Source organism: Sprattus sprattus (genome assembly GCF_963457725.1).
Source record: "Sprattus sprattus genome assembly, chromosome: 15".
In the NCBI taxonomy this organism is placed as follows: domain Eukaryota; kingdom Metazoa; phylum Chordata; class Actinopteri; order Clupeiformes; family Clupeidae; genus Sprattus; species Sprattus sprattus.
In genome coordinates, this window is record NC_137913.1 from 26,278,534 (window position 1) to 26,349,827 (window position 71,294).

Sequence of the window (71,294 nt, forward strand, 5' to 3'; positions counted from 1 at the left end):
TCAGTGGACTAATTGTACCATAAAAACTGGGGACATTTTCCCTTCCCCCTCTAAAAACACTGATAAAAAAGAACAATCTCTTCTACATTGTCTTGTGGCGTTATTAAACTATTTAATTACGACAGCGAAAGCTGTTGTACCCAGGACTTGGCGTGCAATCCGCAGGCAACTGTGCACAAATGATTACAAAAGGGAACTTTTACAGATGAGACATCCTCTTCACATTATACTCTGATGGGAATCAAAGCTATTACAAGACCTATAAGTCATTCAGAACAAGAGCAATTTCTTTGGACAACTCCTGTAATTACCAGCTAGTACAAGATGAAATATCACTTCTAAATAAATGTGAAAACCTCAACAATACAGCACATCTGTTTTTACTATGTGATTAGAACCGCGCAAAACAGTACTGTGGGTCTAACGATACAAGAGCTATTGTCTGGACCTCATCCAGTCAGCAAGTATCCGGATGGGCTCATTCAGAGTAGGCTCTGGATCGCAAGTGGCGAGATGTTAAATTAGATTCATAGTGGAGAGATGTTTTCAGATAAACCACAAATGAGATACCTTTTACCCTTCACTTTCTTAGAGGGAGAAATAATAACAACAAAAAGTCCGGAACATTCCTGTAGTGTCGCACCGCGAACCTCGTTCTGCTCTCCTGCTCTCCTGACTGCTTGATGAGGGTACCTGCTTCCAATCACTCGACATGCTCCTGCTCTTCGGTGAGGGGGATGCTGGTACATCGTGGAGCCGAAAAGCAGGGAGCAGGGAGGGGGAGACCTAGGTGGAGCGGGAGGCCACTTATCACCCACATTCCCAGACTTGCTGTGCTGCAGACACGATATGTTGCACAGAGCCCGGCTCGAAACTGTTTGTTTTTGCAATAAATGTTTTTCGGAATATACCAATCAAGGAAGTACACAATTAGCGTTTGTTTGCGTGCACGAGGAGCTCTTTGAACCAGAGACCCGCTGTGATTGAGACTCATCCTCCCTTGCTTGACACAGATGAGCGGATAGCGCTTGGGTAACAGACATGTTTGCGGATATGGTGCTGTTTTTTACATGACTCTCTCTCTTTGGCCCATCTAGGTTTCTGCTAGGTACTTTGCTGGGGGTTAAAGAGTTCAAGAGACATAGACATTTACAATGATTCATTCTGCAAACAAATTAATCAAGTCTCATAACAGGTAAGTCATATCATTACTGGTACATGTACTCCCTTTGGAAACAGACACGTGACCTTGGTGTTGATAGCGCCTTGCTTTACCAGTTGAGCCACAGGAACACAATCCAGACAACTTGGACTCAAAACTCAGCTTGGAATCAAAATTAAAAAGCTGTGTTATCTGAAGGGAGTGACTGGGTGAGGCAATTTTGGCACAGGTAGCAACAGCAGCTTGCAACACATAGAAACCAGTGTAGTTGATAAGTGGGCACATTCATTTGTTTGATTGTGGTTAGTTGCATGTGTACCCAGTTGCATTCCGGGGTCAGGTCAAGGAGGTCTGCTCTGCATGGGGGAAACTATAGGGGCTCCCTGCTGAGTTGCATTTGCAGTCCCCTCAGAGAGTTCCAGGAAATGCAACAGGCTGTGCACCCCACTGTGTGCTGGAGAACACAACGTTTCTTCGATTTCCAACCTGCCACAGCAACACGCGCTGTTGTTCAGACGCCCATGGAGAGAAGAGAGGGAGAGAGGCCACCAGCACAACATGGTAAACTCCCTGATCAGGCCAGGAACTCGTGATTCGCTGTGAAAAAACGAGTGGCTGGCACAATTCCCAAGCGTTAATGTGTTTGAAAACACATTGAGAAAAATAAAGATCTATTGGAGGAGTTTAATTGAGTTGTCTTAATGTATAAAGTCAATGGCATACAAAATTAAGACAAAATACATGTGGGATGCTTCCTATCACTTTTACATATAAAATAAACAACATGAAGTGTTTGCTAGAAAAAGCTAGATTCCAGTGGCGGCTCCTGAAAAGATTCTCAGGGGGGGGGCAATTATTTTTAATTTTTTTGATAATGATTAAGGAGACCCATTCAGTACATTAAGTTAGCCGATTTACTCATACAGCAATACCTTTTTGTCCACTATTGGCAGCAACCAACAGTAATATTTCCCCTCTTTTTACATAGCTAGAGTAGGAAGTTACAGGTGGAACGCTATGGAAGAAAGTTACATTCAGGAGCCTTCATAAGCAAAAATGATGTGGGTCCACATTAAATGATCCCACTTTTTCGAACAGAGAGAAAATAGGGCCAAGTGATAACGAGGTGTGACTTTTTCCACTACCATGTTTTTGGGATGCAAATATATCACTCTTTTGAACACATAATGTTTTGGGAAGAGAAACGTTTTATTTTGCTGGGTCTAGCAAACCTGCCGGACTACTTTCGGCTTGACCAAAGCTGGACGAGAACTCTACTCTCAGGACGCTGCCAGGGGTAAGTCAGTGTGATTGCATGACATTGGTGATGGGGATGCCATACAGATTCATGTCAAAAATCCCGAACTATCCCTTTAAAGGCACCCAGTGCAACTTTCGAGGCAAAAATAAACATTCAATTTCTTGTCTTTTTTACGCGTAGTAAGTTTCAATAACTCCATACCATTACATATCGACATTCAAAGAGCAAAGATGAGACGTCGTTGTGTGGTGAGAACTGATAGAAAATCGTAAACAACAACACCAATAAATAAAGCAGGATTCCCGTCGGCAATTCTCTGAGTTTTCCGATGAGTCCTGAACGCTTCCGGAGATTCTAACACGCAAGGCAGTGCTGTCTGTTCTAAGGTATTTGCTGAATGTTACACAATGATATTCCGCAAATGTGGCCCATGCATTGAATACAGTTGTTAGTACTTTCATGCCTGTAATTGAATACAGTTGTTATGAATTATTATTATTATTATTATTATCTGTCCAACAGCTCACGTGCAAGTTCGCTGTCCCTCTGCCCCCCGAGCTTCTCACGTAGCTTCCTCCATTCGTCAAATGTGTCGCCCAAGAGCACACGACACCCATATGCTTCTTATGAAACTTCAGTTTTTTCTGTGGTGTCATGAAAACACGAGGTCGACCACGCTTTCTCTTCGTCTTCGTCTCGGAACAACTTAGATCCACCATCATGAAATAGCGGAATAACCATCCACTCACAAATAGTAAAGTCACGCGTTCGGAAAACTCTGAGAATTGCCGACGGGAATCCCGCTTTATTTATTGGTGGCACCAATAAATAAAGACTGTTGTTGTTTACGGTTTTCTATCAGTTCTCACCACACAACGACGTCTCATCTTCGCTCCTTGAATGTCGATATATGATGGTATGGAGTTATTGAAACTTACTACGTGTAAAAAAGACTAGAAATTAAATGTTTATTTTTGCCTCGAAAGTTGCACTGGGTGCCTTTAAGACGCAAGCATTTGTGTTCCTTTATAAACAATACTGTATTTGGAATTAAATGTATATATTGTTTCTCAGTGCTGGTTTGTTCTGTCCTGTAATGGATGTGTTATATCAAACCAGCCTGAGAGCATTATTACAAGTCACAGCTTCACAGATACTGACTCTTTACATTGCACAAATGTTGTTTCTGATACCTGATTCTGAAATTTCTACAATAAACGGACTTGAACCCTAGTTTATCATTAAAACAAAGTTGTGCGTGTTTCCTGCAGAAAAACATGTGAACACTGAACTGGGAAATATATATATTATGGCCTATGCCTCATCTTCCAGAAAACAAGAAGAGGAAAAAGATGTAACAGTGAGATGAGGGAATGCAGAAGGCCTGTACAAGTATTCTAAATGGAGTACTTTCAGTTGGTGACACACAATAAGATAGATAAGATGGTTTTTACCAGAACTAATGTTAGTATGTCTGTCTATTTTGAACAGTGCAGTTCCTGGAATAGTGCCTTAAAACACAACACCTCGAGCACGAACTTCAGCTGACACCATAAGTCCCCCACTCGGTGCCAAAGCCCAATCTGAACCAGGATATTAGGTCTCGATAAATCACCCAAACACACTAAGTGTTATTCATCTGTCAGCCCGCCAATACCTTTATTACGGTCGCAATACTCTTCAAGTAATGTCATCCTTTGTTCTGCTGTCTCGTGGTCGTATTTTGACTCCTGGCCGATTCATTCCGTCGAGTTCAGCATCGGCAGTTGGACAGGCCATAACTCACTTTTCCGAGTGCCGTGTTGTTTAATGTTAACACGTTTCCCCCTCAACGCCTAGCAACTCCAATGGGAGCCACTTAATTAAAAGAGAAAGTGAAATGTAATCTGGACTTGTGTGCAGTCTCTCGCTCCACTCGCTCCACAATCTCCAGCACACAGGCTTTATCTCAAGAGGAGGCGCAGTCAATATGCATTACTCCTTTAAGAGATTTTCATGGCCTTATTAAAAGCTTCCCTCAGTCATTGAGAATTTAATGAGAGGTTATGATTAAACAAACCGAGTAATTCAATGAAGAGCGGAAAAGAAAGGGCAATGGTACCGAATATAACTATTTGAATCAGACAGCCTATATCTTTTAGAAACCTCTCTTAATATGAAGTGGAGGATCTGCTAATAGTCACAGTGTTTGCAATCAAATCCTTTGTTATACCTTACTCCCTTTGTCTAGTCTGAGGTTTGGGCAGTGTACCCAATGGATATGAGGGAGTCTGCTGTTTCATTAAGCCCTGTTTGACCTCAAAAGCCCCCATCTACCACTTAAAACGTTGCCAGACTCTTCTCTGGACACACACCGGCCACCATGTACACAAGCATGGTCTGGAGAGAATGTGTGGGAAATGTCAACAAACACCAGCCTATTGAAAGGTTACTGGAAAGGCCACTACCAAGAGGCGACATCTTGGCACTTAATTCACATGTGTAAGTAAAGGGACTTCCTGGACACCTATTAAAAAAGATCCCCTTGAAACCAAAGACATGCCATAGCTGCAGTGTTTGAGCATGTCTGCGGTGTGTGTCTGGATTTCACAGAACAACTGTGTACTGCTATGTGCTTTTAACATGGCACATCCAGACAAAAGAGACAACTCCACAATACTCAAAGGCCCTTGTAATGGTTTCAGTCAAGTCACAAAGGTGTTTTCATTTGTCTCATTTATCATATGTCAGTCTCTGTGCTCTATCAACTCAGCCCAATCCTTTTTTAGCAAGCCTTTTATATCAATATTATATATATATATTTTTTTTTTTACAAATTACTTATGCATACTCAATCTACAATATCCCTCAGTCATTAAAACCCAGGTGCAAGCATATGGCAATAGAGGAGGTAACAAATAAGTTTGTTATGTGTCATTATGAAGTGACAGTGGCAGGGAAAAATGTGTTTTGGCTGTATCATGCAATATGACAGTTTAAAACGGTCACAGACACATTAAATGCTGGTAATGTATTTCTAAAATAGCATTTCACAATCTTATTCACCCATAACCCATCATGGAACTGATACTGCAGTGTGACAAAATAATATTGAATTACACCAACTCTGCATGTGGAAACAACTCCATTGGGTTGTGTCTGTCTGGTTTAACTAGAAGGTGACACAGATGTTTCAACATAAGCTGGTAGGATAGTTTTCACATGAGGGCCAAACAAACAGTATGTTGCCATGATGGAACAACATGGTTGCCTCTTGAATCAACACCCTAATGGATCTGACTTCACTAAGGGTGCATACAAGTCTGGTTGTCCTTAGATCATTAAACTGAGTATACGGGAGAAAACAAAAGAATGACAATTGGGAAAAGTATGAAAGTATCAGAAAAGTCCTCTAGTTTCAATGGCATAAAGTGCTTGAAAAGTACAAAATGTGTTTCCTTTTTATTTCTTTGACCAAAGCATGTACACCATACAGAGTAGATACAGGGGGTTACTTTGGAGCATGACATTTTGGGGTGTATTCTAGCCGTTCGCAGATAACTCTCATAGTCTGTCAAGTGATTTCTGTCAGATAGAGTGAACTCCAAGGGTCCTCCAGAGTGTCCTCCTCAGGTTCACCTCTTCTTGTTTTGAAACACAAGAGGCAAATCAAAGGTGTAACAGCTGTGGTCGGTGCTTTTAACAGACGTGGTGAATGGGTCTGAACCCTTTTCAACTTCTTTAGTGAGGACTAAAATGAAATTAGTGAAAAAGGAAAATGAGAGTGAGGATAAAATGTACATAAAATGTACAAGAGCACAAAAAAAAAAAAAAAAACGCCCCCCCATAAAAGTGGAAGAAGTCTCTTATTGTTTTCAAGTAACCAAACAGGCAACTGCTAATACATGTACAGATGACATCGAACTAAATCTAAAAGCTTTAGAGTTAGTGAAACGGATGTGAAAATGGATGGTTATGTTGTGTAAAGTGCATTATGCATGATACGATCGATGATGAATAAATCAACAGCTGCACCACACTCCACATCATGTCAGATGAGCACAGACACAAACAACACAAAAGATGAAGTGTGAATTATTCAGATAACCTCCCCCTTGTTCACCACACACTCCTTTTAACTTCATCTATAAACCTGCTATTTTTATACACATGTTTGAGCTGTACTTTTGTGTCATATACCATGCTTGAATCATGTTTGGGGGTAATTTAAATGTAAATGTTGCTATAAGAAGCTCGGTGAGGAGCAGTGTCATTCCAAACTGACACACATCTAGGCCTGATCGGGTCTGTTCATCACACTAGTTCTGTGGTTCCACATTGTTCTTAGTGTTCATTTTGCCATTTGAGATTATGGGTACTGCGTTAAGGAAGTTATCACAGAAGCACCTAAACATGGTTTCGCTACAGTTCCACTGATTAGAATGCTTATGTATACACAATGCATAGAGCGTAAACGTGTTTCACAAGAGTCATGGTGAAACAAGCCATCTTCCTACTAGTCTACCTGTGGTGTATGAGGAGGGAGGGAGGGAGGGAAAAAAAACACAAACCAACAGTGAAAGTTCAGAGGAAGAACAAATGACAACTTGATGATAAGATTAAGGCCTAATCTCTCCTGTGGGAATCCTAAAGTTAAACGCGACGGCTTGCTATCTCCTCCATGTCATCTCGACTCTTGGGCCTGCAACAAACATGTCAGGTCTGTCATAACATCCTCCCTGGAACTATTTCCTCTGAGACGTAATGATTGGCCTTTGAAATTCACAGAGTGCTTTGGTTTCTGCGATGGAAGTGGCCAGCAAGAGACCGTCATACCAAAGAGCTTGCACAGTTCGTGCAGACATTTATCGGTTTCACATTTCTAAACTTTTCTTGGTTCAGGGGAATGTCAACAAATTATTTTTTAAGTCACTGAACTTGCTTTGTCTGTCACTGTAGTGTGTAGTAGGTTACATTTTATTTGGTATTTATCAAACAAAGCACATGGTGATTGTTGGATTTTGTGACAAAACTACCAGAACCTGGAAAGAAATTCTTGATTTGGTCGTACTCTTAATGGTGTAGTCAAGAAATCAATCACAATGAGTTCCCACAAACACATTGTTCATAAGCATTTGACTTTTTACACTTATGTCTAATACTTGGCCCGGTGCTGTATTCAAGGAGATATCAGAGCTGTAGCCTCGGAGATGCTTTTCATGGGCATCCCCTGAGAAACTGCAGGCTGGCTGATTTGGGACCATTTTTATACATTGGTGCAAAAACCCTGAGCGCTCTGTTTAAGTTTGCAGATACAGACATGTTGCACTTGGTCAAGTTAATGGCCTTTTGCGCTAACTGATACTGGCCTGTTGTCTCTATGGACCAGACCCAAAAACTAGCAGCAGCAGCAGTATGTGACACTGCCCTGAGTCAACGTCTACATCTCCACTGAAGAATTCACTGTTGTGTCCTGTTGCGAGAGGAATGCAAGCATCAGTGACAGGTATTGGGGGTAGGAATGAATGTGTGTGTTGGGGAGGGAGTGGGGGGGACAGAGCCAGCAATGTTTTAAAGAGTCGGGTTTCATGCTTTGCAAATATTCAACACTTACAGAGCGCATATTTGGACGTGCCCCTAACAGAGTTGGGTGTTTTGCCTTGTTGTATGGCAGACACCCCCCGTTGTGTCTTTCCTCTTCCTCCTGGAGCAATCTCCTCCGTGGTGTAACTCATTTGGCAACATTCCTCCCAGCTTTTAAAAAGGGGCCATGGCAGCACACACACACAGGCATGTAAAAACAAACTCTCGGGGACAGGTTAATAGGACCCAGAGTCCACATTGGGGGGCGGGAAAGGGGGGGTGGGGGGTTATAATGCCCTGGGCCTAGGAGTCAAGGCAACACTCGCACACACACACATGCACGCACAGACACACACAAGTTAGTCCTTATCTTAAAGTGCCATTTCCACACCTTTTTAACATTCATAAAAGCCTTATACCTTTGTCTACTGCCATTGATATTATGATGGATGGAGCTTAGGCAGGGAGAAGAAGGAAAATACTCCTGTCACTATTTCATTTATGGATGTGGTTTAAAAGTGCCCGGACTGATCCAGCGTTTGATATTTTCTATAAAACACTTACAGCGCTGGTCACTTTTCCACAGTGCCATCAAACAGTGAAGACTTAATTGTAACCATAGATGCGACAGGGTTGTATTGATTTGCCCAGAGGAAAATTCCTCCGGAGTTATTCTATAAGCTCGCCGTTCGCCAAATAAAACGAAGAATGTGACACCGTAAAAGTAATGATTTTCGGAACAAAATAATAATACAAACCCACGTTATTACTCCAAATTGTGCTGCAGACATTCCACTAAACCTCCCTTCACCTCCCGAGTGCAGACACAGGCCCAGGGACCCCTGGGACCACATTAAAAATCCCTTCACGTCATTAGGGGTGCGTTTTAGTCCAAAATATTCCATTTATTAAACATTTTAAAGGAAATGGAAATGTGAAGTCTCAAGAAAAAAAAAAGAAACATTAAATAGGGCTTGTGACTTAATTAGTATAGAGGATGCTTGCCTTGGGCGATCTCTCAGCTCAATCGCCCAGCATGAGGGTACAAGTATAGCCATCGCACACTGCTCATGCCGTCTGTCAGCTGAACTCGCAGGACAGGCTGCATTTCTCTGCAGGTTCGTACAAGGCCATTACGGCCCATAACACCCTTTAACCAAGGCTTAAATGCAATCAGATGACAAGAACCAGGGGAAGCCAACTAAGAAAGCAAACTGCATGGTCACTGAATGAACTCACCATGGATTTGAAATGGTGCGTTTTTATACAGTTTAAAGATTTAATAAAGCCTACAAAGCAGGACAAATCTTGTGATTTTAACAGTTCTGAAACACTTTAAATTACATCCATGTTGAATTTTGAGCCAAACAGACAGACAGACAGACAAATGGACCACAGACACATCCCAGATTTTCCCACCATTGTCTCTGTAGAGGGTCTTTTTGTGAGCCGATAGTGCCCAGTCCTGCTACAAAGCAACAGAGCCATCACTGTTCAAACATCCTCCACATGGCCCTGTTTCTGCCTTCTTTTTCCTACTGAAGAGAAACACTACATGTTGACTTTGTGTGTGTGTGGCAGACAGTTGTACGTCAGAGATCCCTTTTTTTTAAGTTCACAAAACCCGGTTTGTTTAAATATTGTATCCTCAGCCTGCCATTGTGTGCCCTTGTGTGCCTTCTCTGCACGTGCGTAACTGCATGAAGATACTGGTGGTTGTCAGTCAAAAACTTCAAAAAGGTTTCTCTCTATAGAAAAAAAATTGAAAAGCCAATGGAAAATTCTTTCGATTTACTTTTGACAAGCGATTTTCTCTTTTAAAAAAAAAAAATGATAGAGATGTTTTGATGTTTAGGTGACTGAGAATATAATACAGGATCTATGGTAAGAATGGACCACATAACTTTGGGTTTGCACTCACAATGTTTCATGAATATCCGTATACTGTCTTCACATGAGGGCAGCTGCAGTCTCCTGAAGTGAGGCGATCAGGCTGAGTGGAAAACCCTCATGCTCTCACAGATTTGACATAACCTCTAACAGCCCAAACAGAGGTAACACGACCATGAATATTTAATGACTGCTCATTCCAAACTTTCTGTTTTTCCATGAACCTCGGTGGATTTTCCCCTAGACACGATATTGAGTCCAGTGGAAGTCAAAACGCACACGAGGAGAATTAATTTCCTGCTATTACATGGTGATTAAACAAAAGAAGTGACAAAAAAAATGATGTCACAGCAGGGGGAGGGTCAATGCACGGCTTTGTTTATGTGCTGTAAAATATTTAGCGCCAGCCACGGCTCCATTATGCAGTCTTCCACTGTTAAATACAGTGTGATGACAGAGGACACGATTAAATATGAAAAACTGTGGCGTTATCCAGCTGATTAATGACCGCTTGACTGCAAACCTCTGCCACCAAGCGCTCCCAGCTAGAGCCGAGACTTGTATCGGGAATTACCTTTTTTGCTTTGGACCACAGTGGCAAAGAATTATAAATATTTACAAGCATGACTCCTTTAATTACATCCTGGGGGAATCCACGCACGGAGGCAACCCTGTTCCGACTGCACTGTAGGGGCTGGTTGTATAATGGCCCACCTCAGATGCGTCGTCATCTGGGGAGAGACAGTGAGATATGCTAGGCCCAAGGGCCAGCATCATCCCCGGTGTGGTGGCCTGGCCAGTAGACGCACACTGTCCCACTGTGAAACCCACTGAGCTGGGCTCTGAGGAAAACCTTGGCTCGTTAGTTGATAACCCCCCCATACCTACCTCCCCCTCCATCACCAGCCCCTGAGGCAGACGAACACTTTCCTAAATGCCTGACTGCCTACCAAGGTCTAAGAAAACTCCTCTTGCCGGCTCGAACGAGACGGGGTGAGGGATGGCGGGGTGGATATGGAGGTGAACAAGCCGTCCACTATCGGCGTGAATGATCACTGTTCATGCGGCATAGGGCAAGAGGGGGCTTGTTTGGGCAGATTTACAGCCCCACCACGGACAGTCAGGAGGGGAGGGTGGGGTGGGGTTGGATGTTGGTGGGGGTGTTTTGAGAGGCAGGTTGAGGGCACCTCCAGATGACCCTGAGGAGGCTCAGCTCAGCGGGGCTGCGCAGTGAGTGCGACGAGGCGGCCCTGCCCCAGCTGAGAAGGGGAGTAGCTATCAACAAGCCACTGCATTCCACAGCCATCCCCGGCCAATGCAAACAGCTGCGGGCAGAGAGAGGGAGAGAAGGAAGGAGATAGATCCGCGGCACTCACCTCGCCTGCGGCACTGCGCCATGCCGACTGCGAAAATCCCCCAACGTGAGAATCACCACATGTTCTGTTTCGACTCGGGGCCTCGAATAACGCAGAGCAGCAGGGCAGCAATGCTGACATGTCCCTGTGTGTTTGTATGTGTATGGACATATGTGTGTGTATGAAACTGGGGGGGGGGGGGGGGGAGGGGGCGGCATGTGCTTTAAACACACATCAGTGTTGTTCAATAGAAAAAACTGTAGGCCTACCACTTCATTTATAAAACATAATAATAACTGCACGTTAGGAAGGTTTGTCCCATATGAAAATGCTGATAGAGAAGCATGATGTTGAGAACCTAAATCAAAGTGACACAACAGCTTGTCAGAGAAACAGTCCAGGCCTGGATATGGAATTCCACAAGGTGGTGTTACAAGGATACCTGGTCAGGGCTTCCTGTCACTGGGCATTCCACACTCATTCACCCGGTGGAGCTTTCTGGCACCGCTGAGGACTTTTTTTTTTTAACAGGTCATGGTTTCACTTCGGATTCACATTTCAACATCGGTTTGGATCTGAGGGAAGCTCCAGAACTGATCAAACAGAATCTTCCATATGCTTCCTGAGTTCTTCTGTCTGTGGGGGCCTTTGTAGTGAGTCCATTAGGAAATCTCAAACAGCATCTCATCAGGCTGCTTCAGCTGAATGTTTGACAGTATTTGGGGGTGGTGGTCATCAATTGTGGATGAAGGCTGGTTTTGATCTGATGGTTGGGCATATCTGACCTGACAAGCATCCAGAGCACATCTTCAAGCCCTGTCTTCTAGTTCGCCATCCACAGTTGTGGTTATCATTAAACTGGCATTTATTTGAAATCCCTTGCATTTCGTTGGTTTAACGTTGTTGGTATAACGTCTCTCCAAAATGGCAAATTTTCTATCGAGCCCCCTCAGTCATTTTAAATATATGCCCTCAGCTACTCAGTCTGCTTTACACCCAAGCAGTTGCGAGGAACCATTTGTGTGGAAATTTCTACGTTCCACTCTGAACGATCTATCCTTACTCATAATTGGATCATGCAGTTGTAGTCTAAGCAACCTCACCTCTGTGTGTTTTAAGATGAATTCATTCATTTGGATGGTGGGTCCTAGATTGCTCACTTCTGGATATCATTTATCCACTGTAAGGATAATATGAGTGTAGACAAATTGGCCAGACCCTAACCAATACACTTTCAGCCAATACCATCCCTGTCACGGACAGGAAACTCAAGGCGCCCCATAATCAATATGTATTTCACATCTCAATGGAAGAACAAATTCCTTCCAGGAAACAGGATCCTTTCTATTAGCCACCATGGAGTAAAACAACCGCACACAGACATCCATCAAAGCAGTGCAGCTTTTGTGTTTTTTTCCCTCTCGTCCTCTTCACTCACACCTCCTCTTCCTCGTCAAAGCCTGTGACAGTTTGACGTGAGAGCGGGCATGGAGATGAGTTGCATTCCTCCTAATGTTCCCGCTTTGCAGAAATAAACAGAAACCGGACTCGGCGGAACCATGTCGGGGCTGCTACAACGAAAACACCAGAGGTTCTAGTGACAAGCGCGGCTCTAAGGAGAACCACAGACGTTGACGTTTGAGCACGAGGCGTGTTTCAGACACTTCAAATGGAAGCAGATGTTAGAGGTTTGGGCTTCAGAAGGCATTGGTGGCTTTGACTATTGGGAGACGCCCTGCATTTGCTCACTTTTTTATTATGTTTCTTTTTTTTATTTGTCTTTCCATCCTCACCCACCCACCCTTTTACTCAGGATGCTCCTTGCATCCTCCGATCCATCATAAAACCATCAAAGTACTTGGTTGTGCTTGGGAAGAAAACGCAGCGTTTCCTGTGGAGGCGGGAGAGATCACACTGGTCCTGTCTCTCATCCAGGTGCAGGTCTCAGACGCTCCAAACCACTTCCAGCAGGGAGGGAGTATCCCTTTCGCAAGAGATGGATGTGGGAGGGAGGCGTTTGCGTGCAGAACACGGGACATCTCCTTTTCATTATGATATGTACAGACGGCAGATTTCACACATCATAACGTCCATCATTTTGAGGACCAGGCCTTTCCTTCCACCCCACCCCCTTGGATTGGCTTCACAGACACTTATTTTAGAGACCATGCAGTATACCCTTGCCTATTTGCATAGACGTGTATCCCAGGGTGTTTCAAGACGAATGGGATACCAGTCCATGACATACACATGCACACATGCAACTATAGGGCTGCAACAACCAAAATACAGAAAATAATCTGATCTAAAGGTTGTAAGAAAATAACTTTCTTCGGATTTTTAGGAACAGAATTCTTCATTGTGGTTTGAGGGAAGCTAAAAATCGAAGGGAATCCCATCATAAAAGACAACACAGAGTTGTTGACCAAGAGGTGCAACCCGGAGCTGTCCAGTAGAGACTGAAGGGGAATGAAACTATATACATGCACAATTCTTCAAGTTGTATTACACTTTGATTTGTTTAAGGTTTAGCTAACAGGCCCCTGCTTATGTACATATAGGTGCACATTTTATATCTGATGGATTGTTTTGGTCTTGCTCTCCTGTAAAAAAAAAAAAATCTTTCTGCAGACAAAAATAAGTGCTTAGCGCCATCTTGTGATGTAGATTTTTCTGGCCCATGATAGCTACAAGTCCTATGAGAGACAAGAGCTTTGAAAACGCCAGACTCTAGTGCCTCTTAGAATGACCATTACTAGAAAAGGGTAAAAAAAAAACATAAGGCCAAGAAATGAAGCTTAAAACAGACTGCCAAATAGCTCAAGCAAACCTTTGCTTCACTGCATCTTTTGGGGAATTAAAACTTCACTTCACTTCTAACCACTTCACATGAGGCAGGCAGAGCAGATTTGGCAACTGGCTTCTTTGTGGCCACAAAAGTAGAGCGCATGATTACCACTTGATAAATTGCCTTTTGCAGACATCCATAGCAACTACATATCTCCATAGAAACAAGGCTTGACAGCTGCCTGCTGTAAGAAATTAATAATTTAAAGTTAAATATAAAATAAGGTGTTCATGTTTGCATGAAAAAAGATTTGATACAACTGCAAAGGTATGCACTAGATTGAAAAGAGTCTTCCATGAAGTCAGACATACTGTTAAATAACAAAAGTAGCGGTTCAACTAAATCAGAGTCCCTAGACTCATTCATTGCATCATTGAAGACTCACAATTACATAAAATGCTTTGACATCTGTAACAAAATGGTGTCATTTAGAATTTTCATCTACTGCCAATGGCAGAAGAACCATTCTAAACACACCGCAGATGTCTGGTTTTGCACGTTGCACAAATCCATGCTGTCACAACAACTACTGCTGGACATGTAGGCGCTACAGCTAAAACTGTGATTTGATTTTGACAGCAAATGCAATTGGCTGCGAGATGGCTAGTCTGGTCACGGCAGGCAGGGCTGTTGTTGCCAGGTCTGGTCTAAATCTATCGCACGTCAAGGGATAGGTCTTTAATATCGCCCACCACAAGAGAAAAAATTAAAGCACAAAATTGTAATAAAAAATAAATAAATACAATAAAGCTCTGAGACAGACAAGCTCTGTCCTTTAATCAGGGACATTCTTCTTCATTGATTCAGTCCATCATTTCCAATATATCCAGGTCCTGGTCACACTCTTAATTAGACACCAAGCCTGTGATTTACTTTGCAACTGCCCATGTGCCCCCTCTGCCTCCGGGGCATTCAGTGTCGAGAACTACATCTCGATCAGACCACAGATTTACTCAATGATCATGAGTAAGCAGACAGCACACTTCAGACACAGAGCTGGAAACGTCACAGAGACACAAGCAGAGAATGAGATGTAGCCGTGAGAGTGTTCACTGAGCCGCCGCACAAAGCAGCATTTATTACCATGGAGCCGAACACAAAGAAGTCCACCATCGTCCTAATCAAAAGAAAAAAACAAAAAAACAACAACAAAACAATTCCACGTCCAGATCAAACACACAAAAGCGCGCACGCACACACACACACACACACACAGACACTTCTGGGGCTATTGCATGTGCATGATATAATGAACAGTTTTTTCTGGTTAACACTCAATAGCTCACATGAACAAAAAAAACTAAACGAAGAGAACAAATCTAACTCCACTTTCCTGCAAATCTTACAGCACAAGTAATAATGGTCCATCAACAAAGTGCCTTTACAAAAGTTGGGAGGCAAACTCCTAAAAAACTGTTCAACCTTTTAATGCGCTATTAGATTAGTTCATTACGATCTTCTGATTGCATCATCGATGTCAGACATTTGTTCCTTCAGCTGGGTCCACTGCTCTGGGTTCAAGGAAATACCTAAAGGTAATTTAACATACTTGTTTGAACAAACAGAGCTGTGGGGACATAAATAAAGGAAACAGGGGCCAAACATGATCATCACGGAAATTTTGCACTGAGCTGAATGAGGTGGTGGGTTACCCACTGAGAGCTTAAGCATGGCATGTTTGCTTCTTTAGCGAGACGAAAAAACCCCACATAGACAAAACAGAGAATCAGGGTGAATACCAATGGATGAATCAGCTGTGACCCATTGGGTTGATATGCAGACCCAGTAGTATTTAAAAAAAAAAATGAACAGCCATTTTGATTATTGATCCGTAATTGATCCAAGATATGTAATGGTTGCCATGAAGCCTTAATAAAATAAACTTTTCTGATCTAAATCCATTTTGGGAGATGGTTGGCTGGTTAAACTGTGGCCTTTTGATGGTTTTAAGACAAAAGACTCTAAATAAGAACTATGCTATACATTTAGTCAAGTGAATTCTCTGTTGACTTCATGTGTGAAATCCACATTTGACATTGTAATGCCCGGATGAGAGAGTTTGGCCTACCTTTTTTGCCAGGTTTCATTTCACCTGATTGGTCCATCCAGTACTCTCGAATGTCAATCAAACACTTGCCTTTAAAATCTCTGACACTGACATACCTCATCTTTCCAATCTGAAACAATTACAAGAAAACACATTTAATGCAACTATGCTGGGGACACTACTATTTTTTTTACAACTGTAAACACAAGTGAAAATATTTTGAAGATGAAAGACTCAATAAATATATCTATAATATGTTATATATAAGTGAGTGCATTCATTTCACAGTTTAGTGTTGAGAGGAACTTCACTCGCTACTCTTAATTGGCTATTTTTGATCTAGAACCCCAAACAGGTGAAAAACAGATTTATGGCAGAATGTCTTCCATAATCTCACACAGCAAATTGAACTTCTTGCCACTTTACCTGACTAAATGAATGAATAAATAAATAAAAGTGGAACCTGGAATAAGTTGTCGTCTTTATTTCCGTCGGCTTTGGAAGAGCCGCTGGCCCTTGAGCTCTCTCCACTTTTCTGCTTCTTTGCAGGTTTCTCGGGGACGCTTGCCTTCTTTCTCTTTGCCTGCGGAGAGCACACAGGGTTGAGGGGAGATGGGCTTAGCCTCTCAGGCATCTCTCCGTGGGTGGTAAAACTTCCCAGAGTGCTCATGCAACATGGAAAATATGAATAAGTGCCTGCCTTGGATTCATTTTCGTCTGGCTGCCGCCTCAGTTAGGTGGCTATATACGCAGCAGTTGGTGTATGATTGTCAGAAATTTGAAGAAGAAACTATTCTGAGATTTATGGTCCTGCTGCAAACATGTGTAGACAACAGACGTTACGCCTGTATGCTTCGTTTTATTGAATGGCACATAACAACATGTTGCGTGTTAAGACTCTCAATGAGGATATTGTCTCTCGTGTCCTGAAGAAAATAATAACGGAAAATGTGATTGCCGTTGTTGCAGTAAATGTTGTGCAAGTACGTAAACACATTTGCTTGCTGTCGTTAGATGCTATCTCTTCCACTGTTACATAAACACCCAACGGGTTTCAACCATCTGCAGGTTTCAACAAATGAACTGTCAATTCTTCAATTGCAAAACTTTCCCTGACAATCTCAACAGTTCCAGTTTTTCCAAACTGTGGCAGTATTATATCAAAGAAACACTGTCATTCAAAATGCTCTCTTTCTGTTAAACAGACACATTACTCTTTAGATGGTTTTACAGAAAAGGATTCAGATTTCTATATGACCCAGAGAAAAGTAAACCTGAGTTGCACATAAACAAGTTTTACCACATAATAATAAGCATAATTAAAACATTCCTAGCCAAGCCACTGAGGCATATATATGAACTGTGCATGTAACTCCAAAAATAATACCTTTTTCTCCACTTCACTGTCTGAATCGCTTCCTGATGTGGTGGACAGCACCTCCTTTGACTTGGGCATGCTGTTTAGAAGGAAACACAAATACTTGACTAACACTGCCACCAAATGGTGAAAGATCATACTTCATAGTGTGACTATATGTGCTACCCACCGCACTTGCTGTCTTTATACGCAACTTGACTCATAAAGCAGTATTCTTCTGTTACAAAGAGAAAGACTAAAATATGTCTAAATGTCAGAAAATATCTTGTTTGTCTGCTATAAATGCACCTGACCACGACACAATATATGAACTTGTCATGTAAGCTAACTTAATATGATAGCAACTAGCGACCTACTCTCACCAGAAGCCAAACATTATGTTAAAGGCACCCAGTGCAACTTTTTAGGCTTGAGACTCGAAAAATAAACATTCAATTTCTAGTCTTTTTTACACGTAGTAAGTTTCAATAACTCCATACAATTACATATCGACATTCAAGGAGCAAAGATGAGACGTCATTGTGTGGTGAGTAAGCAACAACAATCGCTGGTGGGGAGAGGCCATTTTTCCATTGACTGGAATCCTGCTTTATTTATTGGTGGCACCAATAAATAAAGAAAATGGCGGCGATTGTTGTTGTTATCGATTTTCTATCAGTTCCCACCACACAACGAGGTCTCATCTTTGCTCCTCGAATGTCGATATGTAATGGTATAGAGTTATTGAAACTTATTACGTGTAAAACAGACTAGAAATTGAATGTTTATTTTTAAGCCTCGAAAGTTTGCACTGGGTGCCTTTAACATAATGCTTGACTCCGCTGGTCAATTTAGCAAATAATGTCTTAGGTTTCATTTGAGAGCCTCATTGTGTTTTTGCTTTGTTTATTTAGAAGGATCCCCATTAGCTCTACCCTAAGACAGAGCTACTTTTCGTGGGGTCCACATTGTTCGTGTTCGCTGGTTCACTCATGATGACATGTGGATTTTTACACTGTGATACACACCTCTTTGTTTTCATTACTACTATGTATTTTATCTACAAGAGTTTATAACTTTATACTCGCTTATGTAAGCGCCCCTAACTGAAATTGACATACATAGCTAGCTAGCAGCCATGCTTTCCTTTCAACCAACTCCTGCGAGCTTGTTGGCTGGCTAACAGCATCAAGCTAGGTCGCAGTAACAGATTACATCCAGACAAGCACCTGTAAAGACAGGGCCCGAAAGGTCTTTCGTCTGTTGTTGACGTTTTACATTTTCTAAAAGTCCTACATTTGTTCTTCGTCCCTTGAAATTCAATACACTGTCATTTAATACAAAGGAAATGAAAGACTTAACTTACATGGATGGATTTGCTATGACTCAATCGATTGACTGAAGCGTAGAGGAAGTAACTGGAGGAAAGATACCGCTACCGCCAGAGAATGTGTTTCTGCTGGCATTGTGGGTATTGAAGTTTATTAGAAAACGAACTAAACTGTTCCCGACCATGCTCGCCTTAATTATCTGTCTAATTATCGGAAACTCTAACTTAAATTATTTAATAATTTAATGTGATCGTTGTCCTCGTAAAAATCTTGTGTACTGGCGTTGGTAATATTTCATTTAAAGTCTGGAACATTAAATGTAGGCTACAGCGACGACAATGCAAACATAATAAGGCCAAGACATGAACGGTTAAAATGGACGGTTAAGAAGTAAACGCTATGGCCGAGCATAACCCTAGTAATAATGTTTGTCCATTAAACTGAGCCTGGTTTTCGACCTTGAGGCAAAGACTAGAGGTACCGCAACCGCTTGGAACTACAATTCCCATCTACATTCTATCAACACAGCGCATGTACTTCAGAATGGATTTCCTGGTACAACCTCCTCATATAAAACCAAAGGGTGACGAGTCAGAAGTCGTCAGAGAACAGGAACCCAATGATTCCCATATGTCCAGTAGTCTCCTTCACCTATGGTGAGTAAAATGTTATCAAATGTATCAATATCAGTCAGTAAATGTGCATTGAAATACTTTAAACACGATATAGATTATTTATGGGTAATTTGCGTATGTTTCATGCATCCTATTATGCCTAAATGGACGCCTGTGTAATCCCTCGCATTATGCGGGGTCTTCACGATGATATCGGCTAACAGGCTAACCAACATTAGCTTAGCGCTCACCCTCGATGAATTTGTCCCTCCGCAGTGCCCAGCCGGCTAGGTGAAGATGCCAAAATGGCTACCGGCAACTATTTTGGATTTACCCATGGTGCTGCTGCGCAGTACAGGTAAGTGGCCCGAAGTAAACTAGTTGGATGGAGTCTATTGTAATCCCCCATTTATGAGTTAAATTACCGAGGGCTTTTGGTATAGCATAATCCGCATCTATTGAAAACATTGCTTAACGTTGCTCTCTCCTGCCTTACTGTATTGTTCACGGTTGGGGGAGGGGGTGGAGGGGGTAGTGATGTAGTTGGAAGCTGCTTGCGAGGAACTTGAGCTCGGGCAGGATTGCTAGCGAGTCAACTGTATTTTCTGAGTGAACACTCGCCGAGCAAGAACCATTTGATTAATGTCATAAGTGTAGACAGTGTCAATAGCTAACGCGTTGTTGTTATAACTTAGCGTTGTGTTCAGCATCTATGGTGCTAGCGAATCAGGTGCCCATCCTAACGTTAACTTGGTTAGGTAGCTACCTTGTAAATGATCTCGGTAGTATTAAAGTGCGCATGGCACATTCGATTGCTATAATGCGTAAATAAGATGTTATTCTCTTTGTACCGAGTAGGCGGTAGTGTATTTTAGCTGAATGGAGTAGCGTTGACGTTATCTGAACAGTCAGATGCAGTGTTTATGAGGGTTACATTCACATTAAAACTAGACCTAGTTAGCTGGTTTATTTTCACCAACTTTTGAAAAGTCAGTCTTTTCATACTTATATTATGCATGGGTGCCTACTTTAGCAGGGTTTTTTTATTAAGATAAAGTGGTCATCGCCTATCGATGGATTCGGTTCGGGCTATGAACTTCGTCAATGGTGATGGACAATTCGTCTTATAAAATGAACCATAACCCACTAAGTTATCACTAGTAGCTATCGACAGTAAATATGTTTTATTCAGGAAATATTCCTGTAGAATTCAATACAATTTAAAATTAAAAAAAATCCTGGAAACATTTTCCAGTGAGCACCACACACTTTTCTGATATGCACAGAAAGTGTGTGGTGCACACTGGAAAATGGTTCCAGGAATCTTTTAATTTTCATTTTAGAATGTGAATTAAATGGTCATGGTTGAAAGATACTCTGGGACATGCTGAGTTTCTTTTGCGCCTGTTTAAATGTTCCTGGCTCACGATTCCAACACAGTTTTGCTGTATCCAAGGCTTGTGGATAGCATTAAACATTGTTCAAATATTTAACCATTCGGTGACATAGTACACTGTGGAAGGCATTACCTTTGCCACCTTAGTTGCCTCTGTTTTTGTGTTGGTATAAACAAAGAGGGTGATGCAAAGGCATATTCCCCCTCTTATAGCCTACAGATAAAACATTTTCAGAACTTAAAATCAGGATTATAGTGACCAAATGAATCACGTGAAGCAGTATTATCGCAGTACTGTTTAAATGTGCTGATTTTCAAAAAGTAAGCTACTGATACACAAACTGTCTATATGATTTTGAGAAGCTCTAACCGAGGTTCTAAATATTCCTACTATCACAAGTTTTGTTAAGGTTGCTAATTCCAATAAAGGCAAGCGTTGCTGGAAAAAAAAGTCAGATTTGGTGATGGCTCTGGATGAGCTAATCTCTAACTAGCTAGCCTTTAGACTAGTTCATCAAATTTGGCATGCATTATGTGCTTTTAAACTGATAGCCGTCCATTTAACTTTGTGTGTTCCATACAAAGGTAAGAGCTTATTATCATAAGCTGTGTTTGCTTGGTCACTGGCAAAGTGTGCGTCGCAAGTTAGTAAACATTACCGCAAAGTCCATAGATGTATGTGGCTGTAGTTTCCTACAGCACTCTTAAAAAAGGCAAAATACGATGACACTTCAGACCTAGTCTCCGTAGAAGGCTGAAATATCTTCGGAGCGTGCAACTGCCTCCGTCATAGTTTCACTGACAAAACAGGTACATCTAGGACAATGTTGCTAACTTTGTTTGATACTGGTCAGTAATTAACAACAGTTTTTCAAAGTAAGGTATTCAAACATGGTGCTAATGATCATTAATACTTACCGTCAGGAATTTTACTGTGTAACTAGTAACCGTTTCTTCTCCATTATAGCCTTACTACTGGTACCAAGGACAGTAGCTTTTTTGTCAGAGCAGATAATGGTGTCTGTGTGGAGTTGGCAGTATCCAGACTCATACTTCAGATTAAAAGAAGAAAGTCTTTGACTGAGTACACTTAGACACACACTGTTAAACTGTTTAAAATTAGGAAGAGGGAATGTTGTGGCTGTCCTCTGCGTAACAAATTTGTGCCATGCATTGGTCCAAAGCGGCACTTCATGCGCAGAAGGTAAAGGCTTAATTTTGTTCTCCAGGTTATGGAGTGTTCTACCTTTTTGATTTTATGAACAGCAGCAGAGGGGCTTATCATATAATAAACTCATCCTCGAGCCCACTGGGCTATAATAGGTCTTCCTTTGTGCACACTCAGTGTATTGATTGCCTCCGGTTACTTTATACAAGGAGTCTCATGTCCAGATCAATAACACTTACCCTTCATGAGTTGCTCATCCTTTGGGGTGTTGGGTATAAAAACCTGATGGTTTTTGTCCTGGTTGCTGAGACTTGGTTTTTCCAACTCATGTCATTGAATAAGAGAGTCAGGTGTAGGCAAGTAGGTACCAGTTACCATAAGACCTAGTTGCCAAAGGGTTTAGGTGTCGGGACTTGTCAAGGAATAGAAAAAACAACAACAACTTTCATATCAAACCGCTGCCTGAAATTTAAGGGTGGGGACATCTATTCAGTAAGAATTCTCATGTTTTATAGCACATGGGATGTACATAATGTAGTGGACTAGGTAGTAAGAGTGTGTTTTATTGAAGACTTCTTAGCATGTATCATAGGGGTGGGCGATATGGGCAAAAAAGAATACCTCGCTATTTTTTTTTCATTTTGACGATAACGATAATTAGACGATATTTTAAAAAATGTGATTGGAATTCTCAGAGTTATACCTTCTTGGAGATTTCAATAATGGGCACAATGTTTAAGGAAAACACTTCTTTATTGTCTTTAAACTAAAATAACTTAATTGAACTGCAATGCAGAAATATTGAACTCTTGTAATAAAGTGCTCCATGCATCCATGAGAATTATTGCACATCAACAGCAGTTCTTATGGGCTTATTAAACTTAAAATTCTGTCCGGGATTGTACAAAAATACAAATACATGAGCATGGATCGGGACAAATTTTTCTGTTAGAGCCCGGACTGAGTCCGACAGCCATTAAAATATATATTTTTTTTTCGAATCCGAACCGAGCCCGACGGAATCAATTTCTCAACTGTTCCTAGTACTAATGCCACATTGACGTACGTTTTTTATGAATAGCCTGGCTTTATTAAACTGGGGCATCAACAGTTAAATGCTCTCTCTCACAAACAAGCGCTGTTAAACGCACACGCGCACACAATTAGGTCAATAAGCATATTTAAATTAAAATATTCACATTGCAAGAACGTTTAGTTTAGTGGTGCGTCTCCTTTAGGAAGAGCACGTACAGCCAGGGAGGGACAACGGTGATGCATATTTTGGATTTAGCGACAAACATTAATGTGCTGTGAAAGTGTTAACCAGTATGTGAGTAACGTGAGTTTTATTAAAGCATAGCGTGTGTAATGTGTAGCTATTTCATTCCGTTTGCTAACCTTTCCTGCTGTCTGCATTTACTAACCAGCAGCAGACGTAAAGGAAAGGGAATTAACCCAGAAGTTAAAAACATGCAATCTACTTCGGCCGTGGAGTATTTTACTCCCCTTCAATCTCCAACTACGTTCAGAGACAGACAGCAGGAAAGGTGAACAAACGGAATGAAATAGCTAGACATTACACACGCTATGTTTTAATAAAACTCACGTTTTATGCTACACCAACGGAGGCACAACAGACATCACCATGCGCTGCTAACCTGTTGCAAAGTGGATGCGAGAAGCCATGTCACGTTATCACGTAGGCCCACTAGTAGTGTGAATGCCGTGCTGTGGGGAGCGCTGCTGCGCCGTAGGCTATATTAAGAACATGATGTGAACAGTTTCCCCGTGCGTGTCATTGTTTTTGGCGAAGTCATTTAAATACTCGATAATGTAATTTTGTTGTCTGGGAATTCCCTGCCCCTTCACTGCATTGCATTTGCTCAGTTAGTCTGGCCAACTATCATCAGCGATCCACTTCACTCACGTAATTGGACACGCCTTTAACCAATCAGACCAACGATACTACACAACGATACAACGATCGGTAATAAAGCAAACACATCTTTTTTATGTATGAATTGTTCCAGGGCAAGTTTCTGTTCTGTTTTCAAAGAAAACTTGCCTTTGAAATCATCCAAGACAGCCGCGAGAGCAGTATCGAAGTTTTGCTGAGGTTTGGCGGCCTCCATGTCCAATGTTTTCAAACCTTCTTGGCCGTCGCGTTTGCTACGTAGACGTGGTTATTTTAAATCCGCCAATGGCGCGCCAGGTAGCCAAAAGCCAGTTTGTGATTGGCTCCAAGGATTGTGGAAATCTTGAAATGAACGGGTATCCATACTTGGCCAGACCCAGTTCTGAGGCAAAATCAATTTGGCCGGAAGAAGTGGGGCGGGACTTCCCAGACTAGTAATTTTGCACATCGTTTGAACAACAATGACGATATCATCGCAGACGATATATATCGCCCACCCCTAATGTATCAACAGTTAAACTATTTTATATATTAGTGGACCAGAAAATTATAATAATTATAATAACACTTCATACATAATTTTACCCTGAACTATAAGCCTAAATAACAAGCATCAATGTGTGTGTGTGTACCTGTTTTGCACAATTGGACAAGCACCGATGTTCAACCCTGTCACATCATGAAACCCTGTCACTTTATGACGATAGTATCAGCTGGCTGAAAGAAATGTGAGGCCGTGGCCATTGGCGACTGACAGGGAAATAAATTACCACACATTTTAAAAACAAAAATAAGGGGCATTAGCGGCCATTTTGGTCACCATCTGGAGCCTTGGAGCAACTCCTGCTCTATTGATCTCTTCTTCTTATTTGAATGCTTCTGCTTGGCTGGGCTAGCCTGGCCTGCTCTCAGCCTGTCAGCACCTGAGGCAGCTGGCTGCATGCGTTCGATTAGGCCATATTTCCTCCCTGATGCCAGAGTTAGTTGCCTTAATATTAGCTACAGTTAGCCTATTGCTAGTCTATGTACAAATCTCCATGGACTCATTTCATATGTTGAGCCTGTTGCTTTGAAAATATGTGTTTTTTTTTTATTTGAAGGTTTGACAGGTATGGGATATATTTTAATTTACCCGTTTTATATGATTTTCTGTTTTTATGACTCACTGTAGTCATGCAATTGCATGTCTGTATCGAGCAGTTCAATCTTTGATAATCTCTTCATCCTGAGAGCTTTCCCATTCTAGGGTTTTTTAATCCCCAAAACACTTAAAGGAATACTCTCTTGCGGTTGGCAACTGTTGTTTTCAGTGATGCTCAAGAACTGCCAACAAGAAATCCCCCAAAAAATGAAGAACCATTGGGCATGCTACTGGTGTCATTTGATGTTATGAGCTCAAACAAAACTAGTACATTTTGAAAATCTGTTTTATAGACATGAAATGCGGTTGAAAAGTTTATTGAAATACACTTAATCTAAATGGCCTAGAGTCTGCAGAATTCTAGGCCTCCTTCTTGGTGTATTGCATCATTGCTTTAGATGTAGTTTTCTGTAATGTAAGATGAAGCCCTTCCTGACTGGTGCCCTTCCCCTGTATCTGTCTCTTTCCTCCTCTGACCCCAACCCATTCCAGTCAGCAGCCAGGTGCGGGGGTATCTTACACCCACCCCACCACCGTGGCCAGCTACACTGTGCACCAAGCACCAGTGGCGGCCCATCAGGTGGCGGCAGCCTATGCCCCCACGGCCGCCACAGTTGCCGTAGCCAGACCTGCGCCTGTCGGAGTGGCAGCCGCTGCTTCTGCGGCAGCGTATGGAGGGTATCAGCCGGCCCACACGGCCTCTGACTATGCGTACGCTGCCCAGCGGCAGGCCGAGGTCCCCCCGCCCCCTCCCCCGGTCACGTCCCAGAACTATCAGGTAAGAGAGAGCTGCCGCAGCACAGCAGCAACAATCCTTCCACCCCTTTACACGCTCTCACACACACACACACACACACACACACACACACACACACACACACACACACACACACACACACACACACACACACACACACACACACACACAGTTGTTCATACCTCCCACTCTCTTTCTCTCCCTTCTTCCTCATTTATCTTCACCTGTCAGTTCTTTTGTGAGGGGAATTTGTTCATTCAAGCTCTCTTGCTGCTCTATTTTCTTTCGTTCTTTCCGCTCTCTGAGCTGCACCTGGTCTCCAGATGGCAGTTTTTGAAGCCCTGTCAGACAGCAACTATTTATTTTTCCCTGTGTTACTTTTGCATACTAACAGAACTGGAATTCCCATTAAATTTGTTTTAATTTATGTTTTCAACCCCCTATCACACTCAAACACACACACACCACACACAAATCTCCTCTCATTCTATCAGCTGTTCTGCTATTTCGTGGTAACTCGACTGTCCACCCTGTGCCCTGTCCCAGGACACATACTCGTATGTGCGGTCCACAGCTCCCACGATGGCCTACGACTGCAAACAGTACTACCAGCAGCCTGTAGCCACAGCTGCGGTGGCAGCCGCCGCCGCCCAGCCACAGCCCAGCGTGGCAGAGTCCTACTACCAGACAGGTATGGCCAATACGGCTTGAAATACAACATGGAGGAAACAGCACTTTTTGTATTCATTTCAGAATTATATATATTTTTTTGTGTGTTGTCATTTCTTTCTGTGTGCTTGTAAATGCTATCCTTGAGCCCAGATACATCACTGGTTTCCCAGAATCCCATGTGCCCCAATTTTTGATTTAAATCTTCATGAGCACTGGCAGCTGAGCGTTTCCATTCAAGTGTAATTTAAGACCCTCCCTGTCCTTGGCCAGAGAAGCACTGAGCTGCAACGGGGGAAAAACAATCGATAGTCGTCCTGCTGTGCGCTGTGCCTCCCCTTACCACACCCCTTCTCACCTCTAGCTCCTAAAACAGGTTATACCCAGGGTGTCACCCCCTACACCCAGACCCAGCAGACGCGCCAAGTCACGGCCATCAAGCCGGCCACCCCCAGCCCCGCCACCTCCACCTTCTCACTCTACCCGGTGTCCTCTGCGGTGCAGCCAGCTGCCGCCTCTGTGGTCCCATCCTACTCCCAGAGTCCCACCTACAGTACAAATGCAGTCACCTATTCAGGTGAGTAAATCAACAACCTGCACCCACAGTTGCATGCCAGGGCATGCAGTTCGCAGCTACCAGCTCTGTCACAGGGGCTGAGAAGATTAGATTTGCTATCGATTTAGCCAATTTCATTCCTTTGATTTATGACAGGTTTCAGCAGTAGCAGGGAAAAGAGCAAAGTATTTGAAATTCATTTTTTTTAGAAGAAACCTGCAAATCTCTGGTTCTAAGGAAATTACATTTGCTGTGGTTATTTGGAAATGGAAATTGTTGTGCTCCACTATGCCCATTCCTGTGTTCTTTAGGCTGTCCCTTCCTACTACGCTTTCATGTTAGCTTGTTTAGCAGGTAGCTCTTGCTTTGATGTATGCAGTTCCTTGAGGACCATTATCGCATTTGAAATGTCTCAACCTGCTCTTCCCCTAACACCCACTACATGTTGTTGCCCTCTACTGTGTCGAGCCAGGCCATTCTGAGTAATGTTAGCTAACGGGTCATTCCCCTCCGCAGGTACGTCATACTCGGGCTACGAGGCCGCTGTCTACTCCGCTGCCTCTTCCTACTACCAGCAGCAGCAACAACAACAACAGCAGAAGCAGGCGGTGGCGGCTGCCGCAGCCACGGCCGCCTGGACAGGCAGCACCTTCACCAAAAAGATGCCCTTCCAGAACAAGCAGCTGAAGCCCAAGCAGCCGCCCAAGCCTCCCCAGATCCACTACTGCGACGTCTGCAAAATCAGCTGCGCAGGCCCACAGGTAAGGCACTAGTAACGCCCCTCCTAACATTGCCTCCTAACTTTTCCCCCAACATCATGTCAGTATTGCAAGGGAAATGGTGATGGAATAATGGCATTGACTAGATGGTTTGCTGAGGATTGTGCACAGGTGATTTAGGGGTTTGTCTGAGGTCTCTAGTCTGTGTTTATCATTGTTATTTTTTTTTTGTGGCAGCTGATGTCTGCGATTAGTTATAACTGATCGTTATAACTAATAGCATTAGTTATAACCTCCTTGCTATTGTGCATCTGTTTTATGTCCATATTATTCCTGCCAGTTGCTTTCCATGACCCACCTGCATCTGTCCTCCATGTCTCCTGCAGACCTATAAGGAGCACCTTGAGGGCCAGAAGCACAAGAAGAAGGAGGCGGCGCTGAAGGTCTCTCAGAGCAGCAGCAACAGTGGGGCAGGCAGCTCTGGTACCTCAGCTCGCGGTACACAGAATCAGCTGCGCTGCGAGCTCTGCGACGTGTCCTGCACAGGCGCCGATGCATACGCTGCTCACATCCGTGGTGCCAAACACCAGAAGGTACCGCAGCACCGTCTGCCCCTCTACCCTTAACCCCCACCTTTGCCAGGTTGGGTTACGTCAATTGTGCAGTTGAGAATCTGTAGTCAGCAGCAGGTTGATGCATGGGCACGAATAGCCCCCCCTTTTTGGTATTATCCTGCACTTGTGTGCAGAGAATGGATTTTAGATAGATATCCCAAACCATCTGAGATTATTGTAGCATCTGTAGCTTATCGATATCCCAAACCATCTGAGATTATTGTAGCATCTGTAGCTTATCGATATCCCAAACCATCTGAGATTCTTGTAGCATCTGTAGCTTTGACTCTGGTACCCATCTCGTATCCATTGTCAAAGCATGTACTGAACTGCTTTATTTCAAGATGGCTAAGAGATATGTTATTTTTCACTTTGATTACAAGGTGCATAAAAGTTGCTTAGGCAGTTGATTCTAATATTACGCAGCTCTCCAAGAAAATGTGAACACATTTGCTGCATTCTGTTTTGCTTTTTTAAAAGAATGTGCAAAATATAAACCAGAAGCCAATGATTGGAGTCATTTTATAAGCAGTAGTCATGGACAAAGAGTGTGTAACTGTCTTTGTCCATATGTAAACATGATGGTGCTTGCCCAAGAGCCACATTCCTCCAAGCCTCACTTTCCAACACATCTGCTCTGAACCGTACTGTTTCCCCCTCCAATCTCAATGAGCCACGAATATCCATGCCACAGCTCAACTTGCTTTGGTCACAGTAACTGGACAGACGACTAAACCCCTGTGGGGGAAGGGGAGACTATGTTCTGTCACCTTCACTTGTTCTGCATTTAATCACTAACCGCTGTATAGCCAAGCTAATTGAAACAGCCTTTTTGCTTAATCCTGTTTTCTATAAGCCATATTTTCAAAAGGTGTTTTTGTGTAAGATGGCTATGCGCATGATGATCAGGTCCGACTCAGTTGGCGTTGACCTTGTCAAGCGCAGGCTTAACACCCTTAGATATTTATATATTTATGTCTCAAATGAGTCCATGTACACAAGTAAATACAAATATTTGTCTCTAATTTGTTTGTCCGTGTTTATCTTTCTTCCAGGTTGTTAAGCTACACACCAAACTCGGCAAGCCCATCCCCTCCACAGAGCCCAGCGTGATCACCCAGTCGTCCAGCTCCACCACGGCAGCACTCAGCAAAGCCTCTGCAGGGGGCTCCTCAGCAATGGGCAGTTCCGGTGCCGGCGGAGGAGGTGCCCTGGGAACCAGCGTACCCTCTCCTGCTCAGGCTACTGCGGCGGGCAGCGCCAACTCGTCTTACCTGAAGCCCGTCAGCATGGCTAACAGTGCCAGTGCGGCGGCCGCAGCGGTTCAGGGCAAGAGCCTGTCGGCCAGCAGCCTGCCCGCCAATGCTAGCGCGGTCAAGAAGGCCAACACCCCCAAGATCAACTTTGTTGGTAAGAATGGAGGAAAAGAATATCCTTTTTCGCTTCTCTGAATTCATTTTGGTTTTATGTTGAGACAATCATGGTACTTTCCACTTCAATTATTTTGCATTTGCCTTTCAATCTTTTTTTTGTTTGCAGATGTTGCTTTTGGTATCTGTTCTATGTTCATGTGAATTGATAACTCAGATTAGGCCATGATGGTGCATTCGTCCCAAACCGTCCTTCAGCATTCCTGCAAAAGGACAGCTTTTTTCCTCTTCCGTGGTGGCCAGTTTGCCTTATCTGTGTGCCAGCTCTCTCGGCTGTGTTTGCCAGCTTTTTCTCTCACAAAGGGAGGCCGGCCAGTCTCCCAGCTCTTCGGAGCGCTATTCTAACTCCCGTGGCCTACTCTGTCCCTGCCTGAGCCCCAGTTCCCCTCCTGCTGTCTGACACTAGAATGGCATGTTTGTTTTATAGCGCCACCAGCCCCTCCTCAACCAAAAACTATAAACTCAATGGGTCTGGCTGGAGGAGTTTAACCTGAACTGTTAAACAGAGCCAACATTGAATCATCCAGACCGTACATCATTTACAATCTAATTGGATTGATTTAGATACAAACAAATAATAGGTTTTAAAAAAAAAAAAAGTATTGGCAGGCCCAGCTTCCATTTTAGCTGGAATGTCATTGTTGTTAATTACAGAAGAACATTTACAAAGGCTGCTTTCTTATTGCTAATGAAAGAGGTGGGTGGGGGACACACCATGGATGAAGGAGGACAAATTAAATCCACTTGGCTCATAGCAGTGGCCTAAGTACTGTTCTCTGTATTCCTGTATTGTCCATATATCTGATTCCCCCCCCCCCCCCCCCCCCCATAGTATAGGGATTTCTAGTGAAACTTGTTTACAAGCTTTTCTGTTTGTCCACTTGTTTCAAGTGAACTACGTGAACATTACCCAGATAACAAGTAATTGTAAAATAGCACAGCTACAACATATTAGAAGTCTCTGTTTTGCTTTTATTTGAAAGTCAATTGCATCAGCAACACGAGCTTGTTAAATAAATTATAAGAAAGCCTTCACTCTTGCCAGAGGTAACGTGACCATCTTTCTCAATTTGCAGCAGGAAATAAGTTACAGACCACAAGTGTCAAGGCTGATGACGCCAAAATGGAGACGGCAAAACCCGCCCCGGCCTCATTGGCTGTACAGTCCCCGGACATGAAGATGGAGACCTCTGATTCGCTGTCAGCGCAGTCGGCCCTGGCTGCCCTACAGAGTGACGTCCAGCCAGTTGGACACGACTATGTTGAGGAGGTGACGTAGCTTATGTTGGGCCTTACAATTGTTTTGAAGTGCCAAATGTTGTAGGCTTATTAAAGAAGCATTCCGGATCAATTGCTATTCGCTAACGATATGCTAGTGGCTTAAACTAACGAAATCTCTTGAAATGTGCTGACTTTGACATTATGACAACTAGTTACTCAACAACTCTCCTAACTCTGTCAAACATCAAGCAAGTGCTACACAAGACAAAGCAAGACGGCAAATAAGCTACTTACTAGTTCGGCAGACAGTAGAAAGCCGGGCGGCGTCAGGCAATCTTACATTTAGCAGTTATATGCCTATGGACCCTTGTATGGCAATGGCACGGAGGCGATTCTCCATATTAAAAGTCATTGTAGCGCCCCAATTTTTTTCAAGCTGTTATTTTAAGGTAAACTGCTTATCCTAACCCTAATCCTGAAGTATAATTGTTGCATACTGTTACTTTAAGGGTGAAAATCAATGAAGAGAGCTAATTTTTTCACATTTCTCCCTCTCAGGTACGCAACGATGAAGGCAGAGTGATCCGCTTTCATTGCAAGCTGTGCGAATGTAGTTTCAACGATCCAAACGCCAAGGAGATGCACTTGAAAGGACGAAGGCATCGTCTCCAGTACAAGGTATGTGGATTCTTCATTCAGCCAGACTCTTTCTGCTTTCTCTGTGTAGGGCCAGAATAAAATTGACACAGCTCTGTCTGGCGTACAACATCTACTGTAACAGTATGAGGGAGTGCAGTAAGGATGTTTATCCTTGCGTGTCCCTTCAGAAAAAGGTCAACCCCGAACTCCAGGTGGAGGTGAAGCCCAGTATCCGAGCACGCAAGATCCAGGAGGAGAAGATGAGAAAGCAGCTGCAGAAGGAGGAGTACTGGAGGAGGAGAGAGGAGGAGGAACGCTGGAGGATGGAGATGAGGTGTGTGTGTGCGTCTTGGTAGTTGTAGTCTGTGTGTTTGTTGGGGGTGGATTTGGGATTGGGTAAGTTGGTAGGCAATAGGTGTCCCAAACCATGGAGATCTGTATTTTCCGTCCTGTTTTTAAAATAAGAGTTTTGTAAAGAAGGAAAATTTTGCCAAATGAGGACCGTTTCTCTTAAGAGGCAAACAAACATTAAAAGTGGACTCCAGGGACAGGAATTAAGTATTTGAAATGTGTGAACTGGGACCTTCTTTCTCAGTCCACTTGCACTAAAGAGAAAGAGCTGTAATATAGAAGAGAGTATATTACACTAGAGTGTAACTCTATTTGTTTTATTGTTTCATTTTATTCATTTATTTTGTATATAACTTGGCACTGATATTTGGACCAATGCTTGACCCAGTAATTAGCTGATGTCAAGATAAATGAATCTGTGATTAGAAAAACAGTGCCCTGATCTTCATCAGCTGTGAAGATATCTTCAGCTAATCGGACAATTCAGTTGCATCTAATAGAGAAGATGTTTTGGAAATGTGTTTACTTTGAACCTCGCAATACAGTGAGGGACAAAGTAACCATTGGTTGTGGATAAATTGTGTGTGTGATTTCTCCTTATGGACTCAGTGCCATTTACTGTCCCAGGCGTTATGAGGAGGACATGTACTGGCGGCGTATGGATGAGGATCACCACTGGGATGATAGGCGCAGGATGCCCGATGGAGGCTACCCACAGGGGCCCCCCGGCCCACCCGGACTCCTGGGCGTGCGTCCTGGCATGCCCATACCCCAGCCACAGGGGCCAGTGGTAAGCTTTTCTCCTGACCTCGTGTGGAACTGTCTACACGCCAGAAAATGTGCTCTTTTTTGGCATTGACTTTACTTTTTAATCTGGCCTGGATATTTAAGCAGGGTTGTTCAAAGAACACCTGCAAATGTTTCAATCCGATGTTACAATGTGGTACATATAGAATGTAAAGTCAAGAATGTTTTTTTTCCTCATTTGAAAACCCTTATCTCTCTCTGTCTGAGCATCCTGACCTCCTCTCACTCTTTCCAGCCTCTCCGCCGGCCCGACACCTCAGATGACCGTTACGTCATGACCAAACATGCAGCCATCTACCCCTCGGAGGACGAGCTGCAGGCCATCCAGAAGATTGTGTCTATCACTGAGCGGGCGCTCAAACTCGTCTCTGACATCATCACGGACCAAGACAAGGCCAAGGAGGAGGACAAGGACAAGGAGAAGGAGAAGGAGAAGGAGAAGGAGAAGAAGGACCCCACCAAGGACAGGTACACCAGCACTTGCTACCTGCAGTGTTACCCGTTCAATGAATAGATTAGGTCTGGTGTAACACAGTCCAGTGAGATTAGGAGTCAAATATCATAAATAAAGCTATGAAGCATTAAGACGTCTGAATACAAATAAATAGTTATAGTTTGTCTGATTATAGTGACTCATTATTATTGAAGTCATTTGTCTGATCATATCTCCCCAGGTGTGTGCTTAATTGTGTGTAATAGTGTAATAACTTGGCTGCATTGTCTGATGTGTGTGTTGCAGAGCTCTGAAGGGTGTGATGAGGGTCGGCGTGTTGGCTAAAGGCCTCCTGCTGCGCGGGGATAAGAATGTGAACCTGGTGCTGCTGTGCTCTGAGAAGCCCACCAAGACCCTTCTGACGCGCATCGTGGAGCACCTTCCCAAGCAGCTCACGGTAGGTGTCCAGTCACATGCTCTCCAGGTGGGACAGTCCGCTCAACAGCCATTCTTGGAAGTAAGGCTTGATTCCAATGTTTCTCTCTAAATCTCCCACACATTTGTCCCTGCTTAATAAACTTGTCCTGTCCTGCAGAGATGTGTGTGTGTGTGTGTGTGTGTGTGTGTGTGTGTGGGCGCGTGTTGGAGCCTACTTCACAATAAGCTGGCAGAGTTTTTCTTTCATTTGTGTCCAAACACTCGAGCCCAAGTTGTGAATTTGAAAGCAGGTTGGGTCTTAAAGCCATGGGCCTGCCTCCAGCTGCCTTTTTCTTCTGGCAACCTTTTGAAGATTAGAAAACGCTACACCTTTTAAAGATGTGGTTTGTGGCTGTATTACACTGAATGATGAACTTCAAAGAACACCCCAAACTCTGACAATTGACCCTAAACAGAGGAACAGTTTTGGTGCTTTCATATGGTGAATTAATCTACTTGACAAAAATGCTTTCTCGGCAATTATGCTGTTAAAGTCTGCTTATGGTGATGAAAACATTTCTAATTAACGAATAGAGATCGATACAGATTGTAATTAAAGGTCTCTCGTTGGAATACTGATCTAATTCTGGCTTCTTTAAGCATTCAGTCAGAGTATTGTCCAGAAGGAACTGAGTAAAAGAAATAGGACAAGATCATGCAGCGTTATCAAAAACAGGCAAAAAGCCTACAGACATGAAAGGGATTAGTAAAGAAAAAGAAATGTTAGCTAAAAGTTAAAATTGCAATGTGAGAAAGGGCAATAAATGAAGAGATAAAACTGGAGCAGTGTGAATGCCCAGGGTGGTATGAAATCATCTGCATGGTTCCTCTGCATCATGACCGCATGCAGTAGGACAGTTACTTTTAATACTGCAAGCAGCTTTGACGTTCAAAAGTTTTTGTGCTGCTTTGTAGGTGTGAAAAGGGTACCACAGGGCTTTAAGATGAGCTTAGATGAGGACAATTTAACATGTTCACGTCACAATCCAAGAATTGCTCATTAGAGACCTTTATTATTGAGTAGAACTCTATTTTCACAACTTCATATTAAACCTACGGTATACTAGTGTGATTCCTCCATCTCACACCTATCTCGTATCACCTACTATTATGCTCCTTTGCAGCTGGTGACACCTGACAAGTACGAGGTAAAGGGCTCTATCCAGGAAGCGGCCATCATCTTGAACTCCGGCGCTGAGCCCAAGATGCAGGTGACCATCACCCTGACATCTCCCATCATCCGAGAAGAGAACGCCCGGGACGGAGGTTGGAAAGGCTGTTGCCCCTCTTCTTTCTTTTCGCCCATCTATGAGATTCATTTTGCTGTTTCTTTTTTTCTTTTTTTTGGGGGGGGCTGCAACTGAGCATGTCTGCTGGCAACAAGGAGGCATAAATCTGTTGTAGTGATGCCAGGAATAGGAGTCCTTTTGATCTCCGACATTCCTCAGCCTTCAAACCGGTCCTGGTATGTGCTCGAGCTTATTCATGAGAGGCTTGAATATCTGAAAGACATCTGTTGGTTTATTTGCCTTCAAAAGCCTTGGAAAGTGTAAAGAAAATATCATCATTAGGTTTTCATCATTAAGATCTTACTCTGTGAAAAAACCTTTATGCTCTCTACATCGCTAAACCAGTTATCCAATGAAAATATATAATTTGCATCACCATGTTCAGATGCCATCCACTTAACAGAAAAAAAAGAAAAAAATCCGTCAGTGTCCAAGGCAGCCATTTTGAAGGCAGAGGAGTTATTCTTAACATTCCTAGATGGTCAATCCATTTACAGATATATCATAAATATATATATTATACATATAGGTATTTGTTTCTGTTCTGTTAGAAATATCCTCCAATGAATGACATTTCATCATGAATTGAAAGTCTTTAAGTTTAAAGTTTATAAATGTAGCCACGGATGCTCCTGCCCTCTGATCATGTTGAACTCAGCACTGCCATTGGTTTGAGAAGGCTCTCCTGTCTCCCGCCAGCAGTGTTGCTCAGAGAAAGGCTCCTCCCCACCCCCCTCGCTCTTTGTAACACTTCTCCAGTGCTCTTGAAGCTCTCCTGAACACACACACACACACACACACACACACACACACACACACACACACACACACATACATACATACATACATACGTTCACACAGACAAACAAAAAAAAGCATGATAAGTGTTTTTGCATTGTGTCAGTCTAGTTTTAGTCCTGGATAGGATTGGTTTTTGTTTCCTGTGTTCCAGGGGATAGTTTGCACAACCAAGAACCTCCCCCACCAACGCACCTTTTCCTCCCTTTTTACTTACCTCCATTCAATTTTAGCTCTAAATGTCTGTGAATATACCCTTTTGCTATCTTCACATTTAATTCTGTGTACGTGTGTACTTCAAGTCACACAGACAAAGAAACGAAAAAGCATAAGCGTCAAGTTTTGAGGGGTTTGGGCAGTGAATTTGGGGTGCGTGCACAATCAGGATCTGTGCAGCACCGGGAAGAGTTGGTCATGTCCGTCCCCACAGGAAACAAATCATGTTTTTGTCTGGCAGTGAGAACTTCACCATTCTGAGGTACTCCCCCTCCCCTCCGATACCCATGTGTAGGATTGAGAGAACTCCCCTAAGTGCATCAGTCTATGTGCTGGTCCATCCCTGACCAGACTGCTTTCAGGGAGAAACTATTTATTTGTTCCTCTCCATTCCTAATGCATTACACACTAAATGATCTGTATTACTAGGAAAAGAAGGCCCCTGTATCTATAAAAAAAAAGCATCCATATTAAATATATTTTTGCTGTAACTTGGCAATTACGATTATATTGTTTACTTTATCTTTGCTAGTCTTCACTGACACTGGTGAAGAGTATTTTTGTATGGGCCCTTATTTTATGTTCCATAACTCCTAGTCGTTCCTATTTTAAGGATCTGTTTTTGATTCTTGGGGGAGTATCGGTCTGATTTAGAGAACAGGATTCTATGAGAGGACTCTTTGGTTGGACCTTGGTCGACAGCCTTTCGGTATACAGTGACTGGGTTTGGTCGTTTTTTTTTTTTTTTTTTTTTTAAGCCCCACTGCTGACCAGGTATGCATGCAGTTATGTCCTAACCCCTCTTTGCTGGGAGCTTTCATGTTTTTGTTCTTTCCAGCACGCACTGCTGCCTCCATGTATCCAAAGCTTCACAAGTCCAGGCCAAAGCCTCCCTCCTTTTATGACATTTTTCAGTAACCTGTGTCCCATCTGAGGCTACGTCTACGACTCCGGAAGGATTTTTGACCAGGGTCTCTTGTTATCCCATTCCCTCCCCTTCCTTGCCTCAAACACATTGCCACACCTGCCATTGCCATGCCACTGTAGAGCGGGCACCACCAAGCACCTCCATTGCCTTGCCTTGCCTTTGGTCCTCACATGGTTTTAGGTTTTGTCTCATGGTCATTTCTGAATAACCACATAGCCATTTGGAAAACTTTTCCCCTCCAGCCAATTGATTGTGCAATGCCATGGAATTAATTGTCGTTGGGCTGAGCATTGCAATAGTTTATCAGCTGTTCAGTCATTACAATAAGGCTCTAATAATATACTGCACTCTTGACAAACAGTTTAATTACTGTGAGGGATGGTTTTTAATGTAGTTGCCATCTCTGTATCAATGGGAAAGCCTGTCTATTTGCATCAGGGCGTTTACTGCATTAAGCTGTACATTCCAGGTCTTCTCGACCATCCTCCCTGACCCAAATCAATATGCGGTTCTAGCCAAGCCTATTTTTAAGCCGTTAAAAGCTTGCACCCTTATACAAAACCACCTCCTCCGCATCCACCCTGAGTCTCAGGCAATGCTCACATTCCATTCTTACTCCGTAACCAAGACAACAGTTACCTGGGGAACACTTGGTATGTGTGGCAATGTGTTCATGTTCTTGCCAGTCTCTATCTCTATCCATCTCTCTCTCTTTCCCTGTCTTTTTCTCTCTCTCTCTTTCTTTCTTTCTTTCTCTCTCTCTCTCTCTCTCTCTCTCTCTCTCCTCTTTTCTCTCCTCTTTTTGCTCTCTCTCTGACCTGGTCAAACACCCATTCCTCAGCATCATTTGACAATTGGATCCATTTTTAGATGTAACCTCGGGTATGGTGAAAGACCCAGCGGACGTCTTGGACAGGCAAAAATGCCTTGACGCTCTGGCTGCTCTACGCCACGCTAAGTGGTTCCAGGTTCGGAACATCATTTTACTTTCTTGTTGTAGCCTTATGAGATGCATTTTGTGTTTTTTCATTTTATATTTGTTTATTTACTCTATAGAAATGATGATTTAAAAACCACCATAACAATATTTTAAAATGAGAAACATCCATTTTGAACGTTAAGAAACATCCAAGGATGTAATTTGTAACGGCAAGCAAGACCAGAGAAAGAAAAAAAATCTATATAAACATATATATGAATATATTTTATATTTTAAGCTTTTCTTTGTGTCTTAATAATGTTATCTGGCCTCTTAAAAAATAATCTGGCATCCTTGTATTCTATTTTTTTTTTTACACCACAAGTTTTTCTAATCTTTAGTACATAAGCAAATTCCATAAGGCTGCAGAATATCTTTGCATAAAAGTGTCATCAATAAGAGCTTTCATGTTGAGCGTTTGTTCTGTGACCTAAGGAAAGATATTTATATATATATATTTTTTCTTTAAAAAAAAATAAGAAGAATAGGGATTGAGAGGAGAGGAGTATCTGATTAGTTTACTGTGCTGTTGCTTATCCCACGGTCAACACAGGTAAAATAAAGCAGAATTCCTTGACTCCTCAGTCCTTATGCTTTTCCTTCAATCTGATTTGTTTGTTTTTCTTTTTATAAGTGAAAGTATTTGTTTGTGAAAGTACTTGCCACAATGGAGGTCAAGGTTTGTAAGATGACCTGGAGAGCATCTTCCTCGAGCATCTTGCAAACTTTGAACTCTGACCTACTAACGAAGAGGTAAAATACTCCTGAAAATGGCAGCTGCACTGAAAAAAAAAGTCTTAAGGAGAAAAAGTTACCAAATTGGCTTCTTGATACTGAAAACCAAACAAAACAGAAAAAAAATATCCATAAGCTTCCATTGGGAACAGTAGTGTTGCACCTCACAGCCAGAACCGACCCCTGTTGGACACCCTATTTGCAGACGTGTGTGTGTGTGTGTGTGTGTGTGTGTGTGTGTGTATGTGCGCGCGCACATCCACACCTGTGTGCTCTTTGTGCTAATGACTAACCGAATGTGACTTTTATCATACCCAAGGCTAGAGCTAACGGACTCCAGTCATGTGTCATAATCATTCGCATTCTACGGGACCTGTGTCAGCGAGTGCCCACATGGTCTGCCTTTCCAAGCTGGGTGAGTATCTCCTTTAGAAGCCTCCCAGAACCTTTCAACATTCCAGTTGTTTGTGTATGGAATGAAAGAAATGCAGATGTTGATCTAAAATGTTGATGTACAATATACAAAAAGATTCTGGATAAAATGTTGCAGTGTTGCACTAGACATTACTCAAAAAAAGTTACTAATATACTTATGGAAATTTCAGTTGCATTTTTGCACCAACTTCTAACTTAATTTCTGACCAGGGTTTCCATTAGCCGCTAATTACCATTTTTGCCAGGTAAAATTGGTTTAAAAAAGGATAAATTGGAAACTTGCCGGTCAAAATGTCTAGTAATAATGTACATACAAAGCATAGCTACAGTGAAGGCTCTCCCTAAACAGAACATTTGTGTTTTGAAATAGCTTAATAGCATACAGTACGCTTGTTTCACCAAAAGGGTGTGACTCCCTGAAGCGACGGGTGAATCAGCAGCCTTGCCGCTGGCAAGCGCACACAACAAGATGTGGTGGCAGTGATGACACTCTACGGTTCTAGAGGTTTAACTTCTGCAACAGCTTGAAATTGCTAATTGATGAGTTCAGCGAGCTGCAACCTGATTGGTTCAAACTGCCTGTGCTCTGCCCGAGTCAAGTGTGCCGGCAGAGAGGGGCTTCTGTCTGTAGAATTTAATTAAGAGGCAAAGTCATCTAGAGGACAAAGTAACAGGGTTTCCATCCAACTCATATTTTAAGCACATTCATGAAAATTTGTCTAGAGAAATGCAACTGTGTGTACGTTTCCATCAGCTGTGTTATGCAAATTCAAAATGAACGCTTTCAAAATCAAGAGAGGAGTTGTGATAAGCTGTGGGTTCAAACCATAATGTTTCTGGGCAACTTTGCCAGAAACATAGCCTGGATACCAGACCGAAACCCGCCCACATCATTTGAGGTCTGGAAGTTCGGTCTGGCACTGCTCCATTGGGGAGAAATTATCATAGATCAGAAACTGATCTAACCAATCAGATTGTCAGGGTCGGCTTTATATGATGATGGACAGATGATCAACTAACGCTTGAGTTGAATTAACGGTAGATTCGAAATCGTACCAAGATGGCGGTGTCTCAGGAGCCTGTTATTGGGAAATATTTTATGTGAAATAAGCTATCTACACAATTGTTTTTGTGTCTACATTGACTCGGTTAGTTGTGTGTGTGCTACACGAATGATAACTGAAGCTCAAGACCATTATTGTTGGGTTACTGCTAACGCTTAGAGCAAAAATGCATTGAAACACATAGTAGCTAGCTAGCCTCGCTGCTAATAAGTATAACGTGAGAATGCATATCTCACAGATATTGACAGCGCATTCATTTTGAAAGAGGAACAGAGAAAGGCGATCAAGGCATTTGTCGATCGAAAAGATGATTTTGCCGTCCTTCCTACGGGATCAGGTAAAAGTTTAATGTATCAGATGGTCATACTACGTTGCTCTGATTGGTTCTAGGTATCCAATGGAGCGAAGAGGCATTTATTTCCCTGGTTCGTTGAAACACGCCCCATAATCACAGCTCAATGGAGCAGTATCAGACTCGTGTTCTGACTCGAATTATGAGTATGACATAGTCAGGCTACCAGAAACACCTAATTAACTCGCAAACAAATGTGATTTAATGAAAATAAACTTGTTTCCATCAACCTTTGTTGTACCCCATGCAAATCTGGAGATCCACTCCCATTCAAGTGAATACATTTATTATTTGACGTTGAAGAATTTAAACACATTTCAAGGGTTTATACTAAGAATGGGAATCTTTTTAAGTCCACATTTTTACTGCAGCTCAGTTTCTTTAGAAAATGCTGTTTACTTAGAGGCAGATGCATGCCCCATATTATTAAATTGTACATTTTATCCGGTTGCCGGTTAAAGCGCTCTCACTTGATCCTGGACCGATTAAGATTGTTTTCTCCTTAGTACACATTTGCACCCAAAATGATGAGAATTGTATTCAAAAGTTGGAAGGAAACTCACATTTCAAGCTGCAAAGAGATATTGGAAAAGTTTGATGTCAAGTTGGCAGCAGAGGACTTGCTGAGAATTAAATGTTACCTACATTTGATGCCATGTATGCCCTGCCTTTTCAAGAATGGGCTACAGGTGTTACATGTGAGGATTTATAATCGCTTACATTTTAACGGCTAATGTTGAGGTTTGGCTCAATCATTACTGTTTGTTTTGCTTCGTTCAATCAATAATCATCGCTGTTCATGAAATAAGTCACACTGATTTGAGGTCGCTGCCATTCTTTCGTATATCAAGGTGTACATTATGTTTGTGTTTGTTACACTATTATTAGAACGTGTGACCGGTAAGTTTCAAATTTGTCCAGTAAAATTAATTCTTTCTGGACACCGGACTGGCTAGAAAAAGAATCCTACCGGAAACCCTGAGTCTGACCCAACCTGACCCAAACATGCACACAACACGTTCTTATGGAGAAGCCCAATGAGAGTCTTGTTCTTAGCCTCCCTGACTTCCCTGTTTCTTGAAGGCCATGGAGCTCCTGGTGGAGAAGGCCATCAGCAGTGCATCTGGCCCCCTGAGCCCCGGAGATGCCCTTCGCAGAGTCTTTGAATGTATTTCCTCCGGCATCCTGCTTCCTGGTAAGACTGGCGTTTTGACACTTTAAAAAGGCTGATGCGATTATGGAAGATTAAAGTGTTGCTGGTTGTACCAAAAGGGAACATCAGCCGCTAAAACGTGTGTGCGTGCGTGCGTGCGTGCAACCAACACACCTTCTGAACTCATTAATAATTCATTGGGAGGTCGGGTATGGAAACTAAGAAGCATTAAATTTCCTCTGATTGTTTACTGGTTATTGGGTGCCCTGTGTGTGTGTGTGTGTGTGTGTGTGTGTGTGTGTATTCAGGTGGTCCTGGGTTGATAGACCCATGTGAGAAGAATCCCACAGACACTTTGGGAGCCATGGAAGAGCAGCAGAGAGAGGATATAACCTCAAGTGCCCAGGTATCACCTACTGGAGTTCACACAAAAGCATTGACAGGGTTTTATGCTGCCATGTAGTTCAACGGTTTCTTCAGGATGTTTGTAATGTAAATGTGCTTACAGTCAGATGCAGTTGTGTGATCATGAAGGCAATCATGCTTCATGAAAGCAAGTCTTTGAGTGAATTTATTTTTGAAGGAGGTTTTGTCTCAAAATTGGCTTTCCTGGTTACATAATCTTGCTAGATAAAGGCAAGAACAAGTTTGTTTCTAATCTTATCAATTAATGACCGAAATTTATAAGGACGACAATGGAGAAAATTATTGTATGTGTCTTCACCTTGAGTAATCCGTTTCCTCTGTAACTCCGGTCCTCCATCCATAACATTCTCTCAACCTCTTTTCCAGTTTGCCCTAAGGCTACTCGCGTTCCGCCAGATCTGGAAAGTTTTGGGTATGGACCCACTGCCCCAGATGAACGCCCGCTTCAACGTGCGCAACAACCGCAAGCGCCGACGTGACAACAGCGATGGGACGGATGGCTTTGAGGCAGAGGGGAAGAAAGACAAGAAGGACCATGAAGGCTTCTAAAAAAACAAAAAGCAAAAAGCAAACAAAACAACAAAAAGAAACCCAGTAATAATGCCCCCTCATCCCTTGTGTACCCTAGTCTGTTGCAGGGGTGGCAGTCCTTTCCTGTCGTGTCGCATGAAGGCTAGCGTTTGCCTGGCTGGTGCGCCAGTTCAGTTATTTGCACTACCATCTATTAGCAAGTTCAGTGGTCTGAGGGAACAACTGATTCAGTTCTGATGTCAGTGTAATTCCACGCAATTTCTGTGGCTAGTTCTTGTGTGAAAAACGGAAAAAAAAAAAAAAGATTGGCAGATAATTGTTTTTTTTTTTCTTTTAAAGAAAAGAATAAAGAAATTCATAGATGAGTAAGCAGAGCAGAAGCCATTTGTTTTCAAGTAAATGCTGGTGTAAACATGACCCTTCAGGAATGATGTGACCTGCTCTTCTTTCCACTACACTTTAAACTATGGTCGTAATATTTTTTCTTTTATGGTTTGCTGCAGTCAGGTCTTGTTAATGTTGAGCAAACTCGTCAAATCCTAGCTATACAGGGCATTGAAATAACCAGTCTTGCAGTAGATTGATCTAACTGTGGTTTGGACCTTAACTCATTTAGCTAACGCCATTTTACCCCAAATGTCTAAACTAGAAGTACTTTATGACGGTGGTTTCCAACATTGTATTCCCGTGTCTTGTTTTGACAGAGACATTCCTGTTCCCATTATAATTCTTCTAAAATATATATATATGATTAAAAGTTAAATGATGTGTATGTTAGTCTTGTAGTCATGTTATGATGATAAACCTGGAAACAATGCGAATGCGTATGAGCATGTATTTTCTAGTTCTAGTACATTCTGAGGGTTGGCTGTTGGCTTATAATAATGATAAAGACTTATAATTTGGCTCATGGAATATTTTTTACATTATTATTTTCTATTATTATTTTAAGTTGTCATCGGAACACCATTTTTGCATAATGCCAGTGGTGCTAAGTTGAGGTTTTGTCTAAATGGTAGACTACAAGTGTTCTCAACAGGGGCTGTGACTGTAGTCATAACACATTTCTGAAGAGACACTGAACCCTGGTTTAAGTTTTTGTGTTATAGTGTGATCCCTAAATGTATCTTTAATGTATATATGTGATCATATATATCTATATATATGATGTCTAATATATGTGATCACGCATAAGCTTCTATCTTGCAATAGATATTCAAAGTGTTCATTTATGTTTTATTGAAGCATGGCTGTGTCATTACCCTCCCACTCCCATTTTATGTTCTTTTGGCTTTGTTTTTATGTTACTGTGGCTTTGGTTTTGATTTTATTGGTTTACTAGAACAATCACTTGCCCTCAATCTTGATTGAAAAATCAGTAGTTTGTTCAAACCTTGAGATGGAAATAAGTTTGAGGGAGAACGATGTAACACCAGTGTTGTAATTTGCAGTTTGATGTAGAACTACCCCTTTGATGCCTGTAACTTGCTGTCAAAGTGCTACTTCATTACAATAAGCAAAATAAAGACATTTCCAGAATTAAGGATGATTGGTTTCGGGAAATCTTTCTTTTTAGGTGAGTGTATACTGAACATCAAAAATGACCCCTAGAATCTGGACATGGCCTGGGACCTTACTTTGGGATGTTGGGAGCTGCACTAACACAGGATGTTGGAAATGTCTGCCATCAGAGGGGAAAAGGAAGCTGCGTGGGGATTGTTCCCTGGTGGACAGTGTAAAGGAAGTTGTGTGGGGTGATATCTGGGTAAACTCGGTATAAGCACATTTGTGTGTAGGTTTTTTTTCTCTAAAAGGGTGAATAAAAGTTCCCAAGATCATGGTATACTTGCACACATATATTAATGGTAGAAAGCTGCTTGTTGACTGCCACCTCAGTGTTGTGTTAAAGGGCCCATGTGAAGTGGTCCATATTGTATTGTTTGTAATTATTCTCTTTAAATGTGTCTTCTTTCGTTGCACCTTAGTGCGTACGTAGTGGTTTATTAAAAGTTGACAAGAAGCCGTTGAAGCACCGATGCTCATTCAGTCCAGAGTGAATTGAATTGACCCCTTTTGTTGTCCCAACTGTCCCCTTCTCATCCTATCGTCCCACTCAGGAAGTTCTGTTATTGTTGTATTTGATCGACTGGTATGCCGTCCAATGGCATTCAAGAGCGTAACCGGATATCCAACAAAAAGAAGAGTTGATTAAATGTAACCAATGGTGAAGAATGGGCGCGGTTAGCTGTCAAAACAGGTTAATCCTCCCTTTCGCCCGGATTTCCACCTGGTTGGAGAGAGAGGTGGACTAAAGTTGGCGAAATGTTGAGTTTGGGGAGCGGTGGAGGGAAACAACCTGCCAAACCGTCGTTCGTGTCTTATGTTACACCCGAGGTTGGTTATTTTCTTTTGTGTCTTATTCTCAGTTGCTGCTGCTGAGACGGTTTGGGAATCCAAATATTCTCGTTTATCACTTTGGCGCTGAAAACTTAAGCTAACTTCTTTTTGACGTGATCAGGGCGGGGACTTTTCATACAAACTAGCTGGCTAAAAAAAGTATTTTTAGATTTAGTTTAGCTTATCAGAAAATCGATATTGGCGCTAGCTTGGCTACGTACTAGCTATGTGTATACAAATTGCCACTAGATTTGATATTTTCGTATAGTACGCTACATGCGTTTGTAGAGGGATAGCCATGGGGGAATTCTGCCTTGTTTGCCATTGGTCTTGATAAAGTTAGCTAACTTTCAAGCTAGGAAATCTTTTTCTTATCGGTTGTAGCTTTATTTGTTTTCGCTCTGACTTACTGGAATGACAACACAATTTGAAATAATGATGAACGTGTCAGTTCTGTTTGGGAAACGGTATCATGATCAGGTAATGTTGCATTAACCTCTGTATTCTTTAACCACACCAACACAACTTAATGCAACCCTACACATCAATGGGACGTTTTGTATTGGCGAAGATCATAAGATAACGATACCTAATTTCATGATTCAAGTGCATCTTATTATGCACATTTTTTTTAAGCGATCGCGAATACCGAACATTGTTTCAGCCTAAAACGAAACCCTGTATGTCAGTGCCGACCTAAGTACATATGACAAAGGTCAACAATACTGAAATAATGTTTTGTAGCATGTGATCACAATTTGACATGTCACTTGTGTGGTCCATCAAAGAGAGTCAACTGTATGATTCAGCCATCATGTTTTCTCTCTTGGAATATAAAAAACACCTCCGAAATAGTTTAGGGTTTAAAATAAATCTTGCTCCAATGTTCTTGGATTCCTTTGGAAAGCATGGAAAATGCCGTTAAGTACATTTTGACAAGCCCGTGGAAACCTACTGTGTGATTTTTATGAATCCACGAACAGCAGTCTGTTCTCTTGGCTACAGTTCTGATGTTGGGATAATTGTGCAGAAATGGCTAACATGATTTTCAGACCACCTCACAGTATACCCTTTGAGGGCCAAATATGCAGTGCTGGCACACTACTCTGAAGTTCAGCCTCTGAATTTATAGTTGGCTTTGTTGAGCATTTGGCCCTATAAAGCAGGACAAGGAAGTAGAATACCTCATATCTCCCTGAGGTTTAGTGGTTTGTGTGGTGAGGTTTTGTGACAAAAAGCATTCATTTAAAAAACTTAAAAATAAATATATCTATACTGCCGTCTTAATTCTTGCCTTCCCCATACTCTTTCAACAGGAAATTAATTCTGAAAAAGAACCTCCCAAAAAGGAGAGGAACCCTGATTTGTTGCCAGGTAATTTCTATGAGTTCCATAATTTTCTATTTTACATGTAGTATACTAAAGGTTAACACTATGCTAAAATTATATTGTTGTTTATGGCAGTAAGCCATGTATAATTGGATACTAGGGCACAAGATCCAACAACACTGTTACATAGTAATTACTTGGGTTGCTGTGATCAGTATCTCATGTTGTTGCCAGTGAAGTGGGGTGTGTTACATGTGGATCTTGAGGAATGTGTGGTGGTCGATGGTACAGTGCATCATGTTTTACAGGTGAAGTGGTGTTCTGTAGTGCAAACCCCATCCTCAAGTACACGCAGGATGACCTCTCCCAGCGCGGCGTCTTCGGCACGCTGGTCTGCACCAACTTCCGTGTCTCCTTCATCTCTGATGAAGCCCAAGCGGAGGACACGGTGCGGACTCTGTAATGCCACACACACTGGCGACATTTTTCAAAGGCCTTCTTACTCTTAACACACTGACTCTGTCAAGTCCTCTCCTCCTCCTCCCTCTTCTTGTTTCTTGCTTAGTCACTGCTGACTGCCCATTGCATTGCCTTTTGCTGCTGCACAGTAGTTATCTCTGGTGCTCACAGTAGCTCAGAAAAGAGGAACTCTTTAGTGCTCTCACTTTAGAGAGGTTGTTGTTTTTAGGAACTCCAATGTGAGGCCAATGACTAGGCTGTCAAGTTAGATTCAAACTGTCTGCTCAAAGAGAATTACTCATTCATTTGCAACATTTCTATCAGGCAATCATTTTTTCCTGTGAATAGCTTTTGGCTATCCTGTGAACTCCATATCCTGTCATGCTCCATCAATATATTTCAGGGGAAATGTGTACACAGTGCTAGTGCCATCATGTTATCATTCACGTTTTTATCTAGATCACTGCAGTCTCCTTTTCGTCGTTCAGGCGGATGTACATCCAAAGCATGTTTGGTATTTTCAGTGCAATCAGCAGTACACAGTAGCTTGGCCAATGCTTAAAAACAGATATGGAGATATCGCTGTCGGATACAGGAAGTGTATAGTAGTTTGTGGTCAGATGGCTGTCATACTTTGTATGAGGCTGTTGCTTACAAGGTACAACTAAGATGAAGATTCAAGTAGATCTTTCTAAACCTATGTTTTCAACAGAGTAAAAACCAACAGAAACACTGATTAGTGGATACATTGGTTCTGATTTTTTTTATGAATAGTTAAACTCACAAGTATTAGTGTTTGATGGCTGTATTTGTAGCTTTTTAGCCAAAGCATTATTCTCTTTCTCATCTCGCCTTTGGTTATGTTTTGTCCTGACAGACCCAGCACTTTAAGAATAAGCTGTATGGGGAGAATGATATCCCTTTGATGTGTGTGGATCACATCTATGGAGGTGAGAAGGCATACTTACCTGCAACGCATTGATGTGGGGCAAAATGCCCAGAAAGTTTTTCTTTTTGTGTTGACGTTTGTGATTGTAGTTAATGCTTATGTATCCCACATATGTAAGCTGACAATTGAGTGATATTTGTTATATCATCTCCAGGATATGATGACAAGAAGAAAATGATAACGGGTCCCTTGTTGAAGAATAAGTATCCCTCAAAAATCATCGTTCACTGCAAAGATCTTCGAGTTTTTCAGTATTGTTTAACCTACACAGATGAAAAAGATGCAAAGAAGGTATTGTATTTAACCTTTGCCATCTTCATCAGTAAAGCAATGGACAGTGTTCTTAAAGCAGTGGTATGGAGTTTTGGGCTAAAACTAGTGAGCTGTCTACCTACAAAACATGCAGAAACTTTTCAAACACCATCACCAGGCCAGTTTACCCTGACAAAAGGTTGCTAACACGCTCACTGGCTTCTTTTGGCAGTATTTTTGGCACGTCATGCTTTAATGAGGCGAACACATGACAGCGTAGCGCTGGAAGTGTAATTCTAAATCCCATTCATTTCAACAGGAGGCAATCCATTGTGACGTAGACCACCTTTTTGGTCGTAGCGAGCATAAAAGCTGGGAAAAGTTTAATCCTATGCAAATGAGGAGCATTTTTCCCCGGCAGATTGTTTGGTGTTGACAGTTTGAAAATTGCAGGACTATTGCATCATTCGGTCGTTTAATCTGCTAAAAAGAAAGGCTTGGATGGTCTTGTAAGGGCTTGTTTTTTTTCTGGTATGTTAGATATTTAATCCTGGGCTTACTTTAAAAGAAGGACAGTTTTGATATAAAGACAACTAACTAGATAGTCTACAAGCTGGCTAACCTGCTAACTAGCTCACTAATCCAGTCTGTTAGGCTATTGCCACTAGTTACGCCACGGCCACTCAAAGCGTTGGAAGCGTATCGTTACGCTGTCATGTGTTTGCACCGTAAGGGTCTTTCTTAAATTTTTGCGGGATTTTCCAACCAGAACAACAAAACTACATTGTGCCTATTCTGGACAGTCAATGAGAACGACGTGTGCGTTTATCTGTCCCTTATATGCCCATATACCAAAATCTAAATCTGTTTGAGGATGACACCAAAAGTAGTTACTTATATAAACATACCCCAGAAAGTGTCAGATTATTGCATAGTGTAACTTTAAAGTCAAATGTAGACCTAAGCTTCATTCTGTCCTACAGATTTTCCAAGGGGTTGTGCACCACTGCCTGGAATCAAAGTCTCTCAAGTGTGTGTTTGCCTTTTCTTACAGGGCCCACAAAGCAGGTAATAGCATTTGTTTTACCACACCAAACAATTCAGTAGTGCTACTTGATTATAGTCGAATAGCCTTAACACAGACTGAAGCTATGTGTTGAAAGGAAATGTAACCAATTATTTTCTTCTTTAAATGTTGTCTCTGGACATTTTACCATAGATCCTGCCTTTTCCATTTGAAATCAAAGGGAATAATGAAGCTTGTTGTTGGCTGGGCGTAATGTTAAAGTCAGTGGGTAAAGGGATCCCCAAACTGGGGCCAGCTCAATTTGTTACAGCTGCTGGCTGGATGGGGGCCCTCTGTGGTGTGAGCAGGCGTCAAGACTCCAACTGGAGACTTATGTCACATTTCCTTTCGTGGAGCTCAATGACCCCCTTTGTCTGGCAAGACAACAGTGAGCGCTAACGTTTGGCTGTGTGTGTGTGTGTGTGTGTGTGTGTGTGTGTGTTTGTGTGACTCACTGAATGTGTGTGTGTGTCTGGGTGTTTCTGTGACTGACTGACTGAATATGTGTGTGTTTGTGTGTGTGTGTGATTGAATGTGTGTGTGCATGTGACTGAAGGCGTGAAGGTGTGACTGAAGGTGTGTGTGTGTGTGTGTCTGTGTGTCTGTGTGTGTGTGTGTGTGTGTGTGTTGACTTGTCTGTCTTCTGTTCACGGGTTGGGGGGCTTCTGACAGTAAAAGGGCTTCAGTTAACAGCAGGAGTCTATCTGTCCAGTTCAAACAGGATCATGCAGAGCCTATGCCTCTGTCCAGTTGTCTCATGTCACAGGCTAGTGTGGCTCCAAAAGCAGTCCTACATGGTGCATGGGAAGCTGTGTGTCATATAGACGAAGCATTCGGTTATTGTTTATCGAAGGTGTATCCATCAGAGAATCAGGCTGATTGTGAATAGCTTATTGGAAAATAAACAACATAATCTCCTTCTTTCAGAAATGCAGAGGAAATGGAGAACAGTGATGTTTGACTCCATAGATGACTGGAACCAAGAGATGAAAAGAACGAAAGGAACGTGTAAATTAGTAACAGAAAACCAATCATTTGAACTCTTTGAAAGGTATATTTCTATAAGTAGTGTTGTTAGTAGCATGTCTCCTACCATCATTTCACGCACAGTGTACACATAGTTCAAACATGCAAGTGAAGAATATTAATATGGTTATTTGACTGTCATTTTGCTTTAATTGTCACTACATTTATTGCCAACATTTCATTGTAGTACGGTTATAATGTAAATGTGACGTGTTTTGAGCATCAATTACAATAAATGTACATTTTCTAGATTGCCACAGTATTTTATTGTTCCTGCAACTGTGACCGAGGAGGACTTCCAGACTGCCAAAAAATTCAATGGAAAAGGTTTACCAGTAGGTATTTTTTTTTAAACCTATAGCTAATATGAAGATGCTCTCTGTAATTACTACTTCCTGCTACACTCAGTTGACAGGTTATGTGTGTGCAACATTAAATGACTTTTGCGTCAGAGTGTCATGTAGTTGGTTGTTGTTTAACCGTGTGGGGTCGAAAGCATCCACTGAAGATATGCTTAGATGAGTATTACTGCTCATAATGCTGTGTTCTTGACACTTCTGTCCTCCTCATGTAGATTTGGTGCTGGTCCCATCACAGTGGCTGTGCCCTGTTCAAAACGGCCACTTTGCCTCTGATGCAGGAGGACGCCCTCTCCCAGGCCTACATGGAAAAGTAGGGAAACGTTCAGATCTTCCTGTGACACTAGAGCCATTGTGCACAGCTGTGTGTGTGTGTGTGTGTGTGTGTGTATATGTGTGTGTATATGTGTGTGTGTGTGTGTGTGTGTGTGTGTGTGTGTGTGTGTGTGTGTGTGTGTGTGTGTGTGTGTGTGTGTCTATGTGACTGTCTGTGTCTGTGTCTGTGTGTGTGTCTGTGTGTGTGTCTGTGTGTGTGTCTGTGTGTGTGTGTGTGTGTACACAGGCTGAGTGGTATTGTGTTTGGAACAGATTCAGAACTGTACAGCAGAGGAAATTAGTGGCCATGTGGAGCCTTTATTTTGATACGTATGCAAACGGAGTGATGCGCATTTAATGAGTTTTAATTAAAGACTGTTAAGTGTCATCTACAAGGCTTTGGATCTTTGTAAGCACCCGTAGGATGGGTGCGACACGCAGAAAAACTCTCCAGAAGGCTAAGCTTTGCTCAACCCCAGTTCCTTCCTGTAGGAAACTGTCTCTGCATGTTATGGCATCTGCCGTAACTCCCGATAGCTTCTTTGTTTTTTCCTATTTCAGCTTGGATAAAGCGCCCCAGTAAACATGACTGTGCAAGCTGCCAGTGAGTAGTTGAATAACTCGACGGTGGAGAAAAAAGTGGGACATTTTTTGTCGTGCTTTTTTAAATGCTCTATGACCCTTTGAGGTCATCCTAGCTTGCAAAACCTAGCCTGGAGAGAGAGAAAAAGAATTCAGCCCCTTGAGAGAAACCGCTTTAACTTGGCATTTCATTAACTCTTTGTACGGATGTTGTGCAATAAATCTGATTTGCTGGTCTTTAGCCAATGCAAATGCATGCTTGGGAGTTTTATTATATGGTATGTTGCAGAATGCTCACTGCAGTGGCACAGAATCACCTTTACTCTGTGAAAACGGAGGACCTCGGTGACACACTGCCATCTCTCCAGGAAGTGCAGCTGTCCTATTCGAAATTCAAACAGTTCTTCCTCATCGGTGAGTCGTCCTTATCGTAGATCACCACATTCCACATTTTTTTGGCTCTTAGTTCCTAGTTACTGTGAGTCAAGACTTATTTTACTTTTTGAAGAGCAAGTATGTTTGGGCTACCACCTGGTTGTTGATCACATAATCAGCTACTGTGCCTGCCTGCATTACTGAAACTATTTCAACCAACTTAAACAGCTCTAGACCAAAGTAATTAGTGTTTAGTGTTTAATGAACACACAAGTTCAATGAAATTGCATGCACAAGTGGACATCAATAATCAGTAGCTGATAAGGAATCATTTTATGTGGTCATTAGTAGTTATTATTGGTGTAAGGAGTGATGTCCTAAGTTTGCGAATGTGCACAGTCTAAAAAAATAATACCTTTTACTTCTGTAGATAATTCAACAGAATTCTGGATGTCGGATGTCAAGTGGTTTTCATCCCTTGAGAACACTGGGTGGCTAGACATCATCAGGTCAGTTAAAGGCCCACTGCATGCCCACGCCAACTTTCTTTCACTTCACTCATTTAAGTCACTTTTATCAATTTGTTGTGATTCCTTGCAGGCAATGTCTGCAGAAAGCTATGGAGGTGGTTGAATGCTTGGAGAAAGAAAACACAAATGTCCTGATCATGGGTAAGTTCAGTCACAACAATTCTGGTCAGTAGGCAGTTGTTCATTGACAATGCCTGGGGTTTTCCATTTGAGAACATGTTTGTAATCCACTTCTTGGCTGCCTAAGAGCTTTCATTTAGATTCAGTAGCTCTTGTTATGTAATGAAAGTCTTTCTGATAAAAATATTATAATTTCAAATTATTGCATGCCATGGATTGTCAAGACCCCGTTTTCCCCTCTTCCCTTCATATTTTCATGAAATGCACCTTCCATGGACCTACTTGAGTTATCTGAATCATCCATGTTTAATCCTATCGTGTGTCCTTGTTAATTATTTTAGAGGAGGAGGGCTTGGACTTGTGCTGCGTGATCTCCAGCCTGGTTCAGCTCATGCTGGACCCCTACTACAGGACCCTCGCTGGCTTCCAGAGCCTGGTCCAGAAGGAGTGGATTGCAGGGGGCCACAACTTCCAGGACCGCTGCAGTCATCTTCACCATAAGGATAAAGAGGTATGCTCATTGGGGCAAGCATCTACTGATAAACTACACTGGAATTGGAAATTTAAATGGCAGTTTCATTGTATGTTGAGGCAACAGAGATTTTGTTTGTTTATACAGATGTTTATGAGTAAGGTCTGTGTGTGTGTGTGTGTGTGTGTGTGTGTGTGTGTGTGTGTGTGTGTTCAAACAGCACTTGCAGGCCCCAGTGTTCCTGCTCTTCCTGGAGTGTGTGTGGCAGCTCTTGCAGCAGCACAGCCCCGCTTTCCAGTTCTCTGAAACCTACCTGACTGTGCTGTCGGACAGTGTCCATGTCCCAGTCTTCTCCACATTCCTCTTCAACTCTGCCCAACAGAGAGTCCACATGATCACGGTACGACTGCTGCTCCATTAACAGAGTCCAAATCTGTGGCTTTAGGTGTACTCTCTCTGGGTTGCTCCATTTGAATTGTGCACAACCACTACATACGTGTATATGATCATAAGCAATCAAGGTTGAATGAAACCATTCCTGCCCATGAGGCCTATTCTGTGCACATAGCTGTCGCTAGTGTTTAACATCTTCTGCACTGTAATGAATTCAAACAGCAAGTCATCTACATACAAAAAAAGAGGATGTTGTGGTCGCGCTGCTCTTGGTTTCCATTTCAAACGGCCCGGGTTGGAGCTTGTTCCACCCAACCCATCATATACATTCTACAGTCTGCTGGCCAGTGTTGTTTTTAGCACAGCCATCACGCTGAGCGCAGTTGAACGCCCCCACTGTGCTCGTGTGTGTGTGTGTGTGTGTGTGTGTGTGTGCGCGCATGGGTGTGGGTTTCTGCCCGCATGGGCTCCACCGCCCGTCTCTGACGTGCGCTCTTGCGCTAGCTGCGCCTCCCGCTAACTGCTCGGGCGTGATTGTCTTGGCAGGCTGAGTCCCCACACACACAAAGAGGCCCATTGAACTGTCCCACGGTATGGGACTGGTCGGTGCAGTTTGACTCCAAGGCGCAGGAATTCTTCATTAACCCTTTGTACACTGAGAAGCCGAGGGTGGAGAAGTCAACGAAGAAGTCGCATCGACCTAAGGTAAACCAAAAACCAATGTAGAGGCATAATGAAGCACTGAATGAGGTGGTATTCGGGCGTATGCATCCTCCAGTAAATACAGTGTTTTCATTTTTATAGCCTCAAACTAAATAATACTCTCAACTCCATGTTAACCAATTTGGCTTTGTGTCATAAATACCCACAAATATATCTTAAAATGTAAAAAAAAAAAATGACTGACAGTAAAAAAAACCAAAAACCTTAATCCCACTCGCAGCATACGAGGCAGCTCTCCTTGCCCAGCTCTGCCTTCAAGACGCCCCCAAAGAAGGGCTTCTTCAAAGAAGAGACAGACAGCCTGAAGAAGATGCTGCGTGTGAAGCGGTTGAGCCGCTGGATGCTGTCACCTGACGCCATGCCGCAGGCGTCTGCGCACGAGTTCTACGAGGCCTGGCAGCGCCGGCCGCTGGACTACCACGGCATGGTGCTGCCGCGGCTGGACGGGCCTGCCGTGCGCCTGTGGATGCAGCGCTACCTGCGCTGGATCCCCGAGTCGCAGATCTTAGGCGGGGGCGGCGTGGCCCTTACCAGCCGCCTGACCGAGCTCCAGGGGGAGGTGCGGGAGCTGCTGCGCCGGCTCGAGCACCAGGGCCGCGGGCTGCAACACACCGACCACCACCACACCGCCCTGGCACTGCAGCCCCCGCTGCCGCCGCACCCGCTGCTGCCGCGGGGGCGCCTATCCTCGTCCTACCCCTTCACCTCCATTCGGAACTGGTCTTACAAACCCGTCATCCCTACCAGCATGCTGCAGAGCCTTCAGAGCCTCACAGACCCAGACATCATGGCGGACAAGGAGGACGAGTTCACAGAGACCATTAGTTTGGTATAGGGATCCACTGCGACTGGGCACACGGGGTATGACCCAGTGGTTCTAGCTACAGGGTAACAAAGGTCTCCACTTCCTGTTCCAGTGTTTGTCATGGTATATCATTGACCCAAACCATGGAGTCCTGTATGAGGGAAGGGTGGGGTCTAACCTCTGCCATTTGTGCTCTTACTGTAACATAACCTAAACACTGAACACGTGATGCCATTCCAAGAGGAGTTTTTCCACCAAGTCACTGTGCTGTTGAATATAGCTGGTTTACACAAAGAATGTAGATAGATTGACATCTAAGATCAAGCTAGACTTGACTTTCGTCCTATTGCGCTTGTACTGTTCATCAACATCACAACTAAGTATGAATAATTATGTAATAACTGCACTCACAATCTTCCAAAAATCTGAAGTTTTTTGTATTTTTTTGTATTGTATTTTACTTTTACACCAGTCTTTACACTGCTCAGGGCTTATAGACATTAGTGTTGTTATATGATAAACAGAGGCATTACAGTCTTTGTTTCAAACAGTCTTCATACAAAGAGTAATTTGGGCTCCATATGAGATTTGTGTGCGTTAATGTTTTCCATCATAGCCATAGAATCAAAGCAGAGACCAAATACAGTGTCTGAAATTGAGGACTGGTGACTGTTAATTCCTTACAAAGGGACATATCCATGTTATGGATGTTTTGTCTGTAGAATACACCATGATTGAGAATTTACCTGTAACCTAATTATTGTTACTTTTGCTTAACAGTGCCACCCTGAATTTTTACGTATTTCAGCTATGGCAACCGTTTTTCCATCTGAGAAGTCACTGTAGGTGTGAAGTTTTTCTTTGGCTCAATTTTGGATTTGTTTTTAGCGCCATCCACTGGAAAAGAGGTGAATCACGGAACTAAGTATTAAGTATAAAACATGTAAAGGCTTTATTCCTGGTAGAGCAACTTGGGTAATAGTGATTCCTGTTTGTCCAATGAGTATTTACACATCTGAATATTTACACTTTGCTTGTCATTTTTTATTGAAAATGTACAAAGGAGGAAGTCTTTAAAGGTGATCCAATTAATTGATTTTTTTTTTTTATTAAAACAAGAGATGCACAAAATTATATTTTCAGTCATGTTAGATTTTCAAATTATGACACACTGACTATGCACTTATAAAAAACATATGACTGTTTTGTTAGTGGATTTGTTTAAATTGAAGAATTTAAAGCAAAACTGTTAAAATATGAAATCTAAACAGACACTTCACATGTATGTATTCCGTCTTTTCCTCTGTATGAAATATGAACTACTCAACTTAGGCATTTTAATGCCAAGAAGCTCTTTTGAATTCTCACTGTATGCCTTTTACTACTCACTGAATGCCTGTAACTTCTCACTGTATGCCTGTAACTTCTCACTGTATGCCTGTAGAAATAGCAATGGTGCCTATCAAACCAATGGCTCTGCTGCATAACTCTATTAACTTTAGCACTGAGATATGATTGAGTGGAATTAACACTCTTAACAATAGTGTTCTGATACTAATAATAGATATATCATGCTAGCATGCCCGTTGTCTTAATCCTTAGCACTATAGCTATCCTGTTGTCCGAAACTGAATACGTCACTTTAATAAACCAACTTTGTTCACTGAGTTTAAATACAAATGTTAAGAATACCTGTAAAAGTATTTTTCTTTAACCCTACGTCTTAAAAATATGTATGCAGCCTGTATTTGATTATCAGCATCGCTTTGTATGACAAACCCTTGAAATATTACTTTCACATTGTTGAGTCTTTTTGAAAATGGCAATGTGTTACATGCCAAAAAATATAAAGAATTGAGTTCCTAATTCAAACTGCCAAGAATGTGGTTTTCAAAGCTATATATTGTATAAATATGGACTAAACTTTGTACTACATACAGTGTTACACTAAACCTTTCCTGAAAGGGTAGTATAAGAATCAAACCAAATCTCATGCTAAACAAGTGTTCAATAGATGAATTGCAATTACATGTAATCTTGTCTTGCATGTATCCTGGGTCCTCAGCACTGACTCAAAATTTGAGTTTATGTGTTAAATGTGGACCGCTATTCTTCACTTATAAACCTCCTTACCTGAGAACGGCCACTTCCATTAAGACACATGGCTCTTGGAACATACTTTTGCTGTTATCTGTCAGAATAAAACTTAAGTCTGTTGGAACCATAACAATGATTGTCTGGAGACTTCAGAAGGGTCAGTATCAGGAGTGTCATTCAGCACTTAGCACAACCACTGGACATTGAGTTTGCCAAAGTGCATACCAGCTGAGCTTATCCACACATGTTACGTTACTGCCGACCAATGTTTAGAGAATGACCCATGAGGAGCCTACCCTGCCAAGGACATATCTAGTAATGCTAAAGATGGTTAAGACAACCGGTGCATTTTTGGCAAAGTTGGAAAACTCATAAAACGATGTGCTCTCTAAGTCCACAAATACATGGGAGGTGGAAGTAGATATGAGTGGCAGTAAAGATGCAACTTACATTTGTTCAACACAGTTATACCTGATACCAAAACAACATTTTCTCCCTCATGTACCCTCTTACACACAATTGATTTTTAAGGCAATTTGCAAACAAACAGTAAACCACGAGCGTTACATCTGATTATTTTCCATTCAGCAAAATACAACTGACAAATTACTCAATAGTATTTTAAATACATTTAACTGAAATACTGCCCATCCGTGCTAATATATATATATGTTAAGATAAAATGGTTAAGACAACAGTGAACATAAGCAAGTAAAACAGGATGGATAAGATAATAGAAAAAGCATAAATAAAAGCGTAACTATGGATAATGGAAACACCAAGACAATGAAAACAATAAAAGACCAACAAATTGACCATAAAAACATGGTGTAACCGCAAACTGATCTTAGTGCAGCTAAATGAATGCATCACCAAATTAAACAATGGGAAAGCCATTACATAAAAGTATGTTTTCAATCTGGTTTTTAAAGGTGTTCAAGCAGGCAGCAGATCTGACATTAAAAGGGAGAGTATTCCATAATTTTGGACCAATAACAGTAAAAGCTCGACCACCCATTGATTTAAAATTAAACCAAGGTAAAACCAGTAAAAGCTCCTTGATGGAAACATTGAAGTCCTTGATGGAATGTAAGGGGTCAGAAGATTAGACATGTAGACTGGGGCTAGCATATTTACAGCCTTTAAAAACAAACAATTAAATCAGCCCTGACTCTTACTGGAATGCAGTTCTGCTAAAACTGCTGTGTATTGTGGTCAAACTGGAAGCAGCCGGGGACTGTGAAATGCTGCCTGATATAGGCCAACATATTACAGTCCTGTCAGAAATAGCCTCCACCAGCTTGAGACCAGACCTGGTACTCTGGTCCCACTATCTGCGCACTGTCTGCATTGTAGAACTGACAGTGCCATTGGAGGATGCTGTTGATGAAGCACATGAGAGGAAGAGGATGTGCTGAGTTGGCAGCAGGTGCAGAACAGCGAGGCTGGAGAGCAATGGTCCGTCCAGTGGAGGTTGGTTGTCGGGGCTTTGTGGCAACATCCACTACTAGACTGCTAAAGCACCTGGGAATCCGCGGCCAAGCCCTGCGCCACACTAATAAGGAAACATCAGGGACTGCAAAAGAATCGGGACACACACCCGGGTTTGATCAGTGTGTGGTGGGCCTGCCTCAGCAGAGGAGTGTATGATGTGAATAAAAGGCCAAAACACATTTAAATGATTATGAGCAAATAATGCATTTTCAGTTTAATTATCATTAGGCGACTTAATAAAACATGAAAGAACATATTTTATTAAAAAAAAGCTATGACTAAGTTGACCAGATTTCTGAAATGAAAACTGGGGACATTAAATTGTGCCAGAAAAGTACAGTAGCCTTCTATGGTTCTAGGCGACTAGGCGAGCAAATTGTTGGTAGAAAAAGAAGAGTGATATGAAGCTGTTCTAGTAAGCTTATCAGCCAGCCCCTCTGTTGGCCAAAATAAGCACATCATTAAACGTCTCTCTGTCTCCTTTGCTGCCCTATCTTTCTTAGGACTTTATGGTCTGTTTCTGGGGACAGCTCCAGCCAGGGACAGGCCACCAGAAATGGGGACTGTCCCTAGAAAACTGTGACGTCTGGTCACCATAGCTGACGCTATAATCTCGCATGAATGACACAGTGGTAGGCCTACTTTTGTCCACGTCATTTTGCCATGCTTTATTCATAGGCCTACCTCCATTCGGCTACTTATAGTTTCAAGCTAATGCCTCCATTAGCCATAATTCCAAGTGGCAATAGATTGAATATCAGAGTAAAGGACGGAACATACTCTTGTTTATAATCAGACTCCAATCATTGTGAAAACGGAACTGACACTGGATGGCGGGCAGTAGCCCTCTTCATGCTAATAACTTTCTTTAGCCTGAGACAAAAGTTATTTCAATAACTGAAAAATGTGATGTTTTTTTTAATATGAGCTGAAATATTAGCCTGTAATACATTCAAGTTCTTAACTAAAAACTCCAGCAGTCATATTGGCTTCGCATTGATTGTGTAATGAGTTAGCCCAGTGGTTGCCAGCAGGAGGGCAGTGCCCACAAAGAGCCTTAGGATTATAGGAAATTATTTTAAACAATTAGTCAAATTTAATTAGTAAGTGAAATACACAAACATTTGTACGGAGAGCTTTTTAAATTATACACTTATTTCTATGTAAAATTAGATTAGAATGACAAATAAAACATTTGGAGTTCATATTTTGTGTTTTAAGTGAACTGTGGCACCTATCTTCACACTGACACATGGAAGTATTGATAAAAGATGCCAATTACAGAATGCATCAATCACAAAACTAACATAATGAATGGAAAGAAGTTAATATTATACATCAATCGCCTTTTTACTAGCTGTGGATGTAAAGGGATGGGAAAAGGAAATGGATGATTTTGCATGTAATATTTTTCTTCAAAATTTGTGAATGTGAATTTATGAGGTCAAATGGATAGGCATGACTAACTGCATTGGACTTCGAAGTGTGTACAGTTGAGCCGCAATGATGTCAGGCAGACAGGTTATCACGTCTCCTGAGGGGAAATAATTCCTTGGACACAGGGGGCAAAAAGGTTGACAATCACTGACGCTAAGCCAACTGAATGTCAACTAGTATTACCTGAGAAGTGGAGGTGCCACATCCACTGTTGTCGTCATCGTACCCCGCCATATTGGACACACATACCGAACACTGGAATACAGGCTGCCGAGGGGATAGGGGGAAGGACCTGAATACGTGTGAACTCTTGAAGTTTATATGAGTTAAATATCTATGCATTGGACTAATTAATAGGGTGACAGATCACAGGCAGGACGTGGTTCGGGGGTTATTTTCTTCCTCGTTGTAAGGACTTGTCGGTAGATGATGACTTCTCTGACCCAAAGGAGCTCGGGCCTGGTGCAGAGGCGGACTGAAGCCTCGCGTTCTGCTGCTGCCGACAAGGAGAGAGGATCTGGGGATGAGGACTTCGAGGCTCGACGCGGAGATGAACAAGAAGACGATGACAGCGGAGATTCCAAAGAAACTCGACTCACTCTTATGGAAGAAGTATTGCTTCTGGGACTGAAGGACCGAGAGGTTTCATAAACTTCATTATATTACCTGTAGATAAAGAGATTTGGGGCTTTTAATGCTTGACTGTAATGAGAACTGTCTCACTTCCGTTAGCTAGATAGCTAGCGAGATGGTAAACAAGAGACGTTATGCTACCTAGCAAGTTACCATGCTAGGCTATGCCACATATCAGAAGCGACAGTCTTTCCAGTAAGCTTGCCTGTTAGCAACCCCCTGGTAAAATCGCCTTGATATGTAAGGAGATGACAAATGACAACTGCGAACTAAACATAACCAGTAAATAACCTAGCATTACATGTCTGGGAAATGTCAATTTATTAATGTGAACAGTGATAGTTTGACAGCCAAAGGTAATTTCGTATGCACATTGCTAACCCAGCTGGCTAGCTTAATACTCGCGAACCTAGCACAAGCCTAACTAACCAGCCACCCAGTGCGATTTCAGCTCTGTTTTCAACATTAACGTTAATTTAAACTGCAACCAGTAAATAATGTCTGGTTACAGTGTGGTCATGACATTACATAATCTAGATATGTGTGCAAAGACATACATACAGGACTTCAAGTAATCCAAAAATACCGCTGCAACTATTAGATGTAGTTGCCAGTACTTGACTTCTAGTTCACATTTACTTTGACAGGCTCTAAGCATAGCGATAGATAAACCACTGATAACCAATGGATGTAGTTTGCAAGTGCAATTTGGGCAAAAATATTGACTGAATAAGTAATTTAAATTGCTCTCATAACTGCTTTCTTTTGCACTTATTGTAATCTGATCCATGATTGCATAACCACTGTCAAAAGCCACCATGCAGTTGTGTCTGTTACATATCTCATCTTTCCTTTGTCATGAGCGGGCAGGAGTAACCCACTTTTGTCAACAATCTGCAGAGTAGGTGTGCATTTCTCTTAAAATAAGTGTAGTTTAAAAACTCCTGTATACTGTTTTGTTTGACATGGCCATTGTTATATCTGATCCTATATGAAGTACAGACCTTATGGCATTCTCTTTCACATTAACACATTCAAGGGGAAACAGGACAGTGTCATATCATCATTTTTGAAGGAGCTAGAGAACAGATTTATTAGAGAAGAAGAGTAGAAGCTGCTTTTACTTTGGTTGAAGTCACAAGCAGCTTGCTACTCTGCAACTTGTTGACTAGAATTGCTTCCTCTCCCTAACATAAATACTCTCTCTAGCATACCTCTGTTGTGGGTCTTTAGAGATTGCGGCAGTGTTTACTGAAAGACTGGTGAACAGACTTTGATCCACGTGGAACATGATTATGGAAGGATACCACATGCTTTTCACTTTGACTAACAGAATGCTTGTGTGTGTGTGTGTGTGTGTGTGTGTGTGTGTGTGTGTGTGTGTGTGTGTGTGTGTGTGTGTGTGTGTGTGTGTGTGTGTGTGTGTGTGTGTGTGTGTGTGTGAGCATGGACATGCAAACAAGAAAGACATGGTGGGCTCAAAGCCAAAAAGAAGGAGTGTTCCTTGCTCTTCCCCAGTCCTACCCAAACCAGTCCAGTGCAGACAGTAATTGCTTTCAGCGTGACACCACCCCAGACCCTTGACAGACATAGGCTACATGCTCTAGAGGAATGAGGCTCTGTTATCTTATCCTTTTACCTCACAAATTAACACATTGAATATGACCACATTGAGATCTGCTGGGTAACTACTCAATTTGATTAGAGATCCCCAGCCTTGCCAGTTGTAGCCTTCATTGGCCTCTTCTTTGGGACCAGTGGGGGGTTTGACACTTTGATGCATGGATTTTAGCAAGTCCTGTGTATGACATCACTGTCTGTGATGACTTGTCTGTGAGTGAATGATTACACTTATATTGACAAAGATATACTCCATATAGGACTGCTGTTAAATGTTTCTTGCCCCAGTGGAGATTCTGGTTCCTGTGGTGTGCATGTGATGAACCAAAAGTCACATTGGACAAAAGCCTCTGCTGAATCAACAGACATAATATAAACAAAGATTAGCAGGTGTAAGCAGACGTGTCAGCCACTGACCTAATGCCATACTATGGGGGGTGGTGGTGTTATGTTAGGTCTAATTGTTCAGCAAACACCCTGGTTGTGAAGGAATGTCTGGATGACCCTTCATGATCTATCTGTCTGAAATAACACTGAACTGACCTACCAGTAACCGGATTAGAGTCAAAGTGTAGATTGGATTTGGTAGTGTATGAACAAGGAAGAGAGTGGTAATGAGAATTGAGAGGGTGGGAGGTGATATTGCTATAGTTTTTTTTATATACAGGTCAGGTTTGCTCACATAGTTTATTGATGTGTGGTGTTCACATAGTTTTGATAGAATTGATGTTGGACTGTCATTGAAACAGAAACTCACTTTCCAAACGGGTTCAGAAGAATCGTGGTAGTCCACACAGATCGCAGAACTGTCCACATTATTAGTATTCAAACTGAATTGAATGGACATAGGCCTGATCACCATCATTGGACTGGAACCTCTGAAAATCTATGAAATCTGTTTTAGTTTTTGCCAAATTGCATTTGATTTTTTGCAGCATTCTGTTTTTCTAGATTTGGTTTTATCAATTTCCTTACCATTAAATGTTATGTCCAATCAAAAAACATACAGTTTACAACAGTCTACTTGGCTATTTACACACATTTTTGTAGAGATCTCAATAGACCTATGTTGTAATAGGGTAGGGAGTGTAGGGTAGCAATGCTAGTATAACCCCAAAGAACTTTGTACATTGAAAAAAATGTAAGGGGAGATTTCAGTTTCTGGTACTGCAAGTCTACATGTAACCTAAACTAAATTGTAAGTCTTATGGTTACTCTAAGACTGTACAGATGCTTCCCAAGTTTTTGTCTCTTACAACTCTACAACAAGTGACTGTAATTCCTGTCTGGTTCACAATGCATAAGGATGTGTCAGTTCGCTATCACTGTGGCAAACTCTGCAGGCTATTCATTTGACAAATACTGAAAGTGATCTCATAAAAAAAAATCTCATATTCCGTACAATTCCACGTTTCGAATCTGCAGTACATTGTGATTTATTTCTACGTATTATGTTTCGTATACTGGGAATCTCTGCATCTGTCTTGTCACAGTACATTTGTTCTTGATTCTGACTTACTTTCCAATTTCTGCTGTGATGCATGAGAAGAACGAGGTTTTGTGACATCTTATGGACTTCAGAAGCAATGTAAGGAGAGAAGACGTATGTACCATAATATAATTAAAATACAAATATGACATAAATAAATATCAATACTTGGCACTGCTTTATCGATATAATATTTTGCCCAAAAAAATATATAGATTTGTTTTATCCCAAGTTTGTTTGAAAGGTGTAGCATGGAGAACTGCCTTTAGCTGGAATGCTACACATTCCCACCTCAGAAGACAAACTCTGTCCATCTTCGAGTCGACTAACCAACATTCTTGAGACAGGATGTAAAAGGTTTGAATTATGTAATTTAAACAAAAAGACTTGACACTTAAATGTAGGATAGGCAATGTTGTAGAAAGCAGCAAGAGTAAGCTAGATTTTAAAAGTATACAACTGCAAAAATCTTAGCCCTTTTCTCCAAAGCCCCTCCGCCAAAACAGAGAACAAAACGTTCACTGCTGGAGGAGGAGGGAGAACATTGGGGAGAGGTGCGCAGTGAAGTGTTGTTATCACTAACCCTTTCCAACTACAAAGTCACACAAATAATAAAATAAACGTCCCATTCAAAAGCCAATTACTAGAATAACGTAAAATAGATGCCCTCAAACGACACACTTTCACAATAGCGAACATTTACACTGATCCATAACATACAAGGTACCTGCAAACATAGCTACATAGTCTACCTCATTTTGCTCTTAGTCTTTTCTACTTTTGTCTTGTCTCGAGTGCGGACTTGGGTAGGCATAATGTTAGGTGGAACTTGCTGCACTTTCTCTGCCAGTCTTCTCTGCCATGTGACTAGCCATGTGACTAGCTTGCTAGCTTTAGCTATATGTCCGGGTGGCCTTGGGGAAGACTCCAGTCATGCCAGATGATTCCACAGGCAGAACGCATGCAAGTAGGCAGGCAGTTTGGTAGGTTGACAGGTAGGTAGGACAATCATTTCATTTGGACTGAATTAAGTGATTGGAGGTGCTTTTTACAGCCCTGCAAAAATTGACAGACAGAGCATTTGTGTTATGCACTGCTGCTGCTTCTGTGTCTGAACTACATTTGTCTAAAATCATCCAAATCAAGACGACAAAATGATTCAAATGAACTCATTGGAATTTTGGAAAGTGCACAGGATGGTGGGGTGTGGATGGCATTTCCAGTAGGAACAGTGAGCTTCCATGTAGGTGACTGATGGACGACAGTCGCTCAAGAACATGTTGCGAACCTGAAACCCCTGAGTGCCGTCCATGTGTTTTGCTGAATGTGCGAACAGACCGTGGTGCTGCTAAGGCCTTGAATGGAGCCCGTGTTGGGCATAGGGCTTTCTCTGTTCTTGAAACCCCTCCTGCCCTATAAAGCCAGCCTTGTTTCCCGAGGAGGGATGGAAGGGGTGAGGTCCAACGGGCAAAACACACTGGGTGCATGACGCTGCATTTGGACGAGCTCGATTCAGACAGATTAAGAGCTGTCCCCGAGCCGGCGTCTCCCCACAAGCCGCCTTTCTCTCCTCCTTCCACCTCCCAGCTTTGCTGAAGGGGCTCTTTTTATTCTGCAGTGTTTTACAGTATGAACCAAAAACTCAACCGCTCAAACTAATGGTGCTGTAACACTGAACTTTCTTTTGTCCCTCTATGTTCTTGAGTGCTGACTAAGCACAGAAAATATAATGTGATTTTCTCATAGGTCTGTTGATGCGTACACTTAAGACCTCGACATCAAGTTCCCTTTTAGGCAATAGTTGTTTACATGCTACCAGTTCAGTTCAGCAGACATATTCACACCTTGTTTGGCTCCTTGTTTGGCTAGCCTCCTTGACAAATCAAGGCCAGACATGAAGTGCTGCTTTGTGTTTCCCGTGAGATGCAACACCATCAGAGCATTTTCAGTACATATGTCTTGACCTTTTTTTTTGGACTTTAAGTCCTAAGACAGTCTCTCCGATTGTAAAACCGTCATATCAGGCTCAACATACGACTCAAGAGGAGCTCTTTGGTACAATTTGGCTTGTTTAATAGATGCCGTCTAGTGACACAACCGAGAGGACCTGTGTCAGGGGAGTGTTTGGGTCTTAGCATTACATAGCTTAGCTTATGTCTCTTCCCTGACCCCAGGGACCAGTTCATTACAAGACAAGGAATTATTAGAGCCTTCCCCATCTGCCTGTTAGACCCCATCTGCCTGTTGAAAGAAAGCCACTCTAATCCAGGCTACTAGCAAGACATTGAGTGCAAAATCTCTGTTCTCCCTGGGAGTTGAACCGATGACCTTGGCTTTGTTACAGCCAAACAGTGGAAGTGGACGTAAGAGAATGTCGATTAGAGAAATAATGATTTCCCATGTTTGGGCCTGTTAAAGCTAATGGAGATCAATAGGTGTGTTTAGAGTTGGCAGGGTCATTTAAATTCCAACACTTTAAGCCAGGTACAATGTTTCTGTCTGTATCTTTTCTCATGGTGTGGTTGCTGCTCTCAGGGTTACACGTCGTTCTGGAACGACTGCATCTCGTCAGGCCTGCGGGGCTGCATGCTCATCGAGCTGGCCCTCCGAGGCCGCCTGCACCTGGAGGCCTGTGGCATGAGGAGGAAAAGCCTGCTGGGACGCAAGGTGAGACGCTACTGCCGTACACGCTCTACTGTCTGTCCATCTCTGATTGTCACACCCTCTTTTCTTTCCCCCCTCTGTTTCACTCACAAGTAAAGATGCACAGATTGATCGGTCCCTTTGTGCACATGTCACAGCCTCACATGGCGGTGTGGAAGTTCTTCATCTGTGAGTGAAGGCGACACAAAGCTCGCAATCTGTAATATGTGTAAGGCAGTGGCGACTGGTGCAGGTTTCTAACCGCAAAAACACTTCAACCTTTGTTATCTGTGTCGGCTTCCAACTTCAAAATTAGCCTTATGCACTCAAATGAAGCCCATTTCATTTGAATTTGCTAGATTAGCATTGCAAACTAGGTTCATAAATTAGCTTAAAAAGTTTTATTGACTTTTTTAAGCCGTACAGTAAACCATTAGAACATTGCAGTTGTTGTATCTTTACTCACAAGCCCTACAAGGTGAAAAGTTCCTGCTTTAGTACTGTCTCCACAACCCCCCATCTCTCCGTCCATACATCCCTCTCTCTTTTTTCCTCCCTTTTTTCTCTCTTTCTCTCTATGCTCCTCTCACACTCACACTCACCCACCCCCCCCCACACACACACACATACTCTCACCTTGTGTTATGTTAATAGAAAAGTGTTATAAAGGTTTCATAAGAATGTATTCAGATAAACCATGTTTGGTCTATTGACACAGTGTGCGAAAATACGTGAAGGAATTTAAAAACACGTTTGGACATGTTTGGGCATATTGCCTCCGAGGCAATCCTTCTTGTCTCGCTTCAAATCTCTCCTTTAGTCCCTCTGTGTCAGTAAGCCCTGTGCATGTAACCCTCACCCATCCACATGTCCACCCATGCTTGTGTTGTCATTTCCTGCACATCTGGTAATGTGTGGCTCTGGCAATAGAAAGCACTCTTCTCAGTTTTTGAACAGAAGTCATGCCAGAGCTGACATCTTATGTTACCCTGCGTTGTTACTCTTGTCCTATAAGTTGATACCCAGTGTCATTTTTCTTAGATGAGAAACTATACAGGACAGCACGGTGTGTCCATAGAAAGTGCCTAGCTCACTTGATCACGTGATAAGATAAATGAGATTTCATGAAGAACTCTGTGTACTCTAAGCAATGTGCTAGATCCTCAGCAGTTTAAGTTGTAGCTCTTATGGTAGAAGAATGAAGCCATAGGGCTCTTCTATTCGAAGGTTTTCCACTTCCTCTGAGTTAACTTATCCAGGTTTGACGCTAAACCATATACTTCGAATACTCCCCTGATAAAGTTTGTTCATGCAAACGAATATTTCAGACATATTTTGCTCTCTTAGTCTGTGTCGTACAGTCTGAAGCTTTGTTTCTGTTTCCTCATACTGCATCTCTTCTCTTTACAAGGCTACAGTATTCCCTCTTTTGTTACATATGTGCCTGCACATAGTATTAATGACTGAATTGAATTCAGTCTGTACCCGTTCACTCTACCTCACCTCTAACTGCTTTTTTAATTCTTAGAACATAGATATCCTGAAGACTGAACGTTCTAAATGTGCTGAGCCACACTGGCCTGCTGTATGTTGACTTTACAGTGAGGAGCAAAGAGCAGTGAATGTGTAAGGCTCTGAGGGTACAAATTGAACAGAATGTTCAACCGGACGGGTTCCTGTATTTGCGGAGGCTAGGATATTTGCTTTCGAGTGAGAGAGTGCAGAGGATGGCTGAAAAATTAGCTTTCTGACAATATTTACACATATGTTTAGATGGCTGCCTAAATGTGTATGGGTGGTCAGGGGTTCATCTGCCCACCACTAGAAATCTGTAGAATTCATCTATATGCACCCTGAACCACAAGGGGGAGTCGTTCGACATCCATTTGGGGAGGTCAAGGAAAAGGTTAGCACCAGCCAAGCAGAAATGGCCGGTTGAATCCTGGCAAAGCTTCCAGGTCAAGCCCTGTTTTCACGCTCTGAGGATCAGTCATGTGGAAATTTCCCACCAGCCGATGCCAAAGCCAGTAAGTCTTGCTCCACTCCACCCTGTGCAAGAAAGCTTTAGATTTCTGTCTCACAAAGTGAATGTCTATGTATATATTACATATACATCTTGTCCTTTAGCAGACAAACAGAAAAAAAATACCTACAGTAGAGTATAGATATGCATTTTCACCTGTATGAAAACTCCACATGATATTGTTGAGGTCAACATCTTTCTCAATCAGGTGAGTCCAAAGAACACTATCCGGTATCAGTCCACCTATATTAAGAGTGTTTTGAGACTGAAGAGTGTAAAGCAGTGCTGTGTTAGAGGCAGCACCTCTCACCTCCTGCAGTGGTGGAGTTGTCTGCTGTGAACCTCCCAGTAAAGTGGCCTCCAGCAGGCGCAGATAAGCCTCCTCTCTACCCTCTCAATTAGAACGGAATTTATCAAGCGGTGGGCATTAGCAATCTGTGATGCTATTTTAAAAAAAAAAAAAAAATGTTAAGCACGTTTGGATGGGTAGTGGGTGTTTGTCCTTTTCTGTGTGTGTGCGCGTGTGTGTGTGTGTGTGTGTGCGCGTGTGTGTGTGTGTGTGCGCGCGTGCGCGTGTGTGTTTGGTGTATGTACATTATTTAAGCACCTCGGCCGCTGGACTGAATGTTCTGTACCGCCCTCGAGCTGTGAGGGACAGTTTACCCACAGGCTCCCTCATGTATAGTGCTGGCCAGCTGTGCGGACCAGCCTGGCTGTGGGCTTCATGCTCTAGAATTTAGATGTCTGGTGTGGGAGTATAGAATAGCTGATGCCTGACTTCTAGAATGTTCATGAGTGATGTTTATGAACTTGACCTGTCTAGAATGTTAGTCAGTGTCTCATTCTATTCAGGTTCTATTCAGCAGATCTTGAAGTATTACAACTTTATTGGTTAGTCTGGGTACATGATGTGACGAGTTCATTTCTCTATTTTTTTTTTACCTCTGATTTGGATAAGTCAATATCTCTGGTTCATATTACCTTGTCTATATCTGAACTGTGTTGCTACCCGAAACTGGCTTACTCGCGTTGTTGTGTGAAGGGTAGAAGCTTGAATTGCTAATTTTTCAATGGTTTGAAAGGTAATCTGTACATGGGTTAAACGCCTAATGTATTTTCTCTGGTTACACAGCCCAATGCAGTTATAGAGATATTCCTGCAGTTTTGAGAAACACATCCAAAGTACAACCATGCAAACATACAGATTTAGTTTCAAATACCTACACACAGGTGGTTTGCGTGCACTCTAGATACAATTTAAGTCTTGGTTGGTTTGCATATGTGTGTGTCTGTTCAACACACCAGGCCATGGTGACCTATTGTTACGACCTCTGTTGGCACTACAGGTGAATGAGTTTCCAAGTGTGTAAGTGAGCTGTTGGTTATGTGCAGGTGATCTGTAAGTCAGACGCCCCCACGGGAGACGTGCTGCTGGACGAGGCCCTGAAACACATTAAGGACACCCAGCCCCCAGAGACCGTGCAGAGCTGGATCGAGCTCCTCAGTGGTGAGCGCAGCACTAGACACACACACACACACCCACACACACACACACACACACACACACACACTTCCTCTCTGTCCTTAGTTTTTCCTCTCCTGGCGCCTCCTCTCTCTCTTCTTCAGCCCCTGCTTGTGTTTGAGTCTCGACTTTGTACACAGAGCTCTTTTTAGGTTTGCCAAAGGGTTGTTTGTCAAAATGACCGTCTATAAGTGAACACCTTCAACCCCAGGCAGGGGAAGTCGTTTAATTTGTGGTAATTAGACTGATCCATTGGTTTGGTCACCTGTTATCACCAAAGCAGTATTTTTGGAAGTGTGTGAACTTGAAGTTGAGATGATGCTGGTGTCAGACGGCCTTTGATCTGCAGAGGTAGGTGCTGTTGCTTTGGGCTTACGAGCGGAGCAGGAAGTGGGACTCCATGGGGAGCTTTGGGGTCAGAGGTGACTTCAAAGCATACAGAGGAAGGAGAGAGGGCAGAGAAGGAAGAGTAAATCTGCTGGGAATTAGACCCCAGGCTATAAATGCATTGGGAGTGGAGAGACCCTGTGATCAAGTATTAGCAAACTCGAGTATGGGAACTTGGCCACTAACAAAGTCAGACGTGTATTAATATCAAGAGTTGAGCTTACACAACTCTCAGCCAACCTGTGACCAAACCGCAGTATGTTTTTTATGTCACTTTGAAGCTAGTGGAAACAACACTTTATCAGATTCCTCAAAAAGCAGTCTGCATATTTTGCAGTTTGGTGTCTACTCTTAAAAAAGATGACTTGAGAATAAACAAGCTGTTTGTGACTCTACTAAACTGCCACTTCCAATGCCGTATAAAGGTGTCGACTTGCAGAGACGGGCTTCTTAATTATTTTGATTGAACGCAGGGAGTGAAGGCTATGTTTAGCAAAAGGTAACCGTAAGTTCTAACATTGCTTTCATCAGCTTTAAAGCACGCAAGTTATTCAATGATTTATTTATTTAATGATTAGGGGGCAGTGAACTTCAGAGTCAATTTGTCTTGTCACGTTGCCTGTAATCTCTCTCCATCTCTTTTTCTACCTCTTCTCTTTCTCCTCATCCCAGGTGAAACCTGGAACCCGCTGAAGCTGCACTACCAGCTGCGGAATGTGCGCGAGCGCCTGGCCAAGAACCTGGTGGAGAAGGGCGTGCTGACCACAGAAAAGCAGAACTTCCTGCTCTTCGACATGACCACGCACCCGCTCACCAACAGCCCCATCAAGCAGCGGCTCATCAAGAGGGTGCAGGAGGCCGTGCTGGAGAAGTGGGTGAATGACCCCCACCGCATGGACAAGCGGATCCTGGCGCTCATCTTCCTGGCGCACTCGTCCGACGTGCTGGAGAACGCCTTCGCACCGCTGCTGGACGACCAGTACGACCTGGCCATGAAGCGCGTGCGGCTGCTGCTGGACCTGGAGCCCGAGGGCGAGAGCATGAAGACCAACACCAACGAGCTCCTCTGGGCCGTGGTGGCCGCCTTCACCAAATGAGAGACGGCGTCCTGGGGTGCCTGCTTCCCATGGGATTGGCCACAATGGAAAACCGGTTGACGTTACGTGGGGAG

At 42.5% G+C, this 71,294-nt stretch overlaps 4 protein-coding genes across 6 annotated transcripts in view; 3 read left to right on the forward strand and 1 right to left on the reverse strand.

Moving 5' to 3' along the window:
- Positions 1-15,121: 15,121 nt before the first annotated feature.
- sub1b (SUB1 regulator of transcription b) lies at positions 15,122-19,247 on the reverse strand. The gene is made up of 5 exons (XM_080852298.1): positions 18,849-19,247; positions 17,513-17,582; positions 16,589-16,708; positions 16,147-16,255; positions 15,122-15,607 (listed from the first exon to the last, which is right to left on the reverse strand). The coding sequence occupies exons 2-5, from the start codon at positions 17,579-17,581 to the stop codon at positions 15,528-15,530; spliced, it is 378 nt and encodes a 125-aa protein (XP_080708424.1). The 5' UTR covers position 17,582; positions 18,849-19,247; the 3' UTR covers positions 15,122-15,527.
- Positions 19,248-19,408: 161 nt separating this feature from the next.
- Positions 19,409-44,172, forward strand: zfr (zinc finger RNA binding protein). 3 transcript variants are annotated; one of them, XM_080852996.1, is made up of 20 exons: positions 19,409-19,469; positions 19,704-19,785; positions 25,540-25,825; positions 26,351-26,495; positions 26,838-27,050; positions 27,546-27,790; positions 28,135-28,341; positions 29,418-29,772; positions 30,869-31,062; positions 31,572-31,691; positions 31,841-31,986; positions 32,613-32,793; positions 33,046-33,278; positions 33,550-33,700; positions 34,845-34,986; positions 37,822-37,919; positions 38,985-39,080; positions 41,600-41,711; positions 41,978-42,075; positions 42,462-44,172. In XM_080852996.1, the coding sequence occupies exons 1-20, from the start codon at positions 19,433-19,435 to the stop codon at positions 42,642-42,644; spliced, it is 3,324 nt and encodes a 1,107-aa protein (XP_080709122.1). In that variant the 5' UTR covers positions 19,409-19,432; the 3' UTR covers positions 42,645-44,172. The 3 variants fall into 3 exon arrangements, 2 of the variants coding, with proteins under 2 accessions (XP_080709122.1, XP_080709121.1); XM_080852995.1 differs by having other exon boundaries at positions 19,429-19,469; positions 26,850-27,050; XR_013968918.1 differs by lacking the exons at positions 37,822-37,919; positions 41,978-42,075; positions 42,462-44,172 and having other exon boundaries at positions 19,429-19,469; positions 41,600-41,629.
- Positions 44,173-44,948: 776 nt separating this feature from the next.
- Positions 44,949-55,417, forward strand: mtmr12 (myotubularin related protein 12; the record flags this gene model as incomplete). Its single annotated transcript, XM_080852252.1, has 16 exons — positions 44,949-45,020; positions 46,340-46,397; positions 46,661-46,800; positions 47,689-47,761; positions 47,915-48,051; positions 48,996-49,080; positions 50,006-50,129; positions 50,355-50,439; positions 50,679-50,776; positions 51,650-51,774; positions 52,166-52,244; positions 52,336-52,406; positions 52,727-52,896; positions 53,081-53,257; positions 53,797-53,955; positions 54,194-55,417. The coding sequence occupies 16 exons, from the start codon at positions 44,949-44,951 to the stop codon at positions 54,806-54,808; spliced, it is 2,268 nt and encodes a 755-aa protein (XP_080708378.1). The 3' UTR covers positions 54,809-55,417.
- Positions 55,418-60,061: 4,644 nt separating this feature from the next.
- The window catches only part of golph3a (golgi phosphoprotein 3a), an 11,428-nt gene continuing 195 nt past the window's right edge, over positions 60,062-71,294 (forward strand). The window contains exons 1-4 of the mRNA XM_080852171.1: positions 60,062-60,448; positions 66,084-66,215; positions 69,607-69,721; positions 70,796-71,294. The exon at positions 70,796-71,294 is cut by the window's right edge and continues 195 nt beyond it. Of these exons, the coding sequence (XP_080708297.1) occupies positions 60,233-60,448; positions 66,084-66,215; positions 69,607-69,721; positions 70,796-71,220 (888 nt within the window). The 5' untranslated portion in view covers positions 60,062-60,232 and the 3' untranslated portion in view covers positions 71,221-71,294. The remainder of the gene's footprint in view (positions 60,449-66,083; positions 66,216-69,606; positions 69,722-70,795) is intronic.

Coding starts and splice junctions, on each gene's coding strand:
- sub1b (XM_080852298.1), bottom strand. CDS start 17,581: ATGCCCAAGTCAAAGGAGGTGCTGTCCACCACATCAGGAAGCGATTCA. Junction 16,709..17,512: donor ACAGTGAAGTGGAGAAAAAG/GTATTATTTTTG, acceptor TGCTCTCCGCAG/GCAAAGAGAAAGAAGGCAAG. Junction 16,256..16,588: donor AAGACGACAACTTATTCCAG/GTTCCACTTTTA, acceptor TAATTGTTTCAG/ATTGGAAAGATGAGGTATGT.
- zfr (XM_080852996.1), top strand. CDS start 19,433: ATGATTCCCATATGTCCAGTAGTCTCCTTCACCTATG. Junction 27,051..27,545: donor AAATGCAGTCACCTATTCAG/GTGAGTAAATCA, acceptor TCCCCTCCGCAG/GTACGTCATACTCGGGCTAC. Junction 29,773..30,868: donor CCCCAAGATCAACTTTGTTG/GTAAGAATGGAG, acceptor CTCAATTTGCAG/CAGGAAATAAGTTACAGACC.